General features: G+C 45.0%; 1 long non-coding RNA gene across 1 annotated transcript; it reads left to right on the top strand.

Annotated features, from left to right (window-relative positions):
* Positions 1 to 7,602: 7,602 nt before the first annotated feature.
* On the top strand, positions 7,603 to 27,088 carry LOC307220772. The gene is made up of 2 exons (XR_013841086.1): positions 7,603 to 7,854; positions 26,626 to 27,088. It is a non-coding gene; the product is annotated as an uncharacterized lncRNA (long non-coding RNA).
* Positions 27,089 to 62,886: the final 35,798 nt, after the last annotated feature.

The raw sequence follows: 62,886 nt of genomic DNA, 5'->3' as shown, positions 1-62,886 counted from the left end.
TCTTGAATGGAAAGATCCAAAAGGGGATTGTAAGCAATAGCGGTTTTGGAAGGGCTGCATGGGTTGGTTTGTGCTGTTCCCGTCTTCCCAACACCATACATTGCTGCTACTTACCAAGAAGTGGAAGGGCAAGCAGCAGGAACTTGACACAGTGTGTTGTGGGAGCCGTGGTGGGAGTGGAGGGTGCCTGTGCCATTGTCATGGTGCAGATGCAGTCTCCCTGTGCCTTGACCCACTCTCAGTAAGTAGAGGCAACACGCCCCACTGGGAAAATGGGCAAGTAATTCTGCTCTAGTTGCGTAGCTCTGCTGTGGCTGCTACTGATCATAAGCATGTAAGGCTGGATGAGTTCACAGTTGTCAGGGCTGCCCGAGGTCCCAGCTCACAAAGGACCAACGCCAGTCCGTTGTTATATACAAAAGTCTTTATTGAAACACAGTTTCGATTTCAAAGCCGCGGCGTGCAGCCCTACGTCTTAAACCTTAGACCGCTGAAGCTCCGTCTGAATCTCCACCCCCCAGACACCAGTTTAAGACTCTAGCCTTGCTCCACCTCTTCCTTTGCTCTTTCCTCCTCTGGGTCCGCCTGTCCGCTGGGGTCTTACCCTTTCTAGACTCTTCTGACGCTGAGTCCCCTGAGTCTTCCCCCTCCCTCCGGCGGGCTTTAGGACCTGGTTCCCAATCCGGGTTACCTGCTGTGCCCCGCGCCTGTACATTTGAACTTGGCGCGCGCGCCCAGCCAGCAACCTTCCTCCTAACTGTTACACTGCTCCTGTCACTGCTTCCCCCTTCAGAGAGGCTAGCTGGACCTGACTTCCCCTCCGTTGCCTCACTCTGCGATGGAGGCGTGGTCAGCCCTGATTCATCTTCTCTCCCTGCTGGAGGAGAAGCTGGTCCTGATACATGGGACTCTTCCCCCCCACTACGCTCTGGTGGAGGAGCCGGTCCTGATCTCTCGCTGCTGCTTTGGGAGTCCCCGCTGGCCCCTTGCTTCTGGTGTGTCCCCCCTGGGACCCCCCTTGCCCTGGCCGTCGGCGCCCCCCTCTGGGAATCTTCTGATTCGCTGGAGAAGCTTATGGAATCTCTCGGGCCACTCTCATACTCCCCTACGCTGCCCTCAGATTCTTCCCCTTCGCTCTCCATTTCCTCTCTCCCCTGTGCCTCTGCTCCTGAGCCCCTGACAACAGTCCTCATCATGACTGGGTTTTTGTTGCTGGCATCCATCTGTCTTGAGAGACAATGGAGTCTGCTTCTGGGGGTAAAGCCCAAACCACTGTGTTAGCAGCACTGAAGTGACCTCCCCCGGGGTGCAGTGTGTATGGAGGTCCTGGGCTACCCAGACTACAAGACCTTCCCACTCCCAGCCTCACTGATGTGGTCCAAAGGAAAGCAGAGCAATACATTTGGCTCCAGCTTGGCAGCAGGAGTTGCTGGAAGGAGGTGTACAAGACGCCATTCAACCGTCCTAAGATCTTTACTTCAGATTTGTGTAGGGTTTATTCCTTAACCTTTACTTCTCCCGAAGATATCCCACAAAGCAGTGGAGGTTTAGGATCAGAGTTTTCCTTCTCCTAGATGGGCTACCTTCTCAGCTCCATTTACACACACACACACACACACACACACACACACACACACACACACCGGTATGTGCAGAAACAGCCTTCTTGACTCGGTACCCTCCTGATATCAGGGGGGCCTGTAATCATGTTCATATTAACACACTTACAATCCCCATTCAGACCTTCCCAAATACAATTTAAGAATGCCTTACTAGTAGTAGTTTGAAACTCATCCAGTGTAATCTTTTTGCTCTCTTCTAATAAGGAAGACAAAATATTCAGGTCTTCCTTTGATCTTTTTTTAATGCAACACCATAACTCCGCTGCTTTTCTCGAACAAAGCAAGGCTTGGGAATAGATCAATATCACAAGCTTCTGCTGACTCAAGGTGGTACTGCAGAATTGTGGTTCAATATTCTTGGAACTTTCTGAATAGTGTGATATTGTTATGCACACCTCGGTCTCCAATCAGCAAGAGATTTCAGAGGTGTCAGCACATATCTTGGGTTTGATTTCTTTTGAAAAGGAGGCTAGCGGATATGGTTTGCAGTCCTTAAAACCATAGCTCTGAGTTCAACAGAGAGAGAGACAGTCAACCCATTCTGTCTTCCAGTTCTAGCTGAAAAATGAGTCTGGTTCCTGGTCTTTTGATTTCCTTTACACTCTCAAGTGACATCAATTGAGGCATCTTGTGGAAGCATCTCCAGCTAGAGGTTTCTTTGCTCTTTAGTCATGCGAAGAGATGCTTAACAGGCTCAGTTAGCATCATTAGCAAAGAGACTAATTTGACCACTTAGGATCTTGGAGGGACACCCTAAGCTGATGTACAGGTGAAACATCATTCTACAACAATATATAAAGCACAAGTTGGAATCATATACTTACCTGGATATTTCAGAGAGTAATACTCATAATGCTGGCAAAAACTCAGTCCCCCCCACCCTTATCCAGGAAGCAAGCAAGCAAGTGTATTATTTTACACTCTCCTCACTTCCCATCATGGAATCACACTTTGATTGCATACTTGTGATGAAATCTCATTCTTTGTATGGTTACTGATTGGGTGGGTACCCTAATGTGATTAATATTTCAATGAGAAAGCAGGAGAACTGGGGGGAAACTGGTGCATAAGGAACATTGCTGAGGGGAAACAGCAATGTAAAAAAAGGATGCTGGGGGGGGGGATTCAGAAAATTGAACAGCTTTGGGAGAATAATGGCACCCCACCAAGAGTTGTAGTCTCTCACCAAAATTTGAAACTGGAGACTATTCAGCACAGCTCTAAGATGCAAGTATCACAAGTTCTCATACACCTTGACCATATGTGTAAAAATATGAAGTGTCTCAACTAATCAAATTATGGACTGTTTTGGATTTGAGGACCATTTCATCAAGGCTTCCATTTTGGCTTGCAGACTGGATTAACAGAAGGAAGGTAAATTATTTTAAAGCTGCAGAGAGACTATGCTTCTCTCCAAAGAGGCACATCAGTGGCAAACTATTTTTGAGTTGCATCTCTTGGGAGAACTATTTATTAAATGCTAGCAAATGAAGATTCATTCATAACAAATTAATTGTGCATCTAGAATGAAATTACATATTAAAATACACATGGGGGCCTACGTCAATGGAGATTAGTTGATGAGCCTCTTGATGTTGGAGCAAGAGCATATAGGTTTCTGTGATCATATGTTGACCATGTCAGTTCATGTGGGTGGAGGCTAGGAGACCTCTAAACACATGATATGCCTGGTCTGCTACTCACTAGCCCTCCTTCCTAGTAGTAGGAAATGTCATCTCAGACCTAGTTTGTTCCTTTGCCTGGTACTAGTGATGTTGGTTTGTTCCATGATGTAGGTTTGAACCAGGCAGAGGGCCTTCTTGGTAGTGGCGCCCGCCCTGTGGAACGCCCTCCCATCAGATGTCAAAGAAATAAACAACTACCTGACTTTTAGAGCACATCTGAAGACAGCCCTGTTTCGGGAAGTTTCTAATGTTTGATGTTTTATCGTGTTTTTAATATTCTGTTTGGAGCCGCCCAGAGTGGCTGGGTATAAATATTATTTACAGTGGTGCCTCACAAGACGAAAAGAATCCGTTCCGCGAGTCTCTTCGTCTAGCGGTCTTTTCGTCTTGCGAAACAAGCCCATTGACGGCTTAGCGGATTAGCGCTATTAGCGGTTTAGCGGCTTTTAGCGGCTTTTAGCGGCTTATCGGCTTAGCGGATAAGCGGTTTAGCGGCTTAGAAAAGGGGGGGGGGGAAACCTGCAGGAACTTGCAAGACATTTTCATCTTGCGAAGCAAGCCCATAGGAAATTTGTTTTGCGAAGCACCTCCAAAACGGAAAACTCTTTCGTCTAGCGAGTTTTCCGTCTTGCGAGGCATTTGTCTTGTGGGGCACCACTGTATTAATCTTGTGCTTGATACTAGATTAAGCTATGGAGCCCGTACCCAAATTGATGGTTACCTTACTTGCCGGTAAGCTCACAAACTCGGTTCAAACTAAGATGTTGTTGCTCTTCACCTCTGATCAACCGCAGCCATCATTGCCAGTGGTCCATGCAGGAGTGCCAACTTGAATAAAATATTGGGTTGGGGGAGGTAAGCCCCACCTCGCGTAATTGGTCACATGGCATTGTACACACATACCATTTGAATGGCAATGCCCATCAACTTTCGGGGAACTCAGACCCCTCAAATATTTTATTGGGGGGGCGAAGGTCCCTTGGCCCCTAGGAGTTGGCTCCTATGGGTCCATGTAAAACCACAGGAGAGAGTGGGTCAGGAACAAAATGGTAGTGGCACCTGCCCTGTGGAATGCCCTCTCACCAGATGTCAAAGAGAACAGCAGCTATCAGGCTTTTAGAAGGCATCTGAAGGCAGCCCTGTTTAGGGAAGCTTTTAATGTTTGATGCATTCTTGTATTTTAATATTTTGTTGGAAGCCACCCAGAGTGGCTGGGTAAGCCCAGCCAGATGGGTGGGGTATAAATAATAAATTATTATCATCATTATCATTATTATGCTTCAGATTAACTTGTACTTGGTAAAATAATTTTCAATCTTTCTTAACTGTAGTTTAGCTCTGTTTCTAATGATCCTCCCAGCTCTCTGGCCACTAGGACATCTCCCTTGTTGCTAGATTCCCATTTTCATCAGTGTCTAACCCAGTTTTCTCTCAAGTAGCTTTTCTGCTACCTTTTCCTACAGAATAAAGGTATCTGAAGGATGTCATTTTGCTGACTGTTTCATCATTCCTCTCATGTTGGCTCCCACCTATTGGTTTGCTTTCTATCTGCATAAACTTTCATTTTCCTTTACATTGCTAAGCAGCTGTTGGGATTTTTATGCCTCGTTGACTCTGATGATCTTCTCAAAACTTTTGTTGGGAAATTTGCCAGGCGAATCAGCCTGGAAATAACTCTCTTGCAAGATCAGAAGCAAGTGAGTACAACTTGTGGCTTGCCAAGCCAAGCCCATCCGCCTGCCCACCAGGCTCTTGATAAACTACCTGAACTTTTGCTGCCTGCCTGCAGTTCCAAAATAAAGGGAAAGGGAAGTTGTCATGGCTAAAATACATAGCGGGTGAGCTATGTCCAGGCTGGTGGGTCTCTGGTTCTTTCAGAGCTGGTGTGAAACTTCACTGAGATTCGTAACATCTCATAGAATCATAGAATCATAGAATCATAGAATCTTAGAGTTGGAAGAGACCATAAGGGCCACCGAGTCCAACCCCCTGCCAAGCAGGAAACACCATCAGAGCACTCCTGACATATGGTTGTCAAGCCTCTGCTTAAAGACCTCCAAAGAAGGAGACTCCACCACACTCCTTGGCAGCAAATTCCACTGTCGAACAGCTCTTACTGTCAGGAAGTTCTTCCTAATGTTTAGGTGGAATCTTCTTTCTTGTAGTTTGGAACCATTGCTCCGTGTCCGCTTCTCTGGAGCAGCAGAAAACAACCTTTCTCCCTCCTCTATGTGGCATCCTTTTATATATTTGAACATGGCTATCATATCACCCCTTAACCTCCTCTTCTCCAGGCTAAACATGCCCAGCTCCCTTAGCCGTTCCTCATAAGGCATCGTTTCCAGGCCTTTGACCATTTTGGTTGGACCTCTCTTGGCTTGGCTGGAAGCCAAGAGCGCATCTTTGGCTAAGCAGATGCTGCTTCTTCGATGCATGTACTCAAAGAGAGAGAGATGGCTGCCCTGCCCTGTGCTTTTGTCGTTTACCTGCACAGGTGAGGCCACACCCACCTCTAGTCACATGCAGAGGAAGTCTGTCCCAGCCCAGAAGGAAACAGGAAGTTTACCTGCTGGCTGGAGAAACATTCCTCCCCATGTGTAAACATGTTCACTCTAGGAATGTTATATTTGACTGCTCTTGTGTTTCACATCCCACAACGTCTTGTCTTGTCTTGTCTTCTCTCTCTCTCTCTCTCTCTCTCTCTCTCTCTCTCTGGGCCAAGTTAGGGATCCTCTCCAAATGCATGTATTTGAAAAGGTGTGTGAAAGGTCATGTATTTAAGCTCTGGGTAGCCAAGCACAGAGAGATTTACAAATTTGTGCCTGTGTGTCAAATTCCAGAGGGGCCATCCTGCTAGGATGAGATAGATTGTAATGGGTTGCTTTGAAGTCACTTCAGCACTAGATTGGGGGGTTGGAATCGTTCCCCAACCGCTCTGCCCTGTATTTTGCCAGAACAAAGGTGGCAGCCCTGATGTCATCACAAGCATTTATGCTTACATGATGGAGCAGTCTTCCTTCTCCTCTCCCTGCATACTCTTGTGGTGGCATGTGGGGCAGGACTGGGGGGGGGGAGCTCTACTTCTCAGTGGAAGTCCTTGCATTGGCTTTCATTAGTGGGATCAGTTATTTTCTAGCCCATCTTCTTTGCAACCGTTAAACCAGGGGTAGGAAACCTGTGGCCCTCAGCTCAATCTCATGTGGCCCTCAGCTCAATTTCATGCAGGTGGGGTAAGCCCAAAGGGATAGAAGTAGGATAGCGGAAGGAAAAAAGGAGAAATAGAAGGAGCAATGGAAAAGATGAGAAGTGGAAACGCCCTCTGCAAAGCCAAACTCTAGGAAGTTTAGTTTTCCCCTTTGATGGACTGCTTGCTAGTTGGAGAGGAAGAAGGAAAAGGGAAATGGGTTGCAGAAAGATAGAAGGAAGGGTAGCCCTGCCCACTTTGAGTTCTGCCTCTGCCCATTGCTGACTTCAGCCCTGCCCAACACTGACAGATAATTCCCCAAGGGAATATGGACTTTAATAACTAAAAACGTTCCCAGTATACCTGCAGGAGCATCTCCACTTCCATCATTCAGCCTGGACACTGAGATCTAGCTCCGAGGGCTGGTGGTTCCTTCACTGCGAGAAGTGAGGTTACAGGGAACCAGGCAGAGGGCCTTCTCGGTAGTGGCACCCGAGAAGTCTTTTAGAAGACATCTGAAGGCAACCCTGTTTAGGGAAGTTTTTAATGTCTGATGTTTTACAATTTTTTATGTGCTGTAAAGCCGCCCAGAGTGGCTGGGGAAACCCAGCCAGATGGGCACGGTATAAATAATAAAATTATTATTATTAATAATAATTAATACCCCACCCTTTCATTAAATGGACACCTGACCACCATTGCACTGAGCTGCTGTACTGTAGCGGAAGACGTGGATAATTTGAAAGTAGTCCCTGTCAAGGGTGCAACTAAAATGGCCAACTAAACTGGCTGAGTTGTCATTCCTTCTCCACAGAGAACAGAAGTTCTTGGAGGCAGTGATGAGGGAATCTCTTAATTGATACCTCTTGGTGCCTTTAACATGGAGGCATTCGTTTTGTATGCAGATATAAATAATGGACCACATGGCTGCTACCGAAAGTGGCAATAATGGGTTGTCTTCTAGCCGAACTTACCTTCCCATCATGAGATCATGGCATTCTGGTTCTTCCTACCCTGCTTCTTCTTCCTGGCTTTGGTTGTCAGGGGCCAACAGGAAGAAAAAGCATTGTGATGTCACAAAATAAGTATGTTCCGTAGCATGTCAGCCAGTGAACCTTGCTTGCTCCTGCAATTTGCCTGTGGCACAGCCTAAGATGGATTGATTTTGGACTGTGTGACCTTCAACATTCTTCCAGCTTACAAGTGGATGGTTCCAACCACCATTTGCTGAACTCATAAGGCTATTTTCTTCTCTGTGTTACGCTGAAGAGGAAAAAGTGAATGTGCAGTTGCCATTGTGCTGCAGTACAAGTGAATTTTGTTAGCAGTGTGTCATCAGATGCTTCTGAGAGGGACTTGAAAGGTCTGGCTATCATTCATAAATCTTACAGTGTCAACACGGATGGAGATGTCAGTAAAACCTGCATTAATATTCAAACTATGATTGTGCTTAAGTGTAGCTAGATAATGGCCTGAAGTCCTCCCTTCTAGTACTTGTTTGACAGGTTGCATTCCAGATTCATCTTATTGCAAAGCAATAAACCCTAAAGGGTTTTTTGGGGGTGATTATTTATTACTAGAACAATACTAACATATTATTATTATTATTATTAGTAGTAGTAGTAGTAGTAGTATCAATATCAATATTATTATTTATTTTATTAGATTTTATTAGATTTCTTTCCTGCTCATTATCATAAGGTCCCAGGGTGAGATACAGCAACCTAAAAATATATTAAAATGTAGGAAATAACAAAATAGTAAAATTAAAAGCAGCTGTTGTGTGTACCACAACCTTCTGAGACAAGGTTGACAGGAGTGTGCCAGCAGGCCTTATCTGTGGTGGTGTCCTGCATGTGGAATTTCCTGTCCCCTCATTTGTGTTCTGCCAATCATTAAATAAGGGACGTGGGTGGCACTGTGGTCTAAACCACTGAGCCTTGCCGATTGGAAGGTCGGCGGTTCAAATCTCTGCGATGGGGTGAGCTCCTGTTTCTCGAGTCTAGCTCCTGCCAACCTAGCAGTTCAAAAGCACGAGGTGCAAAGTAGATAAATAGGTACCGCTCTGGCGGAAAGGTAAAGGGTGTTTCCGTGCACTGCTGTGGCATGCCAGAAGTGGTTTAGTCATGCTGGCCACATGACCTGTAAAAACTGTCTGAGGACAAACGTCAGCTCCCTCAGCCAGTAAAGTGAGATGAGTGCCACAACCCCACAGTCACTCATGACTGGATTTAACTGTCAGGGGTCCTTTACCTTTACCTTTAATCATTAAATATTTTTGTTTTGAAAGAAGCTTCTGGATTCAGATAAATGTTTGACGTATCTGGTTGCTTTTTGTGTTTTTGCTGCTTTTTCCATTTTATTATTTGTGTTTTAATGGATGGATCATTGCTTTTTATCTCTCTTTTTTAATTTCCAAGTTGCTTTGAGAAACTCCTCTGGGAGGAGTGGAAGTGGGGCATTTAAAATAACAAAGAAATGTCCACTCAGAAGTAAATCGCAGCATGGCCTCATTCCAGCATAGAATGGGACTATAAGATTGTAGCCATAGCTACTACCTGCACCAATATTAGCATTGTTTTGTTTTGGTTAGGTTTTTGTTTTAAACACATTTTGTAGCAATTTCTGCCAATGAAGTTTTTAAAAACATTTTTCACAATTTAGCATGCAATATTAGTTTCACAATTCTTACCTCAATTACCTATGCCAGTGAGCCTGGTATCTCGATTCATTTTCATTAAGGCTCTTATATTTCCATTTGTGTTCTTATTCTGAAGGTGAAAGGCATTCTGAAGAATAAAACTGCACTCTAGACCTGATGAGTCACAACTGGATGAATCTTTCCATCTATTTCATAGCCCCTCGGCTGTAAATAAGTGTTTCACGTGTTCCCCTCTCCCCGCTCCTGAACTTCGCCAGGTCTCATCACCCACTCTGTATCTCTACTTGTCCATTTCTTTGGGTCAGGCTGGCTGCAGCTTGGGAGATGTTGCTTCAGCCATAATTCAACTGAGACTGGGGTCTTCTACAGAAGCTGGAGGCCTCCCTTCCTGGCCCTCAGCCTCATCATGATTTGAGCAAGGGCTTCCAAGAGCTTTGCCCTTGGAAGCCTCATGGGCAGCTAGCCAGGCCTTTTGGTGAAGTTCTTCCTGGCTCTCTATCTCCTCTGCTCCTGTGGCTGGAGGGATGCAGAAAACCAGCCAGGAACCCCAACGCTGTATGTAAAACAAAGCAAAAAGAGCAGCTTCATGTGAGTAAAGGGTACAACCAAACCGTTTGAGTGAGGAGCTGGGAGCTCTCTGAGAACAAGAGAACACCAGGAGTTCTGAGGGCTGATGGAACCAGAGGTGACAATTGGTTTGTGACACGGAGCCCATTCTAGAATGTTCCAAATAGAAGAAACCGATTGTAGAAAGGGCAGGGAATGATATTATCAAACAAGGTGTGTGTGAAGGCTGACTTCGTTTAGAACCCAGAAGAGGGGAGGGAGAGACCAGTTTGGAGCTCTGGAGAAGACCTTTTGGGGGTGTACTTCTCTGTGGCACGATGTGGGACTGTGGATTTTGCTGTTTGTAGGAGTTACAGTGTCTGTTTCCATATCTGCTCAATCTGTAAATATTACAAAAATGCCTCAAGGGTGACATCCAGTCATACTCAGAGTAGACCCTGAGCTAAAAGTTACTGAAGACCATTGGTTTCAATAGGTCAAAATTGCTTGGCTGGATATTATCCTTAGTCTCCAGAGATCCCTTGTTTCAAAGGGAACCAAACCTTGGCAAATATCGCACCCCTACAATTTTCACACGATTCAGGGAACTGAGGCATTTGTTAACAATATGAATACTATTCCCCCACCCCCATAATCTCGCACTCTCCAACCTATTTCAGGACTGAGCTGTTGTGTATTCAGACCCAGAGACCTCCCCCCTAAATAAACACACATTTGACTCAAATTTTAGTTTTGGTTTTTGGCAGAATTTAGGCCACAAGTTTATTGATTACAGAAAAATGAGTGGTTGCATAGGCTCTGCTTCGACTAGCTCCCTGCACCCTTGCAGGTAGCGCTGACCTAGGGCTCCAGCGTAGGTCAGCCAAGGGTGAACACCTGAGGTAGGTGAAAAGCCCGGGAACAGACTCTGTTCACTTCCCAGATGCTTCCCTGGACTCAGGCACAGGCACAAACCCCTCTCAGGGGTTGACCAAACCAAGTTGAGTCCCTGAATTCCTTTAACGGAATACCCTTCACATAGGGATGGTGAGACAGTTCTCCCATTCCTATCATCTGAACCAGTGCCTATCCGCAACCTTACAAGTTGTGACGATTTGCTACGCGGCAGGTGAAACCCAAATGGCAACAGCCAATCAGCCAAGTGGGAAAATTCCTGCCGTGCCCCTGTCCCAACGACAGATGACACACAACGGCATAGCAAGGTCAATCACAAAATGCCCTAAAAATAGGGAGAGGTGGGCGGGTGTTCCGATGCACAAGCCGAAAGAGGAAGCTCTGGGTCACGTGCATAGGTATATATAGGTCCCTCAATCTGTTTAGACTGCACCCCATTGGCCAAATTAAACCCAGCAACGAGGGACCTACCAATCAGGTGGTGTGGCTGTCCAATATACCCACCCACAATCAGGAGGTCAGTCTCCAGGTCTCACAGCAACATGTGCCCTCTTTTAGGGAGGACACGATTTAAAAATGATGATAGAAGCACTCTTGTGGAATGAGCTCAGAGAGGTAGTGTTGTTCGGTTGTAGCAGAACAACAGCATCAGAGTTGTGTGACACTATAGAAACTATTAATAATGTGGCATAAATAGGTAAAGGTAAAGGGACCCCTGACCATCAGAGGTCCAATCGAGGACGACTCTGGGGTTGCGGCGCTCATCTCGCTTTATTGGCCGAGGGAGCCGGCATACAGCTTCCGGGTCATGTGGCCAGCATGACTAAGCCGCTTCTGGCAAACCAGAGCAGCACACGGAAACGCCATTTACCTTCCTGGTGGAGCGGTATCTATTTATCTACTTGCACTTTGACGTGCTTTCGAACTGCTAGGTTGGCAGGAGCAGGGACCGAGCAACGGGAGCTCACTCCGTCACAGGGATTTGAACCGCTGACCTTCTGATCGGCAAGTCCTAGGCTCTGTGGTTTAACCCACAGCACCACCCGTTTCCTGTGGCATAAATAGTGTTGGACTAAAACTTCCATCACCCCTGATGGCTGGGGTAGTTAGGAGTCTGACAATATCTGTAGGACCACAGGATTCTCATCTCTAGGACTACTTCATTCGATGCACAAACTTAAGTAGCAATATTCCATTTCGGGATGGTGCTTCTGTGAGAGTTTTTTTAAGGGGGATTTCTCTCCCCCCCCCCCCCCCCGAGCATTTAACACACAAGTATAAGCAACTCACTTTAGGGTTCTCTTTTTGCATGGTTGAGCAAAAAAATCCAAATCATATGGGTTTATTCACCTCAGTGAATTTTAATAAATGTGGCACTCACAGTATATTAATGCGGAGCCAGCATAAGCAATGCTCCAGGCAGAAGTAGTTTTAAGGAATTGCAGGTGTTGTGGGTCTTTTCGTTTGAAGTCTCCCGGCTCCCCAGCTTGCCGGGAACATGTGTTGCATATTAACAACTTGTATCTATGATTGTCAGCAAATTGCATAATTGGTTCACTATGCCTGAGATAGAACTGTAATCATGAACAAGTGATTGGACATATGAAAAATGTGAACTAAAACAAAAAACAAAACAAAAAAAACCTCCAAACACAATACATTTTAGTATATGACTGTTTACATTATTTCAAACTGCTTTTTAATTGTGCTTTTTCTTTTTTAAATTTTTAAAAATTGTTTTTATGTGAGGGTTTTTTTGGGGGGGGGTTATTCAGCTGTTTCTTTTTATATTTTGATTATGTATTTTGTGGTTCTATATTGTAATTTTATCTTGGGAAGCACCCTGAGACATGCAGGTATAGGGTGGTACATAAATTTAATTAATAATAATAATTACTTTAAGTAACAGAATAAATTGTATAGGAGATAGGATAAGGGATCAAGCCACTCACAAGAAATACCTTGTTATTTTACTTAGCAAAGAACATGTCTACTTAAAGCATTGAAGGTGTTGTCTTGAGACTGAATAGCTGACTGCCTATTCCCCTCCTCACATCCAGCCCTATATTTCTATGAATTCATCGCTTGTATTTTCCTGTCTGGGACCCTGAAGTGGATAGTCGTGATTTTCCCCACTGTACAGATACATTTGCAACATCCTATATACTGTATTTTTCGCCCCATAGGGCGCACCTAGTTTTGGGGGGATGAGGAAATAAAGGGGAAAAAAATATTTTCCCCCCAGGCACAGGGCTGGGGTGGGGGAAGCCCGAGCTTCCCCCGACCCCAGCCCCCAGAACAGGCTGCTATCCGCAAGCCTAGGGAGCCCGGCAGGAAGTCGTGCCGGTCTCCCCAGGCTTGCGGATATCTTCCCGAAGCCCGGGGCGCGTGGCTCAGCACGCCCCAGGCTTCGGGATGCAGGCAGCTCCCACCGCCAGCCTCCAAACCAGGTCTGGGAACAGCAGGAAGGCGGCGCTCCGCCTCCACCTCCGCGCTGTCCCCCGAGCTTGTGGGGCTGGCGGTGGGGAGAAGCACGCTTCTCCCCAACGCCAGCCTCCAAACCAGGTCAGGTTTGGAGGCTGCTATCCGCAAGCCTTGGGAGCCCAACTGGAGCTCCAGCGGAGCTCCCAAGGCTTGTGGATAGCTTCCTGAAGCCTGGAGAGCGAGAGGGGTCGGTGCACACCGACCCCTCTCGCTCTCCAGGCTTCAGCGAAAGCCTGCATTTGCCCCATAGGACGCACACACATTTCCCCTTCATTTTTGGAGGGGAAAAAGTGTGTCCTATAGGGCAAAAAATACGGTACATAGGACCTTGTGCAGATGGACAGGACTCAGCTAACAAGTTCCACCAGCCTAATGGTGTTTTCCCCTCTCTTCTTGCCCTATGTCCCCTCATGCCTTCCACAGTTGGCTCTGTGTGGTGGGGTGGAGAGGAGAGATTGTTTCATCTGGCACCTTGAGAAGATTGAGGTGATGGAACAATTGCCATAGCGCTACATTGAATTTCTTTCAATATTTGGATGTCAGGTGCATGGAGAATTTTAATGGGCATCATCCAAGTCACTGCTGCCAATCGTAATGATAAATAAGTAGGATAACAACAACAATGCTAATTTTTAACAAAATTAAAGAAATAATTCAGAGGCACCTTAGTGGCCATATTCACTATGGTTTGCTCACAAATGGAGTCTATGTACAGTGGTACCTTGTTTCTCGAACTCCATTCTGGGAGTCCATACGTCTCCCAAAACCGTTCAAAACCAAGGTGCAGCTTCCGATTGGCTGCAAGAGCTTCCTGCACTCAAATGGAAGCTTTGTTGGATGTCTGGCTTCTGAAAAATGTTCGCAAACTGGAACAGTTACTTCTGGGTTTGCGGTGTTCGGTAGCCGATTTGTTTGACAACCTCAGCCGTTCGAGAACCAAGGTACCACTGTATCTTGAACAAAGTGGCCCTGATGCATTTGCAGGTGCACTCAACAGCTAGTGACCTAGATGTGGTGCACATCCTGCTGGCATCCAGTGACCTATCCAGCTCACTGAATGAGGCCCATAATTCGGTAGCTTAAGAGCGCGTGGATTTTGCATATGATTTAGGCCTGTTGGTGAAGGTGAGAAAAGTGACAGCAGCATTTTCTAGTGTTCTGAATTTCATATCAAGTAAAGATGTAGATGAGAAGCCAGATACATATGTGCATATGTTCTAGATGCACATATGAAAGATGGAGTTGCCATATTTCAAATAGTAAAAGCCCCGAAAGTTGTTGAGCCAAAAAGAGAGAGAAGACTTGCCTTACTCGTAGATTCAGGAAAAACTGCAACCTTTCAGAAATCCCCTCCGGATGTCAATTCTGCCTTTGAAATCCTGGTAATGTCTGGGAAAATCCAGACGTATGGCAGCCCTAGGAAAAATTGCTTCCATTCATGTATTACCCTACGATCCAGCAACCTTGGGACCTCTTTATAGGGCTGCCCCATTTGGCCAACCATTGAAATACAGGTGGCGGTCATCTCAGTTTCTGATCCGACTCTGCCCACTAAGGCTGGCTATAGGATCCTTCTGGGAAGGAAGGCACAGAGAGAGAGGGTTTTCTATTCCCATTCTTCCTGGGTTAAGCAATGAGGTGTCCCTGAGCTCCGCTATGTTCCTGTATCCTTGGAAATTTGCTTAATTCTGGTTTTTGATTTGGTCGTTGTTCCCACCTGGTTCTTTGCTCCTGGCCACTGGCTTGTTCTTTGTTCCTAAATCATGGAATCTGCTGCCTGCTACCCAGCCCTGATACATTTGCAGGAGCACCAAAGCTAATCTTTAATGCACTGAATGCAAGTGAAGATAAGAGTGCTGGCCAAGGTGGATAGTCGAACCTTAATCTTATGTCTCTCTTCTTCAGCAAGTACTTGCCTTGTTTATGTTCCTCATTTAAGTGAGAGTCCTGAAAGAAGGGACCTCATGGAATGATTCTTAGTTTGGTCTCTCAGCTTTTTGCTTTTTTCTCTCTCATTAAGTTGCTTTGTAGCCCTTGTTCGTTTCAATTATGTAACGTGCTTGCTTTATTGATCTGTGACCGTATAATTAATTCACAAGTGAGACATTCAGCAGCTGCGTAGAAAATCTGCCTGCCTTTGTATTGCTAGTTGTTATGCTGGGGTGTAGGAGAAAGGCACAAAACTAGCTAGATTAATTGGAGAACCAACTCCAGAAACTTGTACTTTTATACAGAACTGTGCTTTAGATACAAAATACCTTGACATTAGTTTCCAACTGGTCTTCTACAGTATTGTGAGGCTATAAGCCCTGTCTGTAGAAGAATACAATAATAGTACCATGCCAAGGCTTGGAGGCAGGGTCTATTATTATTATTATTATTATTATTATTATTATTATTATTATTATTATATTTTACTCTTTTTTCCATATAGAAAGTTACATTTGTTACTCAACAATTATATTCCAATTCAACAGAACTAGTGCATTTTCTCTCACCCAACACCAATGTTTAAAACCCAAAATTACATACAATTTTAAGGTTCTGTCTTACCTCATTTCATCCTCTCTAACATTTTTCTTAATATATTCTGCTGTTTTCTTACACTTCTCGCTGTGGGTCTTTGCATATGGGAAATAACTTTTAATATAGACCAGAAAGGGCGGAGAGGATGAAATAGCTGCTGAGTGATACTGATGACTCTGTGATTTATAAGGTGGCTCTCTATCTTCCTGGCAGCTAGGAAGAATAGGAAGAAAGAACTGGATGGGCTAGCAATCAATTGCAAAGGGGACTCTGAGAATTACTTTTTATTCCGTACAATAAGAAATAAGAAATTTTGTTGGATCTGACCATGGTTTTACTGCATATGTAGCGACCGCTTTTTTTTTTATTCTTTCTTTTTTCCTTCTTTGGATGTTGCCATAGCTTTTGGCTAATGCAATAAAAATAGTTACTGTTATAAACTACAGTGGTACATCGGGTTACATACGCTTCAGGTTACATACGCTTCAGGTTACAGACTCCGCTAACCCAGAAATATTACCTCAGGTTAAGAACTTTGCTTCAGGATGAGAACAGAAATCGTGCTCCAGCGGCGCAGCAGCAGCGGGAGGCCCCATTAGCTAAAGTGGTGCTTCATGTTAAGAACAATTTCAGGGTAAGAACGGACCTCCAGAACAAATTAAGTTCTTAACCCGAGGTACCACTGTAGAAAGGGTTTCCAGTCTTCTTTAAAATATTTGAAATTTGAACCTTTTATCAGTGCCCTCAATTTTGCCATATCTGCATATTCCACGATTTTCATCAACCATTCTTCCTTTGAGCGTGTTCTCTCCTCCTTCCATTTCTGGGCCTAGAGAATCCATGCTGTTGTAGTCACGTGTATAATAAATACCATTAGGCTATATTTGGGATTTCACAGTCTAGTATCGCCATCAGGAAGGTTTCTGGCCCCTTGGGAAAAGTCGTTTAATCCCCCCCTTCTTGCAGGTCCACCGCATATGATATAATGACCCCTCAGAGGCATGGTCAATTTTAGGAGTATTGTAACAATAATTACAATCATACATTTGTACAATGCTTCGAACGTACAAGAGAGATTTTGTTCCCTAGGTTGGTGATAGGGACTTGTGGGCTTCCCAATGATGCTGGACTACAATTCTCATCATCCTTAACTGTTGGCTATGCTGCTGGGACAAATGGGAGTTGGAGAATTTGAAGGTCCAGAAGTCTCCCATCTCTACACTTGACATTTTTATTTCGACATGCTTATAAGTTTTAGTGGTGGGGCTTTCAATTACCATATTGGCCGCTGGCGTCACAGTTTTCTGTTTGGGTTGTTTTCTTCCTTGCTTTAAGATTTTAATTTTCTTTACAGTAGTCCTGGTGGAAAACCAGGACATGGAGAACTGATAGCTCAACCCAGTTGGTCTCTTCCTATGCAATGGGATATAAATCTTAAAAATTGGACATATTTAGATAGATGCGGCCTCTAGTTACATGAATCCAGATATTTTGAAAGGTTGTTGTTGTTTAGTCATTTAGTCGTGTCCGACTCTTCGTGACCCCATGGACCAGAGCACGCCAGGCACTCCTGTCTTCCACTGCCTCCCACAGTTTGGTCAAACTCATGCTGGTAGCTTCGAGAACAGTATCCAACCATCTCGTCCTCTGTCATCCCCTTCTCCTTGTGCCCTCCATCTTTCCCAACATCAGGGTCTTTTCCAAGGAGTCTTCTCTTCTCATGAGGTGGCCAAAGTATTGGAGCCTCAGCTTCACGATCTGTCCTTCCAGTGAGCACTCAGGGCTGATTTCCTTCAGAATGGATAGGTTTGATCTTCTTGCAGTCCATGGGACTCTCAGGAGTCTCCTCAGCACTATAATTCAAAAGCATCAATTCTTCAGCGATCAGCCTTCTTTATGGTCCAGCTCTCACTTCCATACATCACTACTGGGAAAACCATAGCTTTAACTATATGGACCTTTGTTGGCAAGGTGATGTCTCTGCTTTTTAAGATGCTGTCTAGGTTTGTCATTGCTTTTCTCCCACTTCCAAATTCTCTTGGCCATGCTGAGAGCAGGTTTCCATGAAGGTCCTGGGAGCTGAAGAGATTATTTGCTTTGCTGCAGAACACCAATAAAATGAGATAAAAAATTAGCAGCAAAGGGCGGTGCCAGGAAAATGGAGGCAATAGGTCTAGGCAGAGCAATGACATTAGGGGAAGGCAGTAAACAGACACTATGATTCCCTCATGGAGGTGAGAATGGGAAGTTCAAACATGATAATTAAAAGCTAAAGAGAAAGCGGTGGAATAATTGGAAGCAATTATTTTTCAGCAAAGCGCCATTTGGGCCCTCTGAAAGAACAGATAATCAGGCAGATAATTTCCACTGTACTAAGCAGCTATTAAGTGGAGCAAAACCAATACTCTTTTTTTCTTGCTTTATCAGTACATTATGTCAGAAAAAAAGCCTTAAAGCATCTCTCTCTCTCCCTCCTGAGAAAACGGGGTGGGGTAAGGAAAATGAATACTGACTGAAGACTGTAAAGGGTCTGATTTTTCAAAGGAACAAAAGATATGTAGTTCTGTAGTAAGATTCACCAACATTCACATCCCACCCCCCTCGGTTAAAGGTCATTGGTTTGGTTTTCAATTATAAAGTTCAAGTGAGGCAAAGTGAGGCAACTGTAAAAGTTGTAAAGTTATAAAGACCAAGTATTTCGATAAAGGGCATCATCAGTAGTACCTAAAATGCGTCTGAAGGATTCTGTGAAGGAGATTTTAAAATGTGAGCTTCTCCTACCATGTAATGGGAGCTCTGCCTTGCCTTTTTAATCAAACAAATGATTAAACCTGGCTTTCTGTGGACTATTTCAACCCCCAAATCTAATCAAACGCTGTTTATGGAGTAATATTCGCCTAAGTGAAACTTCAATGTCAAAAGCACGTAACGTTGAGGTATATGGGATTTTGATTTATATACCCTTGGCACATGGGACGGTGTCAATTTGAAAAAAATAAAAGCCTTTTGAATTTAAATTAAAAAGAATTGTTCAAGAGCGGACCAGGGGCAATGTGGGAAGTAGAAAAGCATTATTCGCAAGCTACTTGGGGTGGCGCAATGCTTTCTGCAGCCCAAATATCACATTACAGCAGGTAATGGCCTCTGGTCGAAAGATGCCTTACTGTGTCACATTCTCTGGGTTTTCCCTTGTCCCAGGGTACTAAGCATGCCAGTGCAAGTAGCTAAATAGGTACCACTGTAGCGGGAAGGTAAACGGCGTTTCCATGCACTCTGGTTTCTGTCAGAGTTGCACCAGGAGCGGTTCAGTCCTGCTGGCCACATGACCCGGAAAGCTGCCTGTGGACAAATGCCGGCTCCCTTGGCCCGAAAGCGAGATGAGCGCCGCAACCCCATAGTCATCTTAGACTGGACTTAACCATACAGGGATCCTTTACCTTTACCACCAGCAGCTGCCAATGGCATGGAGTAGAGTAAGATGAATCACATGATGTGTCTCTTAAGTATAATGGTTTAATTGATTCTGAAATGAGAATGCCTAAATGTATATTGCAGAAGGTTTAACATGGGGCTCTTCAAAGGGGCTATATTAAAGCCAAGGAGAGCATGTTGAGCTTCTGGTTGCATAAGTTAATGACTAACTAGCTGATTGCTGTTTCTCTGTAGGTAGCATGTGAGGGTTGTAACCTTAGATCATGTAAGAGGTATTGGGTTTCAAAATCTCCATTTTGAAAGTGAGTTGCCTGTGAATCATTATCTCCCTTACTGAACGGTAAAGGTAAAGGTAAAGCACTCCTGGATGGTTAAGTCCATTTGAAATCGACTATGGCACTCACTTCTGCTTTCAGGCTGAGGCAGTTGGCATTTGTCTGCAGACAGGTTTTCCAGGTCATGTGGCCAGCATGACTAAATGGCTTCTGGAGCAATGGAACACCGTGACAGAAGCCAGAGCGCACGGAAACACTGTACCTATTTATCTATTTGCACTAGTAGGCTTTCAAACAGAGCAACGGACGCTCACCCCATCACACGGATTCGAACTGCCGACCTTCTGATCAGCAAGCCCAAGAGGCTCGGTGGATTAGACCACAGCACCACCCACATCCCTCAAACTCATTGGAGTGAAGGTGTAAAATGAAGCTCTCCTGAAGCAAGAGTGAATAGCCTGCAGGCTGTGGAGAGAGAGAGAGGGACCTTTGCTTCTAGGTCTGTTTGGATTATTTCACATTTCATAGGCAAGATGCTGAGCCGGTTGTAGATAACACAATATATTGTACAAATATTTGGATGTATTCTGTTTTGTTCTGAAGCTTTCTGCTGGTAAAAAGTTTGAACAATATTTTTTATGGGTCTGGACAATGTTTTATTCCAAAAGAAGTTAGCTCTTATGTTTCCAGTTGCTTCAAACTGCACTATATTGGTATCTGCAACAGTGACAATGTTACTTAAATGGAACTAAACCTTAGCAGCAGTGGTAGCAGGGAACCTTTGACCCTGCAGATGTTTCTGGACCTAGACCACAACTCCTGTCTCCCCTGCCCATTGGTCAACCATATCTGGAGGGCTGCATAAGTTCTCCACTCCTGTCTGGAAGAGAGAAAGGGGAGGATGAGATACAGGAGGTCATTTTTGATAGTAATCCACTATAACATGTGTTTTGGCTCAAAGTCACTGTAATTGTTCGAGGGTGTGTGTGTATTTTAATTGCCCCTTTGGGATAGTTGGTAATTGCTGCCTGAACCACTTAGGGTGACTTCTCTCCCTTTTATACAAAGGATGTTAGTCAAGCTGAATCTTGCCTCCAACCTACTTAAGAAAAGAAAACCCCGTGGAACAGCTAAAATGTATAATTTCAGACTTCATGTGTTTGGACACCTTTCATCATAAGGCAGGTGCAGAACAGCGACTGAGACTAATTGTCTTGTAGTTATAATGCTAAAAAATGAGCATGGTTGGAATGGCAGATTATTAATCCAGTTGGCTTCAAAACTCACCGCTACAGATAAAGAGTGAATTAATTAATTTGGCCCGTTAGTGGCCTCTATTCTTTGTGACAGTTCAGTGAATGCTTTCCCCAAAGCTTCCCATATATGTTTAAATTCAAGTGCTTGATTATCCTCTTCCAAAGCAACTACTCTATTCCAAACTTTAAAAGTGGTAAGTGTAATGTTGGTCAACAAAAGAGGTTTAAAGACTGTCTCAAGGCAATTTTTTTAAAAATGTAGTATAAACACCAACAATTGGGAAACACTTGCCTGCGAGATCTCCAATTGGAGAAAAGCCTTCACCAAAGGACACAAGGGAGAAACGTGCTAGGAGGAAGGCACGCTTGGCAAACCCTCACCGTGATCAATTCTTGCCCAGAAACCAATGTCCCCACTGTGGAAGGATGTGTGGATCCAGAATTGGCCTCCACAGTAACTTATGGACTCATTGTTAAAAACCGTGTTTATGGAAGACAATCTTACTCGGCTACAAGTGATCAGAAGAAGCAGCAGCAGCTTTTGCACCCAGAGCCAATGGTGAGGGCTCAGAGGCAGAGCAAGGTGGGTGTGGGCTGCCCTGGGTGTCATCCCTGAGGGGGGCATGACAAAATCCACCCTGAGTGGATCACCGCCATGGCAATAGGGCACCCCCCGGGCAGATTGACGCTGTGTCGATCACGCACCCCCGGGTGGATAGCCCCATCCCCTTGATTGGATCACCCCACCCCCATGGGCACGGCATGTGGCCGCTCCGGGTGCCTGAGCGGCTAGCTCTGCCACTGTCAGGGCTGTTTTCTGATTGCTTTTAGCTTCTTGAAGCAGGGGCCTGGCAGAGGAGAAGGAGAAATATGTTTAATTCTTTAAAATGTACAGTATAAGGAACTACAGTGGTACCTTGGGTTAAGAACTTAATTCATTCTGGAGGTCCATTCTTAACCTGAAACTGTTCTTAACCTGAAGCACCACTTTAGCTAATGGGGCCTCCTGCTGCCACTGTGCCACTGCTGCACAATTTCTGTTTTCATCCTGAAGCAAAGTTCTTACCTGAGGTACTATTTCTGGGTTAGCGGAGTCTGTAACCTGAAGCATCTGTAACCCGAGGTACCACTGTACAGATAAAGTCAGAGGCATACCTAGGGGTTGGCAAAACTGGCCCCTTCTGGGGGTGCAGTTTCTCAGACGATGGAGTATATGATGTAAATGTGTGTCATTGCAAAATCAAACACAGGAGAAGCTTCCTGTCTTTCTCTCACAGTGGCACAAAGGTGGGTGTGTAAGTGATTTTTTTGGGGGTGTCCTAGATAAGCAGCTGGATAAAGTGCTTTCTTAACAGCACATAAAGTAAAGTAAAGGTAAAGGGACCCCTGACCATTAGGTCCAGTTGTGACCAACTCTGGGGTTGCGGCGCTCATCTCGCTTTATTGGCCGAGGGAGCCGGCGTACAGCTTCCAGGTCATGTGGCCAGCATGACTAAGCCGCTTCTGGCAAACCAGAGCAGCGCACAGAAACGCTGTTTACCTTCCTGCCTGAGCAGTCCCTATTTATCTACTTGCACTTTTATGTGCTTTCGAACTGCTAGGTTGGCAGGAGCAGGGACCAAGCAATGGGAGCTCACCCCGTTGTGGGGATTCGAACCGCCAACCTTCTGATTGGCAAATCCTAGGCTCTGTGGTTTAACCCACAGCGCCACCCGCATCCCCAAACAGCACATACTTCTCAGCATATAATTAATCTGTGTTACAAAAGTGTGATCACCAGTATAGAAGACCTCTCAAATGGTCTTTTAAAGAGTGAGCACATTGGTCCTTTCATCGCATGAACCTCTTGTGTTCTGCCTCTCTAACATATATGTATATTTGGAAAAAGAAAATACGAAAGTGCTTAAGAGTTGGTTTATGGATAGATGATTGAGAATTAAAAAATGTTTAGAATTTATTTATTCTAATCAAGTCCCCCATTTTTTTTTAATGAAGGTCTTCTCTTGGCAATGTGGATAGTAAAATAGACTAAATTAAAACATCCACTACAACAGCTTTAATAGACAAAGCCATAAATCAATAAGACAAACCCTGCAATAGTACAATGATAAAATTGAACCATAAAATCCTAAATAGGCAGACACAAATCAAAAACCCAGCAACTGGTCCAACAAAACTCAGCCAAACTACAGATGCTTTAAAAGGCCCGGCCAAATGGCCATTATTCTGCAGAGACCAGCATCAGTGATGTTAAAGGATATTAGATCAAAAAGTCCCTTTGCCCAGCTCCAACAATGCACTGAAGTTGCTGCTTCCAACAAATTAAAACACCAAATATTAAAAACTTCCCAATTCCGGGCTGGCTTCAGATGTCTTCTAAAAGTCAGATAGTTATTTATTTCCTTGACATCTGGTGGGAGGGCGTTCCACAGGGCGGGCACCACTACCAAGAAGGCCCTCTGCCTGCTTCCCTGTAACCTCACTTCTTTCAGGGAGGGAACCACCAGAAGGCCCTCAGCGCTGGACCTCAGTGTCCGGGCTGAATGATGGGGGTGGAGACGCTCCTTCAGGTATACTGCACCAAGGCTATTTAGGGCTTTAAAGGTCTATAAAGCAGTTTTATGCCAGACTGGGTGTGTGGACTGTGTGGAGGTGTCCATCCATCTTATCCCACCAGCCTTTGTAGGGTAATCCCCCCCCCCCGGTTCTGCTAGCACGTCACTCTGCTGGGGTGGGGCTCCCCCTTTCATCTGTTGAATGGCCAGGTAGACAGAAGCTCTGCAAGAGGGAACCCCACCAGTAACAACCAGTGGGAAGCTTTGAAATGGGGTGTTCAAGAGGAGGAGCTGAGCTGGCTCAAGAGCCATTGGATTCTAAGCTGGTCCCACTGCTTCCGTGAGATTGCATTAAGGCCACATTTGCACCATACATTTAAAGCAGGTTTACACTATTTTAGCAGTCACAGCCTCCCTCAAAGAATTCTGGGAACAGGAGTTTGGTAAGGATGCTAAGAGTTATTAGGAAATGCTTATCATACCCCCCAACATTTTCCGGATGGAAATAGGGACCCCCTATATAATAACAACAATAATTTTATTATTTATACCCCACCCATCTGACTGGCTTGCTTCCTGCATATATAAAACCATTAAAAAACCATTGGACATAATTTTTTTTAAAAAGGCTATACAGGGCTGCCTTCAGGTTGTATGGTTACTTATCTCCTTGGCTCGGGGGTCACATAACATAGGGCTGCCATACAACCTGATTTTCTGAAAATGGCGTCCTGAATTATTTTTTGGAAATCAGGCAAATGACCTAGAAAACCAGCAACGGGTGTTAAATTGTGTCAAAAATGCCCAGAACAGCTCCATACCTTGAAAATTCTTGTAGCTTTTACTAGAAAAAGCTCAACAACTTTGGGTTTTGTCTAAAAAAAAAGCTCAACAGCCTTTGGGTTTTTCTTTAGAAACCTCAACAATATTGAGGTCTTTCTGTCCTAGTTTTTACTTTTTGAAATATGGCAACCCTAGCCTAACTTCCATACCCTCCAACATTTCTCTGATGAAAATAGGGATGTCCTAAGGAAAAGCGAGACATTCTGGGATCAAATCAGAAACTGGGACGGCTTCTGTAAATCCGGGACTGTCCCTGGAAAACAAGGACACTTGGAGAGTCTGCCGTATTCCCCTCTGAGAGTTAACAATTCACTGAGTGGTTTGCTAATCAACCCTTCTTCCCAAGGAACTCTGGAAATGTATGGAGTAATCACTGGGAGGCTGATTCAGTGATTTGATTGCTCTCCTTCCCACTCTGTCCTGGCTGGCATAAGCAGCAGGGCTACAGATGCACCAATGGTCTCCAAACTCCATTAAGCTCCACTGGGCAGCAACTGGGGTTTGCATTGCATCCTAATTCATTAACACACCAGACCACTTCATCATCCTGAACCACAATTGTTTATTAGTTAAATGCTACCTAAATGATGGCCAGCTTTGATGCTTCCCAGATTTATGACCATACATTGAACACTTCTCTTCCTTCCAGTAGCTAAATATTGCCTTCCACTTGCTAATATGCAATTTTAGCTTCTTCCTTTCAAATGATTTATCCCGAGCAAGGCTGAAATAAGTTAGAAGTTAACAATAATTCGAATGCAAGTGTTATTAAACTGAGAGCTGCCTTGCGCAGTGACTTTCCTCTAGGTTCATTTCCCTGTTTAATAGACTTGAACTCGGCTAAAGTTGCTGTAAAACGCCTACCTTGATGCACATTTTCTCATTGATTCGTCTCATCTTACCATAATATGCTAGAGACGACATCTAAATGGATGGGAAACACTGAGATATTTGTGCCTGCTTAATGCTCATTTTGGAAGAGGAATTAAGCAGACCAGGAGCAATCGGGAGATCCATCAGCAAAGTTTCGGCAGGAGCAAAGCTTGTTATAAACCATCCAGCTGTTGAAAATGGAAAAATAAGAGTAGGAAATAAGATTCTGTGCTGCGTTCATGCCTCCAGATCTTCTCCACCATCTTCTCCTATCCCTTTTCCCGCAGAGATAGTGTGCCACAGGCATTGATAACTTTGAGCTGATTACTATGAACAATTCCTTCCCCCGTGGTGGTTTCAACTCTCCAGTCTGAAGAGTGGAGTTCTACTGCCAACACTGGGTGAACCTGAGATGAGTAGGAAGGAAGAAGGGCTACATTAATGGGAACTTCCCCATTGCTCTAGTTTATAAGCACTCCTTTCAGTGCAGGAAGGCACACCACACCTTGCTATCTAAATGATGGCCAACTTTGTGTGTGATGAAATGATGGCCCTGTGGTCTAAACCCTTGAGCCTCTTGGGCTTGCTGATCAGAAGGTCGGTGGTTTGAATCCCGGCGGTGGGCTGAGCTCCTGTTGCTCTGTCCCAGCTCCTGCCAACCTAGCAGTTCGAAAGCACACCAGTGCAAGTAGATAAACAGGTACCTCCGTGGCGGGAAGGTAAACAATGTTCTCGTGTGCTCTGGTTCCCGTCATTGTGTCCCGTTGCACCAGAAGCGGTTTAGTCCTGCTGGCCACATGACCTGGAAAGCTGTCTGTGGACAAACACCGGCTCCCTCAGCCTGAAAAGTGAGATGAGCACCGCAACCCCATAGTCACCTTGACTGGACTTAACCATCCAGGGGTCCTTTATCTTTTACCTTTACCTTTCATTTATTTGACTGCAAATATACCTCTTACGATGGGAGGCAGGAGATTTTTGGAGATAGCAGCAGTGGAACCAAAAAAGAAATCTGGCAGGGAGGAACAAAAGTACATTTCTAGGTAAGTTAGCAGTGAAAGCAAAATAACAGTATGACATTAATGGCCAGAATTTTTTTTTTTTTTTTGTGGGGGAAGCAAGTGGGAGGGCAGGCTCCTTGTTTGGGGAGACACTTGCCCCTCTGCCCCCATTTTGCTGCCACCTATGGATCTGTCATTCATATTGTTGCGTCTGCTCTTTCACATTAATAGCCTCACCCTGGATTCAGTTTCTTGGTCATCCTGGAGTGTGATAGAATCTTGAAGCCCGCCTCCTGGAATATACAAGTGGGACCTGCCATGAAATGTAATGTTGCAGCACATTCTTGCCTTGTAACTGGAGTACTTCTCTTCAGGGTTCTAGCCTGCCAGATGCCTGGAGCATCATCCGTGGTACCATAAGTTGCAAAGGGCTCAAGAAGACCCTTTCACTCTCCCTTCTCTAATCCCACCCCATCCCCATTTTCCATCCCCCCATCCCCAACTTGCACTCCTCTTTATGTGGCTCCACTCCCATTTCCTCCCCCCCTTTTTTGCATTTAATCTTTATTGATTTTAAATATTGCATCCATCCATCACAAGAATAAAAAAGAAAAAACACATCAAATACAAAGAAAATGTTACATATAAGATAAAGTTCTTCCATACGTTAAGACTTCCATCTTCCTCAGCATGGCTCCTTCGTTTCCTGGTTAACTGCAAATTGTATGACATTTAACTTATCACAAATTATCTATAATCTTTGTAGCATATAGTTGTCGGAACCTGCGTTCGACCGAGCGACTCCTCCGGTCGAGCCTTCGTTCTCTCCTCTGATGATAATTAACGACCTGATCCTCTGATAAGGCTCCAAGCACGTTCCCATTCAGCAGAGTTTCAAAGCAGCAGAAGTGACGAGATTTATGAGCTACATCGCTATGCTTTATTTCTAGCTACGCAGACAGAAAAGAAAACATCCTCTCTCTGTGAAAGACAGAGAGTAACTGGAACAAAGGAACAGGAAACCAGTAAACATCACATCCATCTCCTCTCTCCCGTGAGACTTCCAACAGTATGGAATCTCTGGAATGTAAACAGAGTCTTGTGACTCCAAGCACTGCACAGTTGGCAACACACAGAAACCAACATCAGTATGGCAGAAGTTAATCAAAGCATGTCAATGATTTCATATGGGAACAATGTTCTTTTAAATATAATCTGTATATATCCCATTCTTTGTTGAACTTTTGGTCTGTCTGGTTCCTAATTTTTCCTGTCATCTTTGCCAGTTCCACGTAATCAAATAATTTCGCCTGCCGTTCCAATTTAGTTGGTATTTTATCTCCTTTCCACCATTTGGCTATCAGCATTCTTGAGGCAGTGGTTGCATGCATAAATACCCTCCTCAATTCTTTCAGAATGTCTGCAGCCATGATACCTAAAAGGAAGGCTTCTGGGTTTTTTGATGAAAGTTAATTAAAATATTTTTTTTAGCTTCTTATAAATAATTTCCCAAAAGTTCATTATCTTTTTACATTTCCACCACATGTGATGCATTGTTCCCTTCTTTTTCCTTTTTAATATTGCATTCTACTGGGTATGCTGGCTTTTGCCTGAGCATTGAGATACCTCTTGTTTCTCAGAGAGCCTTCAATCCTGTTCAGTGTCCAGCCAGTTCACTATTATCTCTTTGTGTTTCTACTGTAAAGCATTAAATTGTGACGATCTTGCATTTGCCAGTTTATAAAACTTCTATCGGCTGTCATGGAATTTTGTTTTAAGTAGGGAGGCCTCTAAAGCCTTGGCAGGAAATGCTGAAGAGTTGGATGCTTATCAGGTTTTTGACACCTTCTTTATGAATGGGGTTTTTTTAAGTGCATGGAAGACATGAATTATTAGACCCTTGTAACCTCAACTAAATGCACAAATCTCTGTATACTTGCAGATCATCCTTTCTGGTCTTTCCCCATTCATTTCTGCTTAGTGTGTAATGGATAGCTCTTTTGGATTTCTGATTTAGATCTTCCTGATGGGTTTGCGGGGTTTTTTTGTCATTTATGTAGAAAGAAGCTTTGTCTCCCAGTTCTGTAGGGGAGTTAATTATCACCTGCTATGAATCTATTAAGAAGAGTACAAAGAACCTAGATTCTTAAAGCTGTCAGTTACTCTCTTTTTTTATATCTAGTCTCAGCAATTCCCTTACAATAGCGAAGAGAAAATCATAGCAGCTGATTATTAATATATCACCAAGAGCTTATGTAACCTTAAATTGGCATTGGCAGAGCCTGCATTTTTTACATTCCTTGAATCCTTATGCAGTATTAAATCTTACAGGGCCATAATTCTATTACTCTTGGTTCAAGGGATGTGGGGTACCTGGCACCCTCTATATAGCTTTGGACTACAACTCTGACCAATGCTGGCTGATGGAAATAAGAGTCCAGTAATTTATGGGATGCGGGTGGCGCTGTGGGTTAAACCACAGAGTCTAGGACTTGCCGATTAGAAGGTCGGCGGTTCGAATCCCCGTGACGGGGTGAGCTCCCATTGTTTCGAATCTAGCAGTTCGAAAGCACATCAAAGTGCAAGTAGATAAATAGGTACCGCTCCGGTGGGAAGGTAAACGGCGTTTCTGTGCACTGCTCTGGTTCACCAGAAGCAGCTTAGTCATGCTGGCCACATCTGGAAGCTGTCTGTGGACAAACACCGGCTCCCTCAGCCAATAAAGCGAGATGAGCGCCGCAACCCCAGAGTCTGTCATGCCTGGACCTAAGGGTCAGGGGTCACCTTTAACATCCAAGGTGCCATGGGTTCCCCATCCCTATCTCTAATATCAGTCCTGCCATGAACCCACAAGGTGGCTTCGTGCAAGCCATTCTGTTGCTGCACACCTACTTTACAGACTGGTTTTAAGGATTATGAGGGCTGCCATACACCTGGGATTCCCCAAACATATCTGGGTTTCATCTGTCGGAAATAGCATCTGGGTGGAATTTCTGAAAATCAGTTAAATGTCCCGGAAAAGCCAGGCAAGCCATGTTGGGAGTGTTTATTTTTTGGCCAATTTCCTTAAAAATAGCTCAAAAACATGGCTTGTGAAAAGAAAAAGATTAACAACTTTTGTGTCCAGATTTTCAATTTTTGAAATATAGCAACCCTAGCTAGGATTATAAGATAATGTTTGGGAACATTTGGCTCTGAAAACTCAAAAGCAGCTTCGCAGTGCTAAGCAGTGACTCCTCAACTCTGTTTTTCAACTTTGTTTGGAGTCTGAGCAATAATGTCCCCCAACACTCACCCCTTCCAAGCTGCCTCCTTCGGCTTTCACTTTGCATTATAATAATAATAATAATAATTTATTATTTGTACCCCACCCATCTGGCTGGGTTTCCCCAGCCACTCTGGGCGACTTCCATAAAAACCAAAAATACACTAAAATATCACAGATTAAAAACTTCCCTGAACAGGGCTGCCTTAAGATGTCTTCTGAATGTCAGGTAGTTATTTATCATTTTGACATCTGATGGGAGGGCGTTCCACAGGGCAGCCGCCACTACCGAGAAGGCCCTCTGCCTGGTTCCCTATAGCTTTGCTTCTCGCAATGAGGGAACCGCCAGAAGGCCCTCGGCGCTGGACCTCAGTGTCCGGGCAGAATGATGGGGATGGAGACGCTCCTTCAGGTATACTGGGCCGAGGCCGTTTAGGGCTTTAAAGGTCAACACCAGCACTTTGAATTGTGCTCGGAAACGTACTGGGAGCCAATGTAGGTCTTTCAAGACCGGTGTTATGTGGTCTCGGCGGCCGCCCCCAGTCACCAGTCTAGCTGCTGCATTCTGGATTAGTTGTAGTTTCCAAGTCACCTTCAAAGGTAGCCCCACATAGAGCGCATTGCAGTAGTCCAAGCGGGAGATAACTAGAGCATGCACCACTCTGGCGAGACAGTCCGCAGGCAGGTAGGGTCTTAGCCTGCGTACAAGATGGAGTTGGTAGACAGCTGCCCTGGATACAGAATTGACCTGCGCCTCCATGGACAGCTGTGAGTCCAAAATGACTCCCAGGCTGCGCATCTGGTCCTTCAGGGGCACAGTTACCCTATTCAGGACCAGGGAGTCCTCCACACCAGCCCGCCCCCTGTCCCCCAAAAACAGTACTTCTGTCTTGTCAAGATTCAACCTCAATCCATTAGCCGCCATCCATCCTCCAACCGCCTCCAGGCACTAGTACTGAAGAACTATTTAGACTTTCCCTTGTCATGTTTTTGAAATGAATCTATTGCTGCTGTTTTTTTCATGGATCAGCTAATTACTACCTGCTGCGAAGAGTATATTAAGAATAGAAAGTGTATTTGCTCTCAGTGACATAATTGAGTTGCATTTAGTCTGCCCTTGTCTTATCAGAAGAGATGGCAAATCTTAGCTATTGGGTTTTTTTTTTCATACTTTAAGATTTTGAACTTCAGCAATGTTCCATTTTTGTCCCCCTCCATGTGAGAGCTACAAGGCTTGAATTTAAGGCTAAAGCTTACTGGGAAATGATATATAATGAATTGAAAAGGATGTTCAAAATAACTTTTATTTTAAAAACAAGCCAGAAGCTTTTCTTTTGGGTATTATAGGGATAGAACTACCTAAATTGTAAAGAAATTTATTCATGTATGCTACTACCGGGACCTCATTGTGGGAGTTTACTATAGATCCCCAAGCCAAACGGAGGACATAGATGATGCCTTCCTGGAACAGATGGCCAAGCATGCAAAAGGAAGGGAGATAGTAGTAATGGGGGACTTCAATTACCCGGATATTTGCTGGATGTCAAACTCAGCCAAGAGCATAAGGTCAAACAGATTCCTCACTGGCCTTGCAGACAACTTCGTTGTCCAGAAAGTGGGAGAAGCAACAAGAGGAACAGCCATTTTAGATCTGGTCCTAACCAATGTTGATGACCTGGTTAGTGGGGTAGAAGTGGAAGGATCATTAGGCGCGAGTGATCATGCTCTTCTGAAGTTTACTATACAGCGGAAAGGAGCAGCCAAGCATACTAGGACTCAATTTCTTGACTTTAAGAAAGCCGATTTCATAAAACTTAGGGAAGTGCTGGGTGAGATCCCATGGACAGTAATACTAAAAGGAAAGGGAGTTCATGATGGCTGGGAGTTTGTTAAGAGGGAGATAGTAAAACTTCAGGCAATACCAATGAGACGGAAACATGGAAGGTGCCTAAAGAAGCCAGGGTGGCTATCTAAAGAACTTTTAACTGAGTTAAGATTAAAAAAGGATGTGTACAAAAAATGGAAAAGGGGGGAAACCACCAAAGAGGAATTCAAACAAATAGCCAGCATGTGTAGACACAAAGTCAGAAAAGCTAAAGCACAGAATGAACTCAGGCTTGCTAGAGAGGTTAAAAGCAACAAAAAAGGCTTTTATGGGTATGTTCGTAGCAAAAGGAAGAACAAAGAAACAGTGGGGTCACTCAGAGGAGAAGATGGTGAAATGCAAACAGGAGACACAGAAAGGGCTGAACTCCTCAATGCCTTCTTTGCCTCAGTCTTCTCCGATAAAGAAAACAATGCCCGACCTGAAGAATTTGGAGCAAATGATTCAGCAGAGGAAACACAGCCCAGAATAACTAAGGAGATAGTACAAGAATACTTGGCTAGTTTAGATGTATTCAAGTCTCCAGGGCCAGATGAACTGCATCCAAGAGTATTAAAAGAACTGGCAGATGTGATCTCAGAACCACTGGCTGTCACCTTTGAGAATTCCTGGAGAACAGGCGAAGTCCCGGCAGACTGGAGGAGGGCAAATGTTGTCCCTATTTTCAAAAAGGGGAAAAGAGAGGACCCAAATAATTACCGCCCAGTCAGTCTGACATCAATACCAGGGAAGATTCTGGAGCAGATCATTAAGCAAACAGTCTGTGAGCACCTAGAAAGGAATGCTGTGATCACCAATAGTCAGCATGGATTTCTGAAAAATAAGTCATGTCAGACTAACTTGATCTCGTTTTTTGACAGAATTACAAGCCTGGTAGATGAAGGGAACGCAGTGGATGTAGCCTACCTTGATTTCAGCAAGGCATTTGACAAGGTGCCCCATGATATTCTTGTAAAGAAGCTGGTAAAATGCGGACTTGACTATGCTACCACTCAGTGGATTTGTAAGGGTGCTCATCAATGGTTCCTCTTCATCCTGGAGAAGAGTGACTAGTGGGGTGCCACAGGGTTCTGTCTTGGGCCCGGTATTATTCAACATCTTTATCAACAACTTGGATGATGGACTCAAGGGCATCCTGATCAAATTTGCAGATGACACCAAACTGGGAGGGGTGGCTAACACCCCAGAGGACAGGATCACACTTCAAAATGACCTTGGCAGATTAGAGAACTGGGCCAAAACAAACAAGATGAATTTTAACAGGGAGAAATGTAAAGTATTGCACTTGGGCAAAAAAAATGAGAGGCACAAATACAAGATGGGTGACACCTGGCTTGAGAGCAGTACATGTGAAAAGGATCTAGGAGTCTTGGTTGACCACAAACTTGACATGAGCCAACAGTGTGACGCGGCACCTAAAAAAGCCAATGCAATTCTGGGCTTCATCAATAGGAGTATAGCATCTAAATCAAGGGAAGTAATAGTGCCACTGTATTCTGCTCTGGTCAGACCTCACCTGGAGTACTGTGTCCAGTTCTGGGCACCACAGTTCAAGAAGGACACTGACAAACTGGAACGTGTCCAGAGGAGGGCAACCAAAATGGTCAAAGGCCTGGAAACGATGCCTTATGAGGAACGGCTAAGGGAGCTGGGCATGTTTAGCCTGGAGAAGAGGAGGTTAAGGGGTGATATGATAGCCATGTTCAAATATATAAAAGGATGTCACATAGAGGAGGGAGAAAGGTTGTTTTCTGCTGCTCCAGAGAAGCGGACATGGAGCAATGGTTCCAAACTACAAGAAAGAAGATTCCACCTAAATATTAGGAAGAACTTCCTGACAGTAAGAGCTGTTTGACAGTGGAATTTGCTGCCAAGGAGTGTGGTGGAGTCTCCTTCTTTGGAGGTCTTTAAGCAGAGGCTTGACAACCATATGTCAGGAGTGCTCTGATGGTGTTTCCTGCTTGGCAGGGGGTTGGACTCGATGGCCCTTGTGGTCTCTTCCAACTCTATGATTCTATGATTCTACAGCAGCAAGAATGTTTCTTGCCCCGAAATGGAAAGAAACAGAAGTCCCAGCAAGGGAAGAATGGATACAAAAACTTAAGGAGTATGCAGAAATGACCGCTCCCCGCCTAAAACGGGGGGCGCCCTTTGCGTGGGCGCGTGCAGCCCCTAGATCTGGAGCGGCCCCAACAGCATAGGCTTGGCTTTGCCTTCCCTCAGGTGGAATACCTGGAGGTCTCCGCCTACCTCAGTCAGTTGTCCAATCCCACCTGGGGGAAGTGTTGCCAAGGAGACCAGGCCAGGTAGGGGAGGGATTACCTGCCCACACAATAGAGGAAGGATCTTACCTGGGAATCCTCACTTGGCACCAGAGCTTCTCCCACCCTACCCACCCTCAGTTAATGTCTTATTTTGCAGGTTAACTTTTCTTCACAGGTATGCGGGCGCTGCTACGTTAAGGTCGCTGTTAAAGGGCCAGAAAGGAATTTCCCTGCATTGGCAGGTTTCGCCTTTCTCGTAGCAAAACGTCACAACTTTGGCGGTATCAGGCCTTGGGCGGAATCCTTTAGTCCATCTTCCTCTTTGTGGCAGCGATACCAGGATTCCCCGTTAAAGGGGTTTCTGAAGGGAGGCTTTGACCGTACGCCGAAAGGTCGTCATTGCTCTCCCCTGCGGCGGCGGCGTAATGGGGGCGGCTATCTCTGCTTGAACATATGTTCTCCAGAGCCAGCCTATCCCCCCCCACACACACACTGGATAACCCTGATGCTCCCTAGGTCCCCGGCTGGGGACTGGGGAGGGAGAACGCCCAATACCTGAGCCAAGGTCTACCCACATTTGAAATTTAATAAAGTTGTGGCCAATTTAATCCCATAGCATGTTGTCTTGAGTCGTTATTCCACATGACGGGGGAACCACGTGGGATCTGGGGACTCCGCCTGTCCACGCAATGGTGAAACTTACTGGAAGAATAAGAAATAAAAATAACAATTTTTTTAAATAAAAGAATGGAAATGGTTTATTGAATATTTACAGGTAAATTGTAACCAGATAAACACATTAGCAGGATTAGTGTAATAACCTGCAGTTTTATAAGAGTATACATTTACAGTAGATAATTATATGAGCAAGTTAAATGAACTTGGATATGCAGAAGATATTACAAAATACATTTGAGGAACCGCAGAAAGAGGGGGAAGGAGGTCAAATTTTGTAATGTCAGATGGATTGTAAAACTAATGAAATGTATTAATTTGAAAAGTATAAATAAAAAAAAACTATTAAAAAATGAATTTGCCACAGAAACAATTCAAGCCTTAGAGTTCTCACATAGAGGCAGAGGCAGAAAACCTCAAGCTCAAGGGCTGAATGTCCAGGATTGTCCTGCTCACTGGAGTGTCCTCAGGACAGTATCCCTTGTCTCAGACCATATCCCTCCCATAGTCTGCCCCCTCCTTGAGGGGTTTTGGCTGACCCAAATGTCTTCTTGAACTGTAAGAATGCCTCTTGCTTGCTGTTGGGGATTGGCTGGATGAGGAGGAGTGTGGAAAACCTCCTGCCCATGAGGGCAGGGAGGGACAGCTGCATATGCCTGTATTGCAGGTGAGTGGCACTAGCCCAGGCATAGGCAAACTCGGCCCTCCAGATGTTTTGAGACTACTATTCCCATCATCCCTGACCACTGGTCCTGTTAGCTAGGGATCATGGGAGTTGTAGGCCAAAAACATCTGGAGGGCTGAGGTTGAGGAAGCCTGGACTAGATGATTCTCAGACTCCCAACTCAGCGATTTTCTGATTCTTTGACTGGTGAGATCCTTGTCTGAAACAGTATTGTAGACAATACTGAAATAGATGGAACAATGGTCTGTCTAAGGCAGCTTCCTATGTTCCCAAATTCATGTTTTTTGGGGGGAGAGACATACACATACCAGATGGCATTCAATGCATTTGATGCAGACGTCTCTGGAGTAATTTCTGTCGCAATCAATTTCCGAGTAAAAAGGTTTAGGAAGGCCCGAAATGCATTTTTAATATGCGGAAATGTATTTGGATGTGGTCAAAAGATGAGGATATCTAAAATTAAAGCAAGCACTGCGACTTCTACTCTCAGAACATGTTAATGCGGGGAGCGCATTCATACGCCACTAGTGCAGAATTATAATTGGAAGAGGAAGCTGCTCATTTAAAGCTCTTTGAATTCTGCTTTGCGAAATCTCTGAGATTCCATTTGAGCGATCAATCACACTGCAGTTCTCTCTCTCTCCCCCCACCCTTCCCCCTGTTTTTTTATATCTTATTTTTCAAGCTTCTTTTCAATAGCTGCGAGATAGTTAAGCCATTTTTTTTTTTTCAATACTCCAGTGCTTCTCATCTTCAAATTATCGTGCCATTAACTCTCATGGTGCAGTTACATAATTCATTAAACGTTTTGAAAGCTTGGCGCAGTCCAAAGATCTTGAACTATTTGCAACTTCAACTCCTCTGCTCCCAACATTCAGAAACAGCAAGGGGGAAGGAAGATCCTAGGAGAGTATACCCCTTTATGTGATGAAGATGGTTACTACAAGCCAACTCAGTGCCATGGAAGTGCAGGACAAGGCTGGTGTGTGGACGGATATGGCAATGAGGTAATAGGATTCAGAACACATGGAGCTGCAGCTTGTGCTATTGATCTGGAAACGTCAGGTGATTATGCCTGTGGTGAGTTCCATGAATGGATGGACAATGAGGATGATGATATGATGAATGACGAAGATGAAATTGAAGATGATGACAAGGATGAAGGGGACGATGATGACCACAAAGGATATATTTGATGCTTTTAAAAAGGTAAAGGACCCCTGACAGTGAAGTCCAGTCACAGACGACTCTGGGGTTGTGGCTCTCATCTCGCTTTACAGGCCAAGGGAGCTGGCGTTTCTCCGCAGACAGTTTTTCCGGGTCATGTGGCCAGCATGACTAAGCCGCTTTGGCACAAAGGAACACCGAAATCAGAGCAGCGCATGGAAATGCTGTTTACCTTCCCACCAGAATGGTACCTATTTATCTACTTGCACTTTTTGGTGTGCGTTCGAACTGCTAGGTTGGCAGGAGCTGGGACTGAGCAATGGGAGCTCACCCTGTCGCGGGGATTCAAACCGCCAACCTTCTGATCGGCAAGCCCCAGAGGCTCAGTGGTTTAGATCACATGCTTTTAGCTATGGCTAAATTGTCTCTTTCTACAAGATAACACCCTAGAAAATTCCTATACCTTCGAAGGTCAAGAGGATTCTAAACATGTATATTTTGTATGATTACTTGAAATACTGAAGCTGGAGTCATAGACTTCTTTTGTTTAAATGAAGAGCATTATATTATGTGTTATTTTTATATGCCACTGAGCAGAAGAAGACACACTGGATTCTAGCCTAAAGAAAGAAACATATGTGTGCTACTAAAAAATAACCTGTGCAGATAATCGTAAGGACAACTAGTAACAAATGTTCTGCATGTGGGTACGGGTGGGATTTCTTCGGAGCAGAAAGAAAGCAAAGGAGAGTGTTCAGTGGCAAAGTTGTGAAGCAGATCACTGGTTCACCCACCATCATGTAAATCTACCAGTGTAGTTTGAGACATCTGTGGACAGGCTCAGTGTCAGCAGTTGGTCAGTTCATGCACTAACTAAGTGCTCCATCCCCCAGTCAGCTGTTTTAGATGTGGGCAGGTGATGGAGCTTCTTTTGAATGAGAGCAAACTCAAACTCCCATCCATGGTGGACATCTGCCACCTTAATCTGAAATGAATGCAATGCCTCTGCCTATCGATATATGATGTCTAGATCTCCCAGAGGGGCTGCAAATCAGGAAGCTTACCTGGCCACTGTGAGGCCATCATACACAAGTGTTAGGCTGTGTTGAGCTTAGTGAGTCATAAACTGCAGAAGCATGTGAAAACACCTGGATCAGACTGCTCCAATTTATTGATGTAAACCCCCAAAATGTATTTTCTATAGTTGAGTTTTAACCTCTATTTTCAGTACATTTTATTTTATTGCTATGGTTAGTGGCTGATGCAAATAAAGATTCTTCTGGTTCTGAATGCTCTGATTTGATATTGTTTCCTAACTGCAAAGCATTCATCTCCACATGCTCTGACTCAGGGTATTCCAGTTGATTAGAAACTCTGACTGTTTTTGATTATAGAACCTAGTGAATTCGTTTAAATTAAATTAATTCTTTTTCTCCTTGGTAATCTCTGGTGTTCATTTGCAGCTTTGAATGATCACACCCGGTGGGTAATATTTCTGGATAGGATAAAATATTATAGACACTGTGATGTATTAAAGAGCTGGGCATCCAAGAAATAACTGTTTGAAACTCTCTCACTGAGCCATGTTTCATTGGCTTTTGCTGATTAACTGGGTTAATATATGTAATTATTATTTGCTGAATAACTAATGAACTGACTGATTACAACTCATTTGTCGGCCTGCTGACTTCCAGAAGATGAATGGAAAGCTGTTTGTCGCACTGTATATATATTTTATTATTATTAAATTTTCTGTTTTACAATTCAAAATACTTACTTTACATCCAATGACTTCCCTTCTTCTCTTTCCATGGTTCATTTTACATATCATAAATCCCTGCATATTTTACAAAAACTGTACCATTCAGTGTCCATTATTGCATCCATTAAAACTTGTTTACACTGTTGAATTTATCTCAATGCTGCCAGCGTTTTCAGCTGTACACTTATTTCCCATATATTCAATAGACGTTTTCCACTCTTCTCTAAATGTATGTTCTTCTTGTTCTCTTATTCTATATGTTAAATCTGCAAGTTGTGCATATTCTGTCAACTTGAGCTGCCATTCTTCTTTAGTCGGGACCTCACTCGTTTTCCATTTTGGGGCTAACAAAACACAGACCACAATAGTAGCATACATAAATAACATTTTTTGACACCTGGGAATTTCAGTCTGAATTATGCCCAACAGAAAGGACTCTGGGTTTTTTGGGAAAGGACTTTTAAACATTTCCTTTAAAATTCATTATGGATCATTTCCCAATACTCTTTTATCCTTTTACAAGTCCACCACATATGAAGGAATGTTCCCTCCACCTCTTTGCATCTCCAGCACTTATCTGACTCAGTCATACATCTTAGCAAGCCTACTCGGAGTTAAATACCATCTGTGATTCATTTTCAGGTTGTTCTCCTTCAAAGAATAACATGCTGTAAACTTCAAATCACTTTTCCAGAGGTTCCCCCCCAGCTGTTTGTCACACTGGCTAAGTTCATGTTACATAACCTTTCTCCCCAGATACTTCCTGGCTGGACAAGATGCTCTCATTGGGCCCTACCTTCCTTGAGTAGACCCATCTTCTCCTTATCACTGCCACACATTTCCATGTCTGCTCGCTTCCTCGTGCCCTGATCCACACCACCACCCTGGCAAGATTGTGGTGGTTGTTTCTGTGTGCAGCTGGACACAAAAAACGGGGACTTGGGGGGAAATTATGCTGTCGTAAAGTTGATAATGTGCAGTTAGAAAAATGGGGGGGGAGGGACATGTCGCGAATATGTGTTTCTTTTTTTATAAAAACATTCTTCATACTTTTCAGATGATTTCACTGATTTCATAAACATTTTGACATTTTAAAACTTCCTTCCCTCCTTTTCTGCGGTTCCTTAAATTTATTTTTAATATTTTCCGCATATCCAAATTAACTTAACTTGCTTATTTATTCATCTTCTTTAAATATATACTCTTATGAAACTGCAGGTTATTACAGCAATCCTGCCAGTGTTTTTATCTGTTTGCAATTTATCTGTAAATATTCAATAAACCATTTCCATTCTTTTATAAAAAGTTTGTTATCTTTTAGTTAGTTTTTGTATCCATTCTTCCTTTGCTGGGACTTCTTCTTCTTTCCATTTCTGGGCAAGTAACATTCTCACCCCTGTAATCGCATGCATGAATAAATTTCTATACAATTTAGGTAGCTCTGTCCCTATAATTCCCAAGAGAAAGGCTTCTGGTTTTTTTAATACATTATTTTAAAAATCCTTCTCACTTCATTGTGTATCATTTCCCAGTAAGCCTTAACTTTAGGGATATGTGTTTATTAAGCACTTAATGACAAAGACAGCAGGGAAACAAGTTAGACAAGGGTAGAATGAACCCAGCTTCTCTACTTAAACTACCCATGCCATCTTATAACACCTTATCAATGGCCAGAAGCTCCTCTTTTTCACTTTTGGACAAGTAATGCTTCGTTCCATTGTTGTAAATAACCTTTGTGCCTGCTAATTATTGGACTAAGACAGCTTCATAAATGAAACATCTCCATATAGTAGAAAAGACCTCATGCATCTAGCTGGCTTCACTTAATTAGAAATAAAGAGAGAAGATGTAATTTTGCCCAGCCTAAGACCTTTTAAGCCTTATTGATTTCAGGAGGAGATGAGATAAGCATGTGCATTGAAATCAATGGGAAGGTACTTAACTTTGGCCGAACTTCCCTGCAGAAGCATCATTTCGAGATGAGCGGTCTAAGATATTTGAGGAGGGGGCAAAATTCATAGCAGTTTCAAACATCTGTTATTGGGTAGATATACAACATTGGACTACAAAAAGACCCTCAGACAAAATAACACCAACAGTGCATTTTAAGAACACTTGTCAAGGTTACATTTTAATTTTTTTTGGGGGGGAGGGCTACTTCATAAAAATGAAAGTGTACTTCGCAATAATGTGTGGAAGAATCATTTGTGTTCCAAAATATTGGAGAGGAGGCTACCTTGTCCCTCTAAACGGGCAGCCCTGTCACACCCAGAGGCGGAATCTACACACGTATAAAAAACGTTTTGAAAATGCTTTTTTAAAAAAAACATTTTAAAAAATACTTTGAATTTGCCATAAGGCTCACCATCACCATCTAGCATCACATTGTATATTGCACTTGAAACACACTTAAAGCATTTTATTTGCAGCTGTATAGCTGAGCCCAGAGAGTCTGGATGGGATTATCTTGATTGCCCAGATCTTCAGCAATTGTCTGCCAGACGTGCTCTTGACCACATCAACTTTTTTCTTCTTGAGTGCCTTAGGTACTTCCTGCTACTTTCTTGTAACACTCGGGAGCTATTACTTCTGCTAACTGAAGCACCTGTATGATGTGCCTAAAATTTTTGTCCACTTCATCTTAGACTCTACTTTTTCCTCACTGCTTATGAGTATTGGTTTGTTTTTTTCATACTCCTTAACAGTCTCTCCTGATTGTTGATGTTCTTGTTGAGAAATGGCCTGCTTGTCACATACTCATCTTTGACACTTCTCTATTTTGAATCCCCTGTGCAGTGAACTACTCTCTTTTTCATAGCCATTCCGAGTCGTCATGTCAACATCTCTCATGTGTGGAGCCAGTGTGGTGTAGTGGTTAAGAGCGGTAGACTCGTAATCTGGGGAACCGGGTTCGCGTCTCCGCTCCTCCACATGCAGCTGCTGGGTGACCTTGGGCTAGTCACACTTCTCTGAAGTCTCTCAGCCCCACTCACCTCACAGAGTGTTTGTTGTGGGGGAGGAAGGGAAAGGAGAATGTTAGCCGCTTTGAGACTCCTTAAAGGGAGTGAAAGGCGGGATATCAAATCCAAACTCTTCTTCTTCTTCATTCGACCTTTGCTGTCGGCACTGCCTTGTCTCCTTTTTTGCCTGCATGCACAACTGACTTTTGAAAACCGTGGCTGGTATCCAACCAACTTGTTCTGTCAGTGAAAGGATTTCTGCACCCTCCTCAAATCTGCTCTGGAGGGTTGGAGGAAACCCTGGAACAATTTTAGGCAGCACAATGGGCAAAAGTTCTGTTGTGCCAGTGGAAAGCCTTTCAGTGACTGAACAAGGGACTGGAGAGTCAGAATGAGTGAGGGAGAAAGAAAAAACAGCCTCGGTCTTGTATTGTGTTCAGGTTGCATCAAAAATCACAGAAATGAAGTGCAAAGTTGGTTTGACAGCGGTGTGTGTGTGGCATGTGGCAAAGAAGCAGATGGACTTGAATGCCCAGTGTTTTCCAAGATGACATCACTGGCAGGACTATCACGGCATAAGACAGACAAGGGAACCCCTTCCTGTAAGCTTTGTGACTGGAAAGCCCTGATAAAATCATTACCTTTGATTTAGAAACCAGACCTGCCAGTCAAAAATGAGCTCTCCTTCTTCCCTCTCTCCATCCTGGCATTTTCCTTATATAGGGAGGAGAAATGTTCCCATTTTTGCAGACAAACAGCAGCATTTAAAAAAAGAAGAAGAAGAAATAAAACCAAATTTCTAAGGCACTTCAGAGATCCCTGCTTTGGTTCAGACATGTCTTGAAGCAGAGAGACCCCACTGCATCTTAGACAAGCTCCAAATCTGTCTGAAACAACGTGGGTTTGGGATTTGTCTAAATCTGCTGCACACCCCTAAAAATTAACTGGTGGTGCACCATGTTCTGTGCAGCATGCTATCCATGTATGGTGGCCCACCAAGGACTTAAAACCTTTATTTATTTATTTATTTATTTATTTATTTATTTATTTAGTTTGTGTGTCTAACACTGGCCTGCGAGCACTCCAGTTGGAGAACAGCCTTTACCAAAGGTGTCATGGGCTTTGAATATGAAGAAGTGTGCATGCACACAAAAACTCATACCAGTTAAATCTATGGTTTTCCCAGTAGTGATGTATGGAAGTGAGAGCTGGACCATAAAGAACATAAAGAAGGCTGATCGCCGAAGAATGGATGCTTTTGAATTATGGTGCTGGAAGAGACTCTTGAGAGTCCCATGGACTGCACGAAGATCAAACCTATCCATTCTGAAGGAAATCAGCCCTGAGTGCTCACTGGAAGGACAGATCCTGAAGCTGAGGCTCCAATATTTTGGCCACCTCATGAGAAGAGAAGACTCCCTGGAAAAAACCCTGATGTTGGGAAAGATGGAGGGCACAAGGAGAAGGGGACGACAGAGGACGAGATGGTTGGACAGGGTTCTCGAGGCTACCAGCATGAGTTTGACCAAACTGCAGGAAGCAGTGGAAGACAGTGATGCACGTGAACATAAGCAGGTACTCTCTTGGCGTTAATAAGGATCAGGCAGACTCAGCAATGGAGAATAAGAAGGTGAAGTTTATTGCCAGGCAATAAGGACCCAGTTTGGAATCTCTTCCAAAAGGAACTGGGACCCCGACTGACAGAAATCCAGAAGTCTTTATACCTGAGCAGATCACAGCAAATCATAGATCATGAGACAACCATGAGGCAGTCACGATATTGCCAGCGAAAATTAGCCAATTAGCAAGCTTCTTGCCATGCTTCCAGCTTCTGGTCAAGCACTGGTCAAGCACAGAGTTCTAGTTCTGCTTTCCGTTGCCTGCAGTGACGCTCTGTCTAACCTCTCCCCTAGTTATGACAGGACAGGGAGTTTTGGAGTTTTTGTGGTTTAGCTCTTCCTGTTCCAGTGGATTAATTTAGCCTGTATCTGAGGGGATTTTGTACCAGAATCTCTGATTCACGTCTTCCCCTTGTCCAGGGTACACGGATGTTTGTAGGGGAAAGGTCGGCTCCTAATTTTGCTGTTTCAAGCAGTATGCAGTTAGCTAAGGCACAGCTTCCCTTTGATTCAAAATGGATTATAAAATACTGTAAGCCCTGATTATGTGTGAGCATATATGAATATATTGATTACTGATAACTGATTATATGGATAGCATAGGGGTAGCCCTTCTTCCTTGCCTCAACAGGAGTGCCTGGTGTGCTCTGGTCCATGGGGTCACGAAGAGTCTGACACGACTAAATGACTAAACAACAACAAGGTGCTACTGGAAGGAATTTTTTTATCTTGTATGGGATTGGAAGACACTCGAACTCAGAACGAGAGGGAGAAATGTGCTAAGAGGAAGGCATGCTTGGCAAATCCACACCATGATCAGCTCCCGCCTGGAAACCTATGTCCCCACTGTGGAAGGATGTGTGGCTCCAGAATTGGCCTCCACAGTCACTTGCAGATTCACTGTTAAAACCGTGTTCATGGAAGACAATCTTACTCCACTCCACGAGTGATCGCCAAAGAAGAAGACATGGATGGGAGCAAACCTACCCTGAGTCTCAGGCAGACTAAATCTAAATAAAGGAATAAAATGTCATGCTCCCAATGGGGGCAATATGAACAATTGCTGTGAATATGCTAGCAATCAGCTAAAGTGGGTTTCAACACTCTCATTTGTGCCAAGTTGCACAAAGAAAAATGTGAATTCCTTTCTCTTCATCTCTGCTGAAGGTCTTCCCAATGGGTAGCTATATCTAGCAGCTTGAAGTTAGATATCACATAACATCAGTCTTTCTTCTAGGGAAAGCTTAATAAATTATGTCACCACAACAGGAAATAATGCCATTATAAAATAAAGTGTATTGTTTGGGTCTGAAGATGGAGGAATTGACATTGGATATGCAGCTCACTTTGGAAACAATCCAATTGAGAAGGCAGGTTTCTGATTAGACTTTCCGTATTATCTTCTACATGATAGATGAGCTAATAGAAATGATGAATGGTTTATAACTTTCCCTTCAAATGGCATTCTCCATGTTAGTTAAAGTCTTTTTGCAGTCGAGAAGAGTTTGGCATTTGCATCCCAAGGAGTGCGTGCCACCCAGGAACATCATCAACATTATTTCTACATTGAGAAAGGACTGGAAGGGGGGAAGGGTCAGAATTCAGTAGCAGAGCATCTGTGTTGCATGCACAAGGCCCCAAGTTTGGGATTGGGAGAGGCTTCCTGTCTGAAACCCTTGTGAGCTACTGCCAACAGGTGTCAATAAAACTGAACTAGATAGGCATATTGTCTAACTCTGTAAAAGGCAGCTTTGTGTCTTTGAGGGGTCCAGTTTAAGTCAACATTACAGTAATATGGCGTCGGTCTTTTAGACTGCTCTTTAACCTTCACCATAATTGTACTAATACACACACACACACACACACACACACACACATGTCCAGTAGCACCTTAAAGGTAAAGGTAAAGGGACTCCTGACCATTTGGTCCAGTCGTGACCGACTCTGGGGTTGCGGCGCTCATCTCGCTTTATTGGCCGAGGGAGGCGGCGTACAGCTTCCAGGTCATGTGGCCAGCATGACTAAGCCGCTTCTGGCGAACCAGAGCAGTGCACGGAAACACCGTTTACCTTCCCACCTATTTATCTACTTGCACTTTGATGTGCCTTCGAACTGCTATGTTGACAGGAGCAGGGACTGAGCAATGGGAGCTCACCCCGTCACAGGGATTTGAACCGCCGACCTTCTGATCGGCAGGTCCTAGGATGTGTGGTTTAACCCACAGTGCCACCCGCGTCCCATTCAGTAGCATCTTAGAGACCAACTAAGTTTGTTCTGGGTATAAGCTTTTGTGTGCATGTACACTTATTCAGATACACTAAAACAGAAGTCACCAGACCCTTCTCTATAGTGGGAAGGTGGCGTTTTTCTCAGGAGGGTAGTAGGAGATGGGTGATTGACTCAATGGGTATGGTAAACCTGTTGACAACTGTTAACGACTGCAATTAGTCCTACAGGAAAAAGCATGGGATAGTATGTAGATGATTAGCATATATAATGAGACAGGATAATTGTACTAAGTTCATGCTGGCTGGCTGGTTCACTGCTGAGTTCGTCTGCAATTCGATCCCTATCTTTCATGATTCTTTTACTTGCCCTGCGTTCGAACCCTTCCTGGTGGCAGTCTGTTTTGTAAATTGCCCATGTCAGAAGGCCCCAGATAAAGGGATGCAATTGGGGGGGGGTCATCTTATCCGTACCCATTCCCAGGCGTGGAGAGGGTCCACAAACCTAGCCTTCCAGTAGTGGCATTGCTGCTGCGTACTGGGATGGTGTTTGTGGCGTGCAGTGAAATTTTTTGCAGGGGAACAGTTAGGGCCAGAGGTGCCAGCTTGCGAGGGTGATATCAGGGGGGTGGGGTGATGACGTGTGGCGTTCCTAAGCTGGACAGAAGCTCCCTGGGCTTTGGGAAGGAGGCACTAGGCCTCTGATCAGATGCTGGAACCTTCCATCCTCCTTCACAAAACTTGGGAAGGTTGAGAGATGGCTCTTGGACCCATCAGAACATCGCACCTCCCTCCCTAAGCTTGGCAGAAGCTTCCTGGGCTTTGGGAATGAGGAGCCAGGGGAACATTTAGGGGACTAGCCTAGTCCCCCTCATCCACTGACCACACGCCTCTGGATACTGTGGGCCTGGGGCAGAGAGGCATTGCTGCTTGTGAGCCTGAACCCCCTCAGCCTTGCTGCCACCCTGCCTGGCCCTCACACCATCTTGGCTATGATTCCACTTCCAGGAGGCCATGTGTGAAGCAGTGCCCCTCCCTTACCACTCATAATTTCTCCAGAGATTTTGAAGAGGTCCAGAGGCGCCAAGAGCCCAGACTTTCAAGCACACCGTCCAGTAGGCATGACCACGTTCTGCAAGGCAGAAGAGACACTGTGCTCATGACAGGGGGGGAACATGAAGTGCAAAGTAGCGCCTCGCAGCAATCATTATCCTGCCTTATGACTTTCCAGCATATTATCATGTCATGCTGTTCTGTCAGGCAAAGAGATTGTACCCCTCTCTGGGGTTTGTTGAAGCCTCGTAGTTGATGGGTGGATAATCCGTGTTTAATTAATGGGCAATTAGCTGCAGCAAGAGCCCCTGTCTCATGCCTCAAAGAGCACAACGGAAGGAAAACCAACCTGCAAGATGTCGGCTGGGACCGAAAGTCAATTGTGGCCTCTGGCAGACAAGCAAGAGATATTTATTCCTCTCTCTCTTTCGAGGGAGGCATCGGAATTTGCAGTGCTCACAGCTAGAATGCAATTTGGGAGGCTGAACTGATGTTGTCGCTTGGTAGTTATCAGAGACTCTGTGCTTGCTACTGAAATGCTGATCAACGTCCACTAAAACACACACGTATTGTTAGTAAGACATAGGGTGGCCATATTTAAAAATCTAGTCACAAGAGTTGATGAGCTTTTGGGGGGCAAAGTTGTTTTTGTTCGGCCAAAATCTCCAAAATAAAAATGCAGTTTAAAACATATTTTTAAGGGAAAGAGCCAAAAAATATCAACATTTCCGATATGGGCTGCCATATTCCAGGATTTTCCCAGACTTCCCCCCCCCCCCCGCTTTTTGGAAATTCCACCCAGACACCAGCTATGTCCAGAAAATTCTGGATGTATGGCAACCATAGCAAATCCCCCCTCTTGCAGTCTGTTCTTCACTCACTTGGGCTGACTTGCAGAATGTACTAGCACATTTACATTTCCTACAAAAGATGCACCAAACTTTTGATTCCAGATTCATAGCCCTCTGTGGGGTATTGTTTTCAGGAGAGATTCATCAGGCAAAAAAAGGGTTAAGCACTTATGTCCCACCAGCAGATTCTCCCCTATGAGGAAATCCCCTGCACCCCATAGTTGCTTTATGAGGAAATGCATAGTTTAGAGTCCTGCATTTGCGCGCCGAGGTCCCCAAGACACCCCCACCAAAAAAAACACAATTGACACTTAATTTTGTTTAAGGTTTTTGGCATAATTTTGGCCACAACTTTATTCAAATTACAGCAATGTGAGTGGTTACTTAGGCATTGGTAGCACTAACTGACCCCGCACGGGGACAGCTCTGACATTCGCACCCCCCGCGAAGTCAGCAAGGGTAAGTCACCTGGGGAGAGAGACAGGACTGGGAACCATGCCTCACCTCTCCCCAGAATGCTCCCAGGGGCTTGCGTGGCCCTAGCCCCTTGCCAGGGAGTTTCGGACAAAAGCATGGGGAGCCCCTGGGTTCCTTTAACGGAAAACCCTTGAAGCAGCAGCAGCAGCATTTTGGAGGGGCAGGCACAGTCGAATCCATACCCCTCCACCAACCAATTCCAAGACCAATGCCTAACCACAAACCTTACAAGTTGTGACGATTTGCTACGCAGTAGGCAAAAACCAAGTGGCACACACTAATCAGCCAAATGGACAAAATTCCTACCAGGCCCCTGCCCCAAAGCAGAAGACCCCATGACAGGCATAGCAAGGTCAAGCAAACAGCCTAAAATTAGGGAAGGGAGGGCGGGTGATCCGAAGTAAGCAGCGAAAAGAGGAAGTTCCTCGCTGCGAGCATTGTATTTAACAAATAGGGCTGTCAATCAACAAATGGCAACATCTAGATTTCCCCAGTAACAGCCCGCCCCTGCTTAAAGGATGGCCAAACCATTTGCCTAGTAACAGAGAGGTGTCTTGTCCGCCCCGCTCGCAACCCGTGCTCTCCATGAGGGAGAACACACTTTCCCACATTGCATATGATTCCCTCTTAAGTCTCCAGTACTCAAATGGAAACTGAATCCTATAGAAGCTGCCCTGAAATTCCCACAGCCCAGGGAAGGGAAGGGAACCTGGCAAAGCAGTCTGTTTTGCTCTCACTGACGTTGAAAATACAATATGACGAAAGGCAAATGCTAATACACGATGCATAATTAATGCCTGGCACAATTGCTTGGCAGCAGTAAAAACAGATAAGCGGAAATTTATTTCTGCCTGTCTAGCTCCTTGCTGTAGTTTTCGTTTGACCTTAATAAGATGAACATTTGGAGAGAGGAAAGCACAGACTCAGCAGTCTTGAGATGAGCTGTGGATTGCATAGGCTTCAAACTTTGGGCTGATTCATTCAACAAATCATTCAATGACTCTTCACCTGAGGACTTGTCGCTCACCTGTGGACCACCTGCTAAGAGAGGGCCAGGAGATCACAGCTTTGCTTAGCCCACAACAGGACTAGTTGGTGGGTAATGACTACCTCAGCAGCAGGAGCCCAGTTTGCCTATATATATATTTAAAAACGGTGTGTGAAATGTGTATCGAGATGAGGAGGGGAATTCAATTCAGTTCACATTTAAAGGGAAACCTACACAATTTGCGCTTCCTATAAGAGGACCAAAACCCAGCTATCATTAGACACTTGCAAAAAGGGCGGGGAGGGGGGGAGAGAGACAGAAATAATTTTGCAGTTCTCAGCATTTTGCAATGAAGTTCACCTGCCAAATGACACGTACAACATATAATGGGGCAAAGTGGCTACAATGAACTGGGAAGAATTTTGGGTATGGAGCTTCTTAAAAAGGTAAAGGTAAAGGACCCCTGACAGTTAAGTCCAGCCGTGAGCGACTCTGGGGTTGTGGTGCTCATCTCACTTTACTGGCAGAGGGAGCCGACACTTGTCCGCAGACAGTTTTTCCAGGTCATGTGGCCAGCATGACTAAGCCGCTTCTGGCGAAACCAGAGCAGTGCACAGAAACGCTGTTTACCTTCCCGTTGGAGCAGTACTTATTTATCTACTTACACTTTGATGTGCTTTCAAACTGCTAGGTTGGCAGGAGCAGGGACCGAGCAACGGGAGCTCACTCCGTCGCGGGGATTCAAACCGCCGACCTTCCGATCGGCAAGCCCAAGGCTCAGTGGTTTACACCACAGCGCTACCCGCCTCCCTATGGAGCTTCTTAGCAGAGTTTAAATTAAGCAGCTCTTCCCAAGAGGTAGACAAGTTTGGATAGAACATGTTCCTCAGAAGAATGTGGTCTTGAGTTGTTAAACTGCCTGCGACTTACAAAGCTATTTCAAAGTGGGTTTGTGGCCTGGCGTGGAATTTGTGGATGCAAATATCAGCACTTAAAATGTTAGGGGAGAACCTTTTGGATGAAGTGGGCATTTATTTGTATAATACAGTGGTACCTCGGGTTAAGAACTTAATTCGTTCTGAAGGTCTGTTCTTAACCTGAAACTGTTCTTAACCTGAGGTACCACTTTAGCTAATTGGGCCTCCTGCCGCCACTGCACAATTTCTGTTCTCATCCTGAGGTAAAGTTCTTAACCCAAGGTACTGAGTTAGTGCAGTCTGTAACCTGAAGCGTCTGTAACCTGAAGTATCTGTAACCCAAGGTACCACTGTATAGTAAAGGGTGTAAGAGTTTATTGAATGGTTTGGGGAGACGTGGTTATGGGGGGGATGTCTAGTTGATCCCTAGGTATGGCAGAGTGACCAATAGGAGCATAGGTTCATCATCCATGGTCAGAAGCAGAGATGCTTCTGAATACTAGTTGCTGGATGGCAGAGTGCTTGAGTCCTGCTTGACGGTTTCCCACATTTATCTGGTTGGCCAGTATGAGGACAGAATGCTGGACTAGATGGCCCTTGGGCCATTCCAACGTGCTCTTCTTATCTTCTTCTCAAGAGTGACAGGAAGCAGTGGTGAATTAGCATTCAAGAGGTGCCCTAAATATCCTCGCCCCAGTATACCTGAAGGAGCGTCTCCACCCCTATCGTTCAGCCCAGACACTGAGGTCCAGCTCCGAGGGCCTTCTGGTGGTTCCCTCACTGCAAGAAGTGAAGCTACAGGGAACCAAGCAGAGGGCCTTCTTGGTAGTGGCGTCCGCCCTGTGGAATGCCCTCCCATCAGATGTCAAGGAAATAAACAACTATCTGACTTTTAGAAGACATCTGAAGGCAGCCCTGTTTAGGGAAGTTTTTAATGTTTGATGTTTTATCGCTTTATTATTACGGTGGTACCACTGGTTATGAACTTAATTCGTTTCAGTGGTCCGTTCTTAACATGAAACCGTTCTTAACCTGAGGTACCACTTTAGTTAATGGGGTCTCCCATTGCCGGCGCACCACTGGCGCACGATTTCTGTTCTCATCCTGAGGTAAAGTTCTTAACCCGAGGTACTACTTCTGGGTTAGCGGAGTCTATAACCCGAGGTGTTTGTAACCCGAGGTACCATTGTATTATTATTGCTATTCTGTTAGGAGCTGCCCAGAGTGGCTGGGGAAACCCAGCCAGATTGACGGGGTATAAATAAATTATTATTATTATTATTATTATTATTATTATTATTATTATTATTAAGATGGGGAATTGCAGAATCCTTCCGTGGCTATGAGGGTACCATCATTATCTTGTTGCAAGGATTGCTGGCAACACCAAAAGGGGACACAGATTCATATTCCCTTCTCCCCATGAGGGTGGTAGAGCAACTTAGATGAGCATGTTAATTGTCCAGACTTAACTGTATGGAGCAATTTGACTGGACACTCCAGACTTTGCCTGTGTGGGTGGTCACTTATTGATGGCTAAGTCCTTCCCTCCACCTTGACCCAGTCAAACCATGTTCAGCTGCACTCATAATCCTTTAACAAATGCCGCATAAATGAATGAATGAAGATTCCCTGTGTTCCCATATGCTGGTGTCCATCTCTTCAGATGCTGCAATATTGTGCAGCGCTCCTTGATGATGGTTCCAGTCAACTGATTATGATGTGCTTGTTTAATTGTCATGAGTGAAATGATGAAAATTCTGCTGGACAGAATGCTTTATAAAGGGGGAGGAGGACTCTAAAAATCATTCAGAAATGACAAGTGGAGCACTTGGCCTCTCACTCTCTTTAGATTAATGGGTTCCACACCTACGCGGTCAGCTGCCCAGAAGGGTGGAAGGAGATTACAAGCTGAATAATTGTAAAAGGGGGAGCCTTAATGATTTGTTTTATGGGGGGGCTTCTCTAATGACACAAATCTAGTAAAACTAAACTGCTTGGTCCATTGTATTTACTGCAACATAAGAGAAAACTGTGCTCTGTTTTCCTGGATCAAATTATTCTTACTGTAGTGTTTGAGCTCAATAAGTTACTCCCATCTAAATTTAAGTGCTTGGCTTCCAGCAACAACAGTTCAATCTTGTAAAACTGAGAGTGAAGGAACAGGATATGCATCAACAGGATGTTATTTGGAAGAACATCAACTTCCTTACTTCTTTCTGTCACATCCATTCAGACAGAAATATTAGCCCTCCTCTCCTCTATCACATTTATAGAGAGAGTTATCTAAGGTGGAATCTGTGAAAATGTTTTTTTTTAAAAAAAAAAAAAATGTTTTGAAAAATACATTGAATTTTCCATAGCTCACTGTCCCCATCTAGTGTCAAATTTGTATATTGCACTTTACAACACACCTAAAATGTTTAATTTGCAGCTGTATAGCTGAGCCTTCAACTCTGTCTCTTCTTCATGGAGATGCAGCCATTACAGTCAAGTCACTCACCCACAAAACAAAATGGGTAATCTAATAAGAGACCTCCCATGTGACCAGAGTTAACCAATCACATGAGAGTTATTGAGGAAAATTCCAGAATTAAACACACAGCATTGGATTTATGCATTTCCAATTTCAGTAAAGTAAATTGCTGTAATTAATATACTCACCCATGGCTCTTAGCTAGTAAATGAAGTCCAGCATTTGATAGTCACAAGTCTTCACATTTTTTTTCTGGCTGCTCCTAGGTCACCATTATGGAGCCACATCACCGCATCCAAAATCTGATCGTAATGGTATTCTCCGTCTAAGGGTTTGCCCTTGCTATAACACTCTCTCTCAAAGCAAACATTTGTCTAAATATGTTCCAAGCAAAATTACACAAATAAAATGTGGGGATAAGTCTGTTCCCCACATGTATGGTATTATTGGGAAATGAAATATGAAAAACAATAAAGCGGCTAGGTTTTGCTTGCATTTTTGTTTTAATTTGGGGTTTGCTCAGAACATCTAATTAGACTCACGAGAATAATATAGAATCCTGTACTCGTATCTAATGTCTGTGCAGCAGGATTTTGAAAGGAATTTTTTGTCGCTTAGTCCTGGCTCTCTGACAATTTGTGCATACTCCATTGAACACTAGGCCCTGGTGCATTCCTTTGCTGCAGAATGTAAAGAAATAAAATTTAGAACCTTGGGAACATTACTTTAAAATATTGTATTTCTGAGTACTGTACACTTCTTATTAATGTAAATATATTCGGCATCCAGTGAATCACCTTGGCTCTCTAAAATGGCATTGTACTTAATAGAAGAACAGAATTCATTCCCCAAATCTGGGGGAAGATTTATAGCTGATGACAAAAAATTAATTATAGACTTTATTACCTTCATGCATCAGTATCAACCAAGTTACTGCTGCTCCCATAAGCCAGGCAGTTGTGGTAAGCCTGCAGTTCCAGTTGAGTCAACAATACACCTTTTTGTCCCTAGTTGCACAGTAGAAGCATGTTCCTAAGTTTCTGGTCACTATAACCTGGGGTATGTTCTACAATAAATCTTTGATATTGACCAGTGGCATAACATGGGTTGCCAGTTCCCGGGGCTGTGCAGAGACAGGGTGGGAGGGAGAGAAAAGGATAGAGTATGCATATGCATTCAACTGCCTAACAGTCTCCATGTCACCCAGGAGATCCCAGCCACAGAGATAAGAAGAGAAGACTCATTTGGTTGTCTGGAGAGATCACTTCCTGGTTCACATGGAGTAGTTATCTTTCAACTGAGCCCAGTGAAAAAGCACGCTGCTGTATTGAGGCAGCATCGGGTGTTGAAATTTTGTGCCCCTAACAATTTTGTGCCCAGGGCAACCACCCCTGTGCCCCCTCCCCCACAGTGTTGAACTTTAGCTGACATATAGGATAATGTTCTGTGCCCAAACTTTATTTACTTGTTTATTTAGAGAGCTTGTACCCAACTATAGGGACACGGGTGGCGCTGTGGTCTAAACCACTGAGCCTAGGGCTTGCCGATCGGAAGGTCGGCAGTTCAAATCCCTGTGACGGAGTGAGCTCCCGTTATTCAGTCCCTGCTCCTGCCCACCTAGCAGGTCGAAAGCATGTCAAAGTGCAAGTAGATAAATAGGTACCGCTCTGGCGGGAAGGTAAACGGCATTTCCGTGCACTGCTCTGGTTTCGCCAGAAGCAGCTTAGTCATGCTGGCCACATGACCCAGAAAAACTGTCTGCGGATAAACACTGGCTCCCTTGGCCAGTAATGTGAGATGAGTGCTGCAACCCCAGAGTCATTCACAACTGGACTTAATTGTCAGGGGTCCTTTACCTTTACCTTTTTCTTCAACCAGAAGGGCTTACAGAGTGGCTCACATACAATCCATTAAAAGAAGGCAGCCCCAGATGCTTCCAAAGACATTTTATGCAGCTGTTGGAAGTCTCATAAGCAACAACTAAAGAGAGAGCATCTCTTGGAGCCAGAAGCACTTAGGACATCCTTTGGATGCCAAGCCATATAGGGCTTTGAAGGTTAGCACCAGCAAACATGGAATGATTTGCCATGCTATAAGAACAGAAATCCAAGAACGGACCCATTGCATTTTGTATTTAAACTCATACCAGCAATCTTAGCAGCGCCTTAGCTTCTATCATTATTCAGAGGTAATCGAAAGCTCAGCAGCTAATTTATGTGCAGGGATGTGTAATTGGCTTCGAAAATAAACTGGTTTATAGAACATCGTATCCTAGCTGCCAAGTGAGTAGGTGGTTCTTGGCAAGGAGCTCTGGCCTTTGCTAGTGGCCAAACATCTGTGAATGAGCATCTGTGAAGTCTCCTGTGGACTCTTCTTTAGCAAAGATCCATTACTGAGAACTGTCAAATACAGGCCCAGTTGGATGGAGGAGTCAGGGTTGTGGAAGAATTTGCAGTGTTTTCCAGGGTGAACAGGAGATTGTGGCATTAAGTCGCATGTGCTTATTGCTTTAAAATGAAGAACCACTGTTTCATTTCCTCTAGCGCTGAAGGTCAGAGTCTGGATTGTTAAAAGGTAAAATTGCTACATTCTCAATTTTCCTGCTTTGGCGGCACCTGGCCTAGGAAACAAAATAGTTTGTGGAATTAAATAAGTTTTCAAAACAAAGGGAGAAATCACGGGTAACAACTACCAGAATGATGAAGGATAGACAAGGGTATTGGGCCACTATGTAGAACTGCTGTTAACACTTGCAATTATACGTCAAGCTAAATACAGTCATACCTTGGAAGCCAAACGCCTTGGCATTCGTATGTTTTGGCTCCTGAACACTGCAACCCCGGAAGTGATTGTTCCGATTTGTGAATGTTCTTTGGAACCCTAATGTCTGTCATGGCTTCCGTGGCTTCTGATTGGCTGCAGGAGCTTCCTGCAGCCAATCGGAAGCTACGCCTTGGTTTCCAAACGTTTTGGAAGTCAAACGGACTACCGGAATTGATTCTGTTCGACTTCCGAGGTACGACTGTAGAGAGATTTGGAAATTATTTGAATAGAGGGGAGGACACTTGAATTACATAATTTTATATCACCCCCAGGCCTGCTTAGAAGCTTAATAGTGTAAGTGAAATGGAAGAGACAAGGTGATTGTCCGTAATGGCTGTGTCTCCTTTAGCTATGGCTTCAGTCAGAGATCCCCCCACCAACATAATTGTACCACATGAGACATCTGAGATGCTTAATTTAGATTGTTTTGGCTAGTATTTTTGGCTAGAATCTACGAGTGGCAAGATGTTCCGTGCTGACCCAATCCAGCTGTTAATATCATTTGATGTTCCAAGCCATTAAGATGATTCATGAACAGCAGAACAAACTGTACTAGCACCCTCTCCATACAAAACCATAAAAAAATGCTTCACTGACAGGGAAATTACTTAGATCGTATTCCTATGCATGCTTTCTGTAGAACGCCACATATCACCTTCTATGATTTCTCTCCTCTACTGTGGATGTGAAATTGTCTAGGCTGGTCAGCCACCATGAGAACAAACATTCCCCCCAAAGTCCACATCACTTGAGCAAATGTGAAAATGCAACAGCAGAAATATAGGAGTGCTACTATTCTGTCTTTGCTCTCTAGAAGCGGTGAGCCTAAAGGCTAACTTGCACAACCATATTCATCCGTGGTCTCTTATGTTGCTGGGTGTCATGGGCTGGCTGGATGCAGAGGAGTGGGGGCCACCAGCTGGGGAACCCCCAAGAGAGCCCCCCCCCCCCGAGAAGAAGGCTGAGAGCCAGCAGATTGGTGGTGGGATGACGACGAGTGGTCAGAGGGAGACGAAGAGGCAACAGGGTTTCGTGAGCTGGAAGAACTGGTGGCAGAGAGCAGTCCAGAATCAGAGGTAGAAGTGGAGGCTGAAGAGGAGGGGAGCCAAGAGGCAGAGATGAGGCAGGCTGCTGAAGAAGCCAGGGAATCTCCCCCTGATGTGATCTGCTCCCCCCTCCTCCAGAGGAAATATTGGTGACATGCAGCTGAAGTCTCCATAGGAGCCAACTCCTAGGGTCTGAGGTTCCTTTGCCCCCCCCCCATAAATATTTGAGGGGGCGCCCCACCAAAAAAGTTGATGGGCATTCCCATTCAAATGTTGTGTGTGGACTGCATCATGTGATCAGTTATGTGGGCCGGGGCTTACCTGGGCCCCCATAATATTTTATTCAAGTTGGCACCCCTGGCAGTCTCCGATTTCTTGGGGGTCTTCAAGCCCCTCTTGGTCCTGGGGTCAGTGAGGAAAGGGGATGGAGGGGATTCTACCACCACCCTGTGATGTTAACATATATGAGAGAGTGCTGGAGGGGAAATAGTTAAACAGGTTGCCCAGTCAGGACCCAGGGGGGTGGAGTCAGTGGGACTATAAAACCAGTTCTGGGAGGAGTTTTCGGAGTTTAGTTAGTTGGGAGTTGTGGGCGGGTGGTTGGTTGGTTTGAGTGAGTTGGCTGGTTGGGAAAGGCAGTTGGTAATAGAGAGACAGTTAGGGCAGTGGGTTCTTGGGTGTGGGGAGGTAGAATAGATAGAGAGAGGAAAATAAGACTAAGAAAGTAAAGAGCAACAACGTTTGAAATGCTGTAAAAGTTTTGTTTGTGTCTGAAATAAAATACACTCTTCTCTTCTTTATTAATTGAGAAGCTGACTGAGACTGAAATGATTTTACCAGGGAGGACCTGGTTGGTGGCAGCGGATTAGTAGTGTATGGGTCAATACTGCACAATGTACAATACTGTACTTTGTTGTACCACCGTGAACGGTGGTTTTTATTGATGTATTTTTATTTTGTCCCGTTTTATTTTGGTTTGGGGTTGGATATTGAGTGCGGTGGGGATTGGTTTTGTTTGGTACAATTGTTTTTGGTTTGGTTTGCTTTTCTATTTTGTAAATGGAGGTTGATATGAGGCTTGGGATTGCTACCGTGGTGGGGCGAGGGAGGTATGGCGGTGGGGGCAGATGTCATAGGCGAAGGGGATTGAGATACGGATATGCTCGTACCCCTTCCAATCTGCGCCCCATCCCGAGGGACGAGGGTAGGGTGTGCAAGGATTACTCACCTCCGTCACTGGTGTTGTGCAATGCCAGGTCTATAGGCAACAAAACCGCCACCCTGCGAGATTTCTTCACCTCTCAGGGGGTTGACCTGGCTTGTGTGACGGAGACCTGGTGTGCAAAGGGGAAAATGTTACCTTATGAGAGATGGCGCCCCCGGGTTTCTCCGTCCTTCACCAGTCATGGACTCTGGGCCGGGGGGGGAGGGGTGGCATTATTAATCCGGGAAGATTGTTCTTTCAGGGCTCTACCATCGCCATCGATCCACGGCATTGAATGTGTTGGCCTAGTGTGGGGCTCCGAGGTGAGCTTGGCTGTCTGGCTGGTGTACCGGCCACCTAGCGCACCAGCAGCCACCCTGTCAGGCCTATTGGAGGCGGTGGCCGGCTGGGCCTTGGAGTTCCCTAACCTATTGGTATTGGGGGACTTCAACATCCATGCTGGTGCCACTCCCTCCTCACAGACTCTGGACCTGGTGTCTTCCATGGCGACACTAGGGCTCTCCCAGTTTGTTTCGGGCCCCACACATCAAGCAGGCCACATGCTAGATTTGATCTTTGGCGTCGGTATAGATGTGATCCACAGAGGATGCTGTGGCAATGGCTTTACATGTTGTCCTGACTCATTTGGAGAAGCAAGGGAACTACGCGAGACTGTTATTTGTAGACTTTAGTTCTGCATTTAATACTATTCTTCCGCATAGATTGGTGCCCAAATTATTAGATCTGGGACTTCCACCATGTTTGTGCAGGTGGATATTAGACTTTCTATCAAACCATTCCCAAAGGGTCAGGTTGGGTTCCCACGTCTCTGCGGATCTCATCACAAATACGGGGACGCCGCAGGGGTGCGTGTTGAGCCCGCTTTTATACACGCTCTATACAGCTGACTGTGCCCCCAAATACCCCAGTAATAAGATCATTAAGTTCGCAGATGATACAATGGTGGTTGGTTTCATTACGGCTGGAGAGGGGGAGACGGCCTATAGGAAGGAAGTTGAACAGTTGGGGGAGTGGTGCAGGAAAAACAACTTACTGCTTAACTTAAAGAAAACAAAAGAGATCATTGTGAACTTTAGGAAATGTAAATTGAATATTCAGCCACTTATTATTGAGGGGAAGTGCGTGGAACAGGTCTCAGTGTTTCGATTTCTGGGAATGGAGTTGAGAGACGACCTAACCTGGGGAGAGAACAGCAAAGACCTGGTGAAGAGAGCACAGCAGAGGTTATATTTTCTGAGAATCCTCCGGAAAAACAATCTCTCAAAGGACCTGTTGATGGCATTCTACCATTGCACTGTGGAGAGCGTACTAACTGTGCGTGTGGTTTGGGAGCTGCACGGCCAGGGAAAAAACAATGCTATCCAGGGTTGTAAAGACTGCAGAGAGAATTATTGGGTGCACTCTTCCCACCTTAGATCAAATCTATGCTGCCAGGTGCCATAAGAAAGCGGCAGAGATAGCACATGATAGTACGCACCCCGGAAATGATCTCTTTCAGCTTCTGCCTTCTGGAAGAAGGTATAGGGTTATAAAGGCCAGGACTAGCCGCCTGAAAAACAGTTTCTACGCTAATGCAATTCTGGTTCTAAACGCAGCATAAGGGGTCTCTGTAGTATAGTGTTTTTTAAAATGGGGTTTTAGAGTTTTTAGGGGGCTTTGAATGTTTTATGTAGTTTTGTAGCAGTTTTATGTAGCTTTTATGTAGTTTTATGTAGTTTTCTGGTCGTTTTATGTAGTTTTATGTAGTTTTCAATTTCATTGTTCCGCAAGGGACAATGACAATAAAGATATCGTATCGGATCGTATCATCGTATCGTATCATGTCTCCTTCGATGAAGGTGCCATGGTCTGATCACTACGCTCTGAAAGCCAGGATTGATTTTCCACCCCCACCCTGCTTAGGTGGCGAGCCAATTTGGGCTCGCCCGAGGAGGCTGATGGACCCTGATAGATTCCATCAGGCCTGCGGGACCTTGCTCCCCCTGGCGACTCATTGACTGAGCTTGTTGAGGGCTGGAATATCCAGCTCCTAGCAGCCATCGATGAGATCGCACCTAGGCACCCTCTGCGACCCCGCAGAAACCGGGCTCCCTGGTTTACCGAGGAGCTTCGGAAAATGAAGCGGGACCTCAGACGGCTAGAGTGAGTATGGCGGGGTGCCCGTGACGGAGCCTCAAGAACATCTTATAGGGTTTTTATGAAAACCTACAAGATGGCAGTGAAGACCGCTAAGAAGTCCTACTTCTCGGCCTCCATTGCCTCCGCTAGCTCTCACCCGGCGCAATTATTTAGTATAATTAGGTCTTTAACGTCCCTTGAAGGACAGCCAAATTTAAATAACAATTTGACACATAGCTGTGAGGCATTTGCGAGCTTTTTTGCGGAGAAGGTCCTGTTGCTCCACCATGACCTCCCTGCCAATTTGGATACAATAAAGGAACGGGAGGCCCCTCAACTGTCCTCGAGTCCAGTATTGGACCACTTTGACCGGATATCCCCAGCCGATGTGGACAGACTCCTCCGAGCTGGAAAGCCCACCACCTGTCCTCTTGACCCATGCCCGTCTTGGCTGATTAGAGCATGTCCAGATGAGGTGTGGGCCCCCCTGGGTGATATCATCAATTTGTCCCTTGGCACTGGGATATTCCCAGGGGAACTGAAGGAGGCAGTGGTGCGCCCGCTCTTAAAGAAAACATCATTAGATCCCTTAGATCTATCCAATTACCGCCCGGTTTCGAATCTTCCATTCCTGGGTAAGGTGATTGAGAGAGCGGTTGCTGAACAGCTTGGTAGGTTTCTGGATGAAACATCGGCTCTGGATCCATTCCAGTCCAGCTTCCGCTCTGGTCATGGGACCGAGACGGCTCTGGTTGCCCTAACAGATGATCTCCGCAGGCAGCTGGATCGAGGCGGGTCGGGGCTGCTGATTCTTCTAGACCTGTCAGCAGCCTTCAACATGGTCAATCACAAACTCCTGGACCACCGCCTTGCCGACGTGGGGATCCAGGGCACAGTCCTTCAATGGCTGCGCTCATTTCTCTCTGGTTGGGGACAGAGGGTGGCACTTGGGAGGGAATTGTCATCGCGCCACTCCTTGGTGTGTGGAGTGGCTCAGGGTGTGATTCTCTCCCCGATGCTTTTTAACATCTTTATGCGCCCCCTTGCCCAGCTTGTCCGGAGTTTTGGGCTGGGTTGCCATCAGTATGCCGATGACACCCAACTATCTGTTGATGGATGGCCATCTTGACTCGGCTCCAGACACACTGACCAGATGTCTGGAAGCTGTGGCTGGATGGTTACGTGGGAGCCGGTTGAAGTTCAATCCTTCGAAGACAGAGGTCCTCTGGCTGGGACGGGGCAATATGGGATTGAGGGCAACTCCCATCTCTTGCGGGGGTGCAATTAGTGCCAGCATCGTCCGTTAAGAGTTTGGGTGTAGTCTTCGATACCTCCCTCTCTATGGAGGTGCAGATTACAGCTATAACAAAGGCGGTATTTTTTCATCTCTGCCAAGCTAAGCAGTTGGCTCCTTATCTCTCTCGCCCTGACCTAGCCACTGTGATCCACGCGACGGTCACCTCCAGACTGGATTATTGTAACTCGCTCTACATGGGGCTGCCCTTGAGACTGACCCAGAAACTCCAGCGGGTGCAGAATGCCGCGGCGAGACTCCTTACGGGGTCTTCGCTGCGAGATCACATTCATCCGGTACTATACCAGCTGCACTGGCTCCCGGTGGAGTACAGGATCAGGTTTAAGGTGCTGGTTTTAATCTTTAAAGCCCTATACAGCCTAGGACTCTCGTACCTACAGGACCGCCTCTCCTGGTATGTCCCACAGAAGAACTTACGGTCTGCAAATAAAAACATCCTGAAGATCCCAGGCCGCAGAGAGGTTAGGCTGGCCTCAACTAGAGCCAGGGCTTTCTCTGCCGCAGCTCCAATCTGGTGGAACGCTCTGTCACAAGAGACTAGGGCCCTGCGGGACCTGACATCTTTCCGCAGGGCCTGTAAGACAGAGCTGTTCCACCAGGCCTTTGGTCAGGGCGCAGCCTGACTCCCTCCTCTGGCAATCTGCACAGAATTTTGCTTAATGGTTGCCATCAATTTGATTTTAATTAATTTTTATAATGAAAGGTTTTTAGAATGTTTAATTATTTTGATTGTTGTTAGCCGCCCTGAGCCCAGCTTCGGCTGGGGAGGGCGGGGTATAAATAAAATTTATTATTATTATTATTATTAATAGTCCGTGAGATGACTGGGGGCTCCGTACGAATGCCACACACCCCTCTCAGGAACAGTCAATTGCTCGGCTTCCAATGCATTCCACACATCCTTCCCTGTCTCTGACTGCTCAGACTCCTCCCCTTCCTCCAGCCCTGGCTCCTACCACACAGGTGGTACAAAACTCCATAAATCACTTCCCCCTTCTCCTGGATAAACCTTAGGTAGGTTTGCCATACGTATGGAATTACTTAGACATAGCCAGTATTTGGCCCTCGCAAGCAGTGTCTGGGCGGAAAACGCTGAAATGTCCAGGGGAATTCAGGTGTGTGGCAGCCCATGTTGTAAGTGTAGATGTTGGCGAATTTCATTAAAAATAGCTCCAAATAGCTCAACAAATTTTGTGTCTGGATTTCCCCTTTTTGAAATATGGCAACCCTACCTTAGGTGACCCTGCCTCTATTACAGACATCTCATAGCCCTGACAAGTAGGATGTCTAGATGGATCCTCAATTTTCCAAGCACCCTTCTGTGGAGTGATGTTCCATTGAAGCTAATGGGGACTAATGTCTGCAATAGTTCAAGATCAGAATACCGGTCAACCCTTTTAAAATCAGGGTAACATGGGCACGACAAGCTAATTTAAACCAGCTGAGAAGCTACTCCATTAGAATTCCAAAGACATTGTGCAAATGTCTGAATCTGGAGAAACAAAGGAATAATCAACTTTAGGTCAAAAGCAAAGGCTTGGGTGCAGTGATGCATGCTCAGATTCCTTGGATTAGCAGCCTTGGAATGAAATATTATTATTGGGTGAGTGGTTCACTAAGCTAATGAATTGGGTTCATTGAGGGGTCAGCAAGTTGCTTGCTAGTTTAAATCATATCATTGCTAGTCATATCATTCAGGAAAGCCTTTGCTGTCTGACACATGCAACCCGAATGACTAACATGGCAGAGTTTTGCACTGCTGCTTATCAGCTTTGCTAAGCCATTTTGGGGGGTGAATTACAAATGGCTCCCTCTTGTGTTACCTTAGTAAAGGTAAAGGTAAGGGGACCCCTGACTATTAGGTCCAGTCGTGGCCGACTCTGGGGTTGCGGCACTCATCTCGCTTTATTGGCCAAGGGAGCCGGCGTACAGCTTCCGGGTGGCCAGCATGACTAAGCCGCTTCTGGCGAACCAGAGCAGCGCACAGAAACACTGTTTACCTTCCCGCCGGAGCGGTACCTATTTGTCTACTTGCAATTTGATGTGCTTTTGAACTGCTAGGTTGGCAGGAGCAGGGACCGAGCAACGGGAGCTCACCCCATCACGGAGATTTGAACCGTTGACCTTCCAATCGGCAAGTCTTACTGTTATTTCCCTGAACCACAAAATCTCAAATAAAGACCATTCAGGTTTGGCAAAAGTGACTTTTAACAAGTAGAAGAGGCTAATTTAGCAGATCTGCTCACCTCACTTTCCCCTCTTGGTGCAGGTCACAGCCTGTGTCATCACATGACCCTCGAGACAAGATATTTCTTGACCTACAGAAACTGACCAAGTCATTTCTTCTCTGTCACCTTGGATACAGTATGAGGCATGTGGGAAAGGGCTCAAAGGTGATACAGAACCCATCCTTGACTGGTTTCAGTATCTTGTTGCAAATGCTTTGCCACATCGAAATACCATTTATCAGGAAAAAGTCATGGGCAGTATCTTTCTGACTATGGAAATCACGGCCCAAATTTTATCAAGCTTCTTTTCACTAAAGTGGGCCTCAGCAATTCTTGAAATAAAGCCACTGGGTGATGTGAAGACCAGAGGACACCAAAACTTGCTTCCTCAGTTCCCTTGCCATCTAACCCCCCCCCCCCCATCCAGCGGCAGGGTGGGGCTAGCTGGGGTAGGATGCTCCACAAGGCTTCCAAGGATTCTGCCTGCCTCCTCCCACTCAACCGCCCTTCAGCTGAGGGGGAAGTGGCGGGTGGCCCATTTGGGGCAGCGCGGAGCCTGCGGGCGCCCAAGCCACTGCGTCACTCCCGGGAGAGACGCATGGCTCGGGTGCACTGCAGGACCCGCGGTGAGTGCCGCCTGGCATTTTGTCACCCCCTCAGTGGTGACACCCAGTGCACACCACCCCCACCGCACCCCCTTCCTCCGCCCCTGCCCTATCCCTAAAACAGGAGCTTAACAAGAATTTGGATGCAATTTATCTCAAAGCTTTTGAAATCATTTTCAGCTGTAGCTTTCCTTTTATTCTGTGGCCTTATCTTGCCTCCCTATTTAAGAATTATGAAATGTTTACATAGTGGTACCTCGGGTTAAGAACTTCATTCATTCTGGAGGTCTGTTCTTAACCTGGAACTGTTCTTAACTTGAAGCACGACTTTAGCTAATGGGGCCTCCCGCTGCCACCGTGCCACCGCCGCACAATTTCTGTTCTCATCCTGAAGTAAA

The sequence above is a fragment of the Podarcis cretensis genome (assembly GCF_951804945.1).
Source record: "Podarcis cretensis genome assembly, chromosome: 1".
Lineage (NCBI taxonomy): Eukaryota > Metazoa > Chordata > Lepidosauria > Squamata > Lacertidae > Podarcis > Podarcis cretensis.
Note: the sequence above shows the minus strand (reverse complement) of the source record. Positions and strands in the feature narration are given on the sequence as shown.